The 72,089-nt window shown below is 36.3% G+C and overlaps 2 protein-coding genes, 1 long non-coding RNA gene and 1 pseudogene across 4 annotated transcripts in view; 2 read left to right on the forward strand and 2 right to left on the reverse strand.

Moving 5' to 3' along the window:
* The window catches only part of LOC145820641 (uncharacterized), a 21,709-nt gene extending 21,132 nt beyond the window's left edge, over window positions 1-577 (forward strand). Inside the window, exon 4 of the mRNA XM_082917017.1 lies at window positions 1-577. This exon is cut by the window's left edge and continues 364 nt beyond it. Coding sequence (XP_082773143.1) covers window positions 1-335 — 335 coding nt within the window. The 3' untranslated portion in view covers window positions 336-577.
* A 3,606-nt stretch (window positions 578-4,183) lies between these two features.
* Window positions 4,184-12,417, forward strand: LOC114257334 (uncharacterized; annotated as a pseudogene). Its single transcript, XR_014362543.1, has 7 exons — window positions 4,184-4,506; window positions 4,703-5,129; window positions 5,216-5,422; window positions 9,870-10,065; window positions 10,234-10,379; window positions 10,837-10,947; window positions 12,146-12,417. The product of XR_014362543.1 is annotated as an uncharacterized LOC114257334 (transcript).
* A 12,988-nt stretch (window positions 12,418-25,405) lies between these two features.
* LOC114257333 (uncharacterized) lies at window positions 25,406-32,002 on the reverse strand. Its single transcript, XR_003627582.2, has 2 exons — window positions 30,449-32,002; window positions 25,406-25,783 (listed from the first exon to the last, which is right to left on the reverse strand). It is a non-coding gene; the product is annotated as an uncharacterized LOC114257333 (long non-coding RNA).
* Window positions 32,003-68,509: 36,507 nt separating this feature from the next.
* On the reverse strand, window positions 68,510-69,344 carry LOC114257340 (brassinosteroid-responsive RING protein 1). Its single transcript, XM_028197090.2, has one exon. It carries the CDS (start codon window positions 69,157-69,159, stop codon window positions 68,641-68,643), a length of 519 nt encoding a protein of 172 aa, XP_028052891.1. The 5' UTR covers window positions 69,160-69,344; the 3' UTR covers window positions 68,510-68,640.
* Window positions 69,345-72,089: the final 2,745 nt, after the last annotated feature.

Consider the following 72,089-nt stretch of genomic DNA (forward strand, 5'->3'; position numbering starts at 1 on the left):
TCAATGACTTGTATGATTTTCCTGACTTCCATCATACCACTTTGAGAGATGTGAAGAAAGTTGCCCTTTGTAACTATACTCACCCTATTTTCTTCAATAGAGTCAATATATCACAATTTATTTTCAAAGTACATGAGATAAGGAAGAAAAATGATGTAAAATTCGATAGATATGTATGTTTGAATAGCAATCCGGCTAACATGAATCGTTGGATGAGTAAAATTCCCCTCAATGCTTGGTTTGCACCGTCTAGTAAACAACAGTCACCCCCCGTCATGTACTTTACAACCGCAAAGTACAAGTGCCTACGATTCAGAAAAGATTTAACAATTTGAAACCGAGTGGGATGAATGCTTATTTGCGTATTGTCTTAGCGCACTGTGACGACCATCATCTCCAAATAATTTGGCTGGGTAGAATTGTTAAGGAGTTGCATTGGATTTTTCCTGATGTATTGGCTAAGATTCACTACCAGTTTGTCCAGCATTTCTTTATTTTTGCAATCAGCAATTTCGGGCCAGCTTGCCAAAGCTTTTCAGACATGGACCCTATGGTTTCAAAGGACACATATTCTAACGTAATGTTCGCTTTCATAATTACATAGCCATTTTACACATGGTTGTTAAAATCGCGATCCGGATCGTAGGATAGGATCGATCCTACGATCCTACTTTGCCAAAACGATCCAGATCGTTGTAGGATCGATGTTATAACAGGATCGCAAGTAGGATCGTGTAGGATTGCATGGGATCGTGTAGGATCGTAGGTAGGATCGCAGGTAAGATCGTAGATTTTATGATTTTTTACCTTATTTTTAATATGTATCATTTTAATTTTAATTTTTATCTTTTTTTTTAATAGAAAGTAGGATCTTACGATCCTCGATCCAATCCTACTATCCGATCCACCAGACCCTCTCACCGATCCTACTTAGGATCCCGATTTTAACAACCTTGATTTTAAAATTGTGTCTTGCTTTGTATTTACTCTATTCACATAACTTTTAATGTTCTTTTCACGTTTGCAATTGAGAGTCTTGTGCATTGTGTATGACCTTTTTATTTTATATTGAATGTTTCATAGTTGGTGTGGAATGGCTAAAACATTTTCAACTTCTAGCCTAGTGGGGGTGGGTGAGCATCACATCTAGGGTTATAATTGCATTGAACGATCCCTAAGGCTTCAAAAATATGTTTCAATGATCTTTATTGAAAGCATTGTGCAGCTTTCTTTGTATAAATTTCTTGGTAATCTAGACACAAATATGGTTTCGAATCCATGTTTGGAAGCTTATAGACCTTCTTAGTAAAACATTAACCAACAAAAAATTCAAAACCATAAGTTGACCCATAGTCCTCCCATGTTGAGTAAATGTCCCCTCTTTCACCTTTCTATGCACTTGTTTAAACTACTCATGGCCAAGGCTATCACCATTACGATGAGTGAAGGTAGGTTTCACTAACTTACCATTGATCTTGTTCCATTTTAAATTCAGTTTGGTCATAGTCTAAGGTTTCTATTTTATGTAATTATGGTTCAATTTTGTATATATTCTCATATGATTTTGAATCCACATATATTTTCATAAGTTGCTACATTTACTCAACATGGGAGGACTATGGGTCAACTTATGGTTTTGAATTTTTGTTGGTTACTAAATGTTTTACTAAGAAGGTCTATAAGCTTCCAAACATGGATTCTAAACCATATTTGTGTCTAGATTACCAAGAAATTTATACAAAGAAAGCTGCACAATGCTTTCAATAAGATCATTAAAACATATTTTTGAAGCCTTAGGGATCGTTCAATGCAATTATAACCCTAGATGTGATGCTCGCCCACCCCCACTAGGCTAGAAGTAGAAAATGTTTTCGCCATTCCACACCAGCTATGACACATTTAATATAAAATAAAAAGGTCATACACAATGCACAAAAATCTCAATTGCAAACGTGAAAATAACATTAAAAGTTATGTCAATAGAGTAAATACAAAACAAGACACAATTGTAAAATGGCTATGTAATTCTGAAAGCGAACATTACCTTAGAATTTTACTCCTTTGAAACCATAGGGTCCATGTCTGAAAAGCTTTGGCAAGCTGGCCCGAAATTGCTGATTGCAAAAATAAAGAAATGCTGGACAAACTGGTAGTGAATCTTAGCCAATACATCAGGAAAAGTTCAATGCAGCTCCTTAACAATTCTACCTAGCCAAATTATTTGGGGATGATGGTCGTCACAGTGCACTAAGATAATACGCAAATAAGCATTCATCCCACTCGGTTTCGAATTGTTAAATCTTTTCTGAATCGTAGGCACTTGTACTTTGCGGTTGTAAAGTACATGACGGAGGGGTGACTGTTGTTTACTAGACGGTGCAAACTGAGCATTGAGGGGAATTTTACTCATCCAACGATTCATCTTAGCCGGATTGCTATTCAAACATACATATCTATCGAATTTTACATCGTTTTTCTTCCTTATCTCATGTATTTTGAAAATAAATTGCGATATATTGACTCTATTAAAGAAAATAGGGTGAGTATATACAAAGGGCAACTTTCTTCACGTCTCTCAAAGTGGTATGATGGAAGTCAGGAGAATCATACAAGTCATTGAAGAATAAATCCCACACCACTGGAAACGGGTTTTGTGGGAACTTGATTCCCACCATGCCTACCATTGTACGAAGGTCGTCTATATCCTTACATATTCCATCCATCACCACTATTTGATCAGAGGATATGTTCTTTGGTCCATCAATCATGAAAGACGACTTACGACTCACAAAAATTGGTCTAATTCGCATGGTAGACAACAGCTTGCCATCATATTGATCCACTTCATGAAGACTCTTTAGATAATTTATAATAGCACTAAAGAGTTCAACGAAAATTTTTCCCATTCCAACAAGTCTACGACCATGCCATTCCCAAAAATCATACGTGGTTCGTCCAGCATCATCTAACCATTGATTGAAATCCTATATGAAAAAAAAAAAGTAACAATAGACAAATAAATCTATTTGCTATCACATCAAATATAAAATATAAAACCAAATAAATTTAAATATAATAAAACAATCCAAATATAAAATATTACCATATTAATCTGCGTGGACATCAGCGTAGAAGTAGATGGGGTAAGGAATGTGATGGCACGAATCAATCATAAAAGATAAATGGTCTTAAAAATCTGCCAGGTTGAAACATGTTCATTCCATAATTACTCTTGAAACAAATGTATGTGTAGCAAATGCAGATGAAGATGGCCCAAAGGCCAAAATAACAATTGCAGTATATCATTGTGATAAAGAAGAAGCTACGTAGTGTTAAAAGAAAACATAAATTTGCATAATATTTTATTGATGTAATTATATATTATTGGGATATTCAACAATGGTATATACATTCTCATAAACACAACAGAGAAATCACAAGCATAAATTAGAAACATTTACAATTAACCTATGAAATAGTTTGGGACATTTACCTCTACAAATTTGCAATTTGCACATAAAAATAGATTCCCGTTCTATGAAATCCCACATCCAAACCATCAATCAATCGACAACCTCCATGAACCTATTCGAAGCCCACATAATCTTATAGTGTATAAAGAGTTATTTATTTATTTATTTTGGCTTTGGCCATTCCTGCTTCAATTAGATAAATAAAATAGAAGAGAAGAAGGATACTTAGGCCAAGTTTGGGATACTCAAAAAAAGTCAAAAAGTTACTCAAAAAGTTAACACTATTCACCAAAAGTCAACAATTACGGCTGTACAACTCCCAATTCTAATTTTCCTCTACAAACTAATTTTTACAATTTTTTATTACACATTTTCCCATAAAAAGTCAAAAAGCTAACCCAAACATCCATATTTTTTCCCTCAACTTTTTAGTCCAAAAAGACAAAAAGTACACTTATTTAGGACACCCCAAACAACCCCTTAATTTAAATTATATACATATACACGTAGAGAAAAAGATACGTGTCATGAGCAACACAACATTGATAGCCAAGCATTAATTCAGTATGTTGAACACATTTAAATAGATATATATATATATATATATATGTGTGTGTGTGTGTGTCTGTAATTTCTTGTTTACCGTAGAGAAGAAAAAAAAAATCCATTAAAAAAGGGAGTATCAAAGAATGACAAAAAGCATTCCATTTGAATGTTGGAGTACCTGAAATTTTGAAGAAGAAGAGAGCACATATATGCATCTATGGAAAAATGTACACAGAAATACACAAAGCATTTTGTTAGATACAGAACAGAGACACCAATCTGTCTAGTGAAAGAAAAACATGAAGAAGATACAAAACCAAAAACCAAATTTCAAAAGCACAACAACATTTAATTCAACTACTGGTGGTGCTGCATGTGCCTCTGTATGTTGGGGTCTTGCTGTTGGTACCAGAAGAGGTGTTGTTGAGTTATATGATCTTGTGGATTCTGCAGCACTTTTTCGATCTGTATCTTTGTATGACTGGGGGTAAGCTTTGGCAATAATTAGTTAAACTAAAAAATATGTGGCGTTTCTGCATTATTACGAGATTTAGCTTCTTATTACATATTACAATCTATTTCCACAGCTCTCTGAAAATGATACTAACCTCCACAAAGGTTCCCAAAGTAGTGAATGACTCAAGTGTCTTGCCTGTGATTTGTTTTTTGGTTTTTGTTTGCAGATATTCAATGGATGATACTGGTGCTGTCACTTGTATTGCATGCACACTTGATAATTCTGCTTTTGCAGTTGGGTGGAAGCTAAGAGGGCTTACAGTTTGGTCCATCTCTGGGTGTTGTTTGATGTCTACTATTTGTCAAATTGGTTTAAGTTCTGCATCTTCTCCAGTGGTTAAGGCAAACCAGGATTGCAAATATGAACCTATGATGGGTGGCACCTCAATGATGCACTGGGATGAATATGGTTATAGACTTCATGCTGCTGAGGAACGTTCTTGGAGAGAAACATTGCATTTTTTTGGGCAACTTTTGCTTGAACAGGGGAGTTTCGGGCACTACGTTGGCAAAGTTATCTATGGTGAAGATTGATTTCCTATTGTGCAGTCTGAAGATACTGACGAGTTTAAGATTTTGCACCTTCACCTTCCAGTTATGTGGATTTTGTAAACCTTCACCATCTCATTCTTATTCTTGTGCAATATGGATGTTGCTAACTTAGTTTTTCTTTGAACTAGGTTTCTTGTTTATCCCAAATGGCAGCTAGCATGGATGGGATGTACTTGGCTGTTGCTGGTCTTCATGGGTTAATCTTGTATGATATGCGATTGAAAAAGTGGCAAAGTGTTTGGTGATATTACCCAGGAACAAAAGATTTAGTGCACAGGCTTGTCTTGGCTGGGGAACATTGTTGTTGTCTGCTACTACATTGATTCTTCTAACACGTGAGCAATACATAGATGTTTTATTTGTTGTATTCCGTGACCATTTTAAACTGTAAAAAGTGTTGGTAGTTGAAACTATGCTTATATTTCCAACAATTAATACTATTTGATGCATTGTTGTCATATGGCTACACCCTTACTGATAGTATAGGCATTTATGTCATATACCTGTTGCTTATAATTTGCTTTATTGCTATAACTGAGTGTCTCTAAAATTATTAGTATCAAATATGTACCTCCTTATCTTTGTTACAAGATGAGAGTCCGAGATGACATATCGACAAGAATATCTCAATCTGATACTTCATATTATGATTTTTTCTCTCTAGCAAATAGCATTCATAGAATGAAAAGAGTAAAAGGATTAATTTAATTTGCATGTCAATTTTCGCTTGGCAAGTCAAAAAGTTTGATTTGGGTTCAGTAATGGATTATTCAGATCTGACTAATAGCTGGTAATAAATGCTGAGATTCGATTACAAAAAAAAAAAAAGCAGCAGACTAGGGTTTTTCATCATCCATACTTCAGCATTGTAGTGATATCCAAGTTTCATTTATTTTGTCATCTAGGAATGCTGTTAAACATTATTTGACCATTAAAAAGAGGAGGGATTTTAGAAACATAATTGTTAAAATGTACCAAAACCTACCACTACACCTACTCCACCCACTTCACCTACTCCACCTACTACTCCACCTACTACATACCTACCTCCTTTAATCTTCTATATATAGGACTCATTGTAAACATCAACATATGTCAATATATCAATCAATAATACATCAATTTTAACATGGTATCAGAGCGGGTTTAGAACCTAATATTTTTGCTTCCCCGGCGGGCGGCAACCTCACCTTAGCCGCCCGCCGGACCTCAATCTATTCCGCTTATTTCTACACATACCTTCACTCTTCTTCACTACCTCGCCACACCCGATTCCCGGTTCTATCAATGCCGTCGCCACCGTAACACCGCCGTTAAGCACCTCCACCATTTCAAACCGCCGCAATGTCTCAGTCACCCGACCACTCCGCCTCTAGCTTGACGGGAATGTCGACTTGGAGATCGACTTCGTACTTGAGAAGGTTGTGGACGTACCAGCACTTGCCGATCCACCTGGTGCCCTCGGGATTTGCAGCGGAGATGCGAAACCAGTCGTTATCTTTGGACTTGTTCATGGAAGTATAGGCGATCAATGACTTGTACTCCTCCTTCAGCGTCTGCGTCCATGCAGCACCATCGCGTGGGCCGGCTTTCGTTGATAGAAGAGGTATCTGCGTTAGAGTCGACTTGGTGTTAGGATACCAACCCTCCATTGTCAAACCCTAACCCTAAAGCCTCTGATCTCTCTCTGCCAGTACAGCATTTCTGGTTCTTGTTTCTGGGTTAGGGCTTTTAAGCCGAAAGTACATTTTCAACTTAGATTTAGACTCACATTTGCTCCTACAGAGAGACCCAGATAGTAAATCCAACCAAATTGGATATATAACTGGTTTTCTGAACTTGGGTTGATTTGGGTGTCTTGATATGTGATCTTGTTTTCAGAGATCTGATTGATGGCTTCTTCAATGTCTGTAGAGAGGGTATGATAATGGGTTTTGTGAGATCTGGCATCTAAAGGCTGTTCTTGTCAATTGTGTCTCAGAGAGGTATTTTGACACCGAAAGGATGACTACTGATCTGAATGCAGGATTATCCAAAAGAACTGCCATTTTTAACCAATCTCTCTCTTCGATTCCATCACTTGACCGATTTCTCTCTCTCTGGTCCCTTTCTCTCCACTAGACGCACTTTATTCCTCTCCATGTGCTGTTGCCTCACTCTTGATTCTCACTCTTTCTTTTGTCAGACTCCTCTCCCCCCACCATGTGCTGTTGCCAGCACCCATTCTAGAATATATATCTATTTTTTTTTTTTTTAAAAAAAAAAAAAATATTGTTTTTTATCTCTTTTTTTTTTCTTTTCTTTTTATTATTCAACAAAACAACATCATCAAAATAACACCACAAACATTCTACAATCTTATCATTTCTTCATGCCGGGGATCAACCCCGATCAGCATTTTACACCAAAAAAAAAAAAAAAAAAAAAAAAAACACAACAACAAAAACAAAACACACCAAAAACAACCACACCCACAGTGGGATTTTTCTTCTCTACTCTGTTGCAGGTCTCTTCTTCTTGCCTCCGTCCTGGGCGGTCCTTGACGGTGTTGCCTCCGTGTTTCCCACTCCACTGGGCACGATCACTACTCCCTGCTCCTCCACTGCAGCATATGGCGGACCTCCAAATCGGAACATCACGGTGGCCTTCCGCTTCAGCTCCTTGTTTTCTGCCTTTAGCACACTTATCTCTGCTCGCGCATCCTTATACATGCGTTGGAGCAGAGCCAGTTGGGCGTTTAGCTGCTGCACCTCATTTGTTCTAGTTTGCAGCCGGTGCGACAAGTTTGTGACCGCAGTCATGGTTTCCACACATGACTTCAATGTATACTGATTGGCCTCAATATCCGTTTGCACTGCCATTTTTTGCTCCACCGACCGCATCGGAAAGTTCAACGGAGCAAAACCAGAGGTGTTTGGTTGAGGTTCACGGGCCACCGCACCTGTTATCTCTCCTGTTGACTCGTTGAGGTCGGGAAAGAGAGTGAGCAGACCACGGGAAGATGAGGCCATGTTCTGGGTAGCTGAACGGGAAGAAGAGGCCATGTTTTTTGGGTTGCTGAGTGTTTCCAAGAAGGGTTGGATACAGAGTATTTACAGATTGTTTCAGAATGACCAGTTCAGAGGTTTCAGTCTGGTTTGGTTTCCTCCGCCTCCGCCTCCGCCTCCGCCTCCGCCTCCGCATTGGTTTATATTGACACTGACGACGCGGCCGACACGCCGCTCTGTCGCTCACGTGCCTCGCCGCGTCTCCGGCTCACCTTTTGATGGCTCGACGCTTTCTGTCGGGCACGACTTTTGATGAAGTGGGAGCGCCTTTTGAGGACGCAACTTTTGATGGCACGCCTTTTTATGGATTGGGCACGCATTTTGATGGCACGTCTTTTTATGGATTGGGCACGCCTTTTGATAGATTGGGCACACCTTTTGAGGGCGCGACTTTTGAGGGCTCACTATATATATCCATATATATATATATTTGGGCAGCCTATATACACCATCATACAGTGTATTTTTTAAGGGTCCGACAAGACTCTGTAAACTGTCCCGACATTGATTCCGGTTAGCTCCTTCATGGGTCCGACAAGACTCTGTAAACTGTCCCGACATTGATTTCGGTTAGTTTCTACAAGGGTCCAGCAAGACTCCGTAAACTGTCACAACAACTGTCACAACATTGTCTGCTACAACGGTCCGACATGACCCCATACTGTCTTCTACATCAGTCTGACACCGCCATCCAGTGTCCTCTACACCGTTATGACACCACCATACAGTGTCCTCTACAACGTTATGACACCCCCATACAGTGTCCTCTACAACGTTATGACACCACCATACAGTGTCCTCTACACCGTTATGACACCACCATTCAGTGTCTTCTACAACGGTCTGACACGACCATACAGTGTCTCCTATCCTTTTTTATTTTATGTATTCGTCTATTTTCTTGTTTTGTTAGTCCCTCCAAACTCAAGTTGGTTAGTTCCTATCCCCCTTGAGTTTGCGGGGGCTGTTAAAATGTACCAAAACCTACCACTACACCTACTCCACCCACTTCACCTACTCCACCTACTACTCCACCTACTACATACCTACCTCCTTTAATCTTCTATATATAGGACTCATTGTAAACATCAACATATATCAATATATCAATCAATAATACATCAATTTTAACAATAATCAATATCAAGTTGACCTAAAAACTATGTTTCAGGTATTCATATAAAAAGTAAAATCGTTATTGACGTGTGAACAAGTACATGCGTGTATTGGTCTTATTGGATTTTAGATGGAACTTTATCATCCAAAACTATTCAAGTGTTGGATTCTGATGTTTAATAGACAAGATCCACCGAAATTTGTTTTGATTTTATGAAAGCAAAGTTTGGCAAGTGCCTGATAAAAAAAAAAAGTTTGGTAAGTGCATGATCCATTTGTTTTTACGTCCTCAGTATTTACTTCTTTTTGGGAAAGAATCTTCTTGTTCAAACTTTGCAGAATACATAAAAATTCTTACACATGTTGAGCTTCCCAGCAATTAGATTCCATCTTGGGAATGTTGCTTGTTATTGACATCCTTGCTTCAACAAAACATACCTATTTAAGCTTTTATATAAGCTGTAGTTTCACTTTATAATTGTGCTGACTAATAAAATAGAAAATGTAACTGAAGGTGGATTTTGAATAGTGTTATTAGTCCTTTAGTTCTAGTTATTTTGGTTCTGCTCATTCTGGGAGGATAATTTAGCATTTACAACTAGTTTTTATTCTTTTGCAGGTATGAATTGCTTTTCTACCCTCAATATCACCTCAATCAGAGCTCTTTGCTTTGCAGGAAACCATTGTTTGCAAAGCCAGTGGTGATGGATGTTTTTCAAAGTTATCTACTGGTTACTTATCGCCCGTTTGATGTCCATATATTCCATGTGAAGTTTTCTTGTGAACTGGCACCTTCTAGTACTCCGGATTTACAGGTAATGTTTTTACTGTCTCTCTCTCTCCTTATATGATTTGTTTAGGAAGAAGCTGACATTTTCTTGTGGATGCTATTGGCTTCTTAAGTTTTAAGCTGCACTGAGAATGAGAGTTTTGTAATGTATAATCATTCTTCATGGGTTTTTAAGCGATGAAATGACAAACAGCTTTCTCCAGTAGGAGAGCTCTCAGACATGACTGCAAAGAGCCATCCTGCAGCAATGCGTTTTATCCATGATCAGCTTTCAAGAGAGCACGTCTCAAAAAATCAAATCTCAACTCCGTCTGATTTGTTAGGCAAAGAAACTGTGAGGTATGCACTTATCCTTGAAAATGATGAGTAGAGTTTTTATCCGCACCACAGATTCACAAACCACTAATGACTGTTTGTTTCTTTAGATGTTTGATATTGAGGGCCAATGGGGGAAGTATAAAAAATAAAAATAAAAAATATTGAGGGCCAATGGGGAACTTTCACTTCTTGATTTGGATGATGGGAGGGAAAGAGAGTTGACTGATTCTGTTGAATTGTTTTGGGCCTGTGGTTAATTTTCAGTTTGATCCTGAATTAGAATTTGACCATGAGGTTTACCCGCTTGGTCTTCTTCCAAATGCCGGAGTAGTTAGTGGTGTTTCCCAGAGGATTTCATTTTCAGCATGCAGAGAGTTTCCATGTTTTGAGCAACTCCTCAAGCTCAAACTATATTGCATTCCATCTTGGGAATGTTGCTTGTTATTGACATCATTGCTTGTTGTTCTTGTTTCTTCAGTTGCGGCGATCGTTCTCCCCTGCAGACAAGATTGAGGAAGCTTTACTTTTGGCACAACCATCCGCGCAGAAGACTCATTTTTCCCATTGCCTGGAGTGGCTTCTTTTTAAAGTATTTGATGCTAAAATTTTCAGGAAACTTTATATTGTTAACAAACTTATACCATTCTGAGCCTTGTGATTTTAAGTATGTTCATTATAAATCACATTCGACCTATGAAGCACGGCTACTCCAAAAATAGTGCCGTACGAGTACCGGGTACTTACCGGGTGTGGGTACGCGTACCGGTACGGCGGTACGCGTACCGGGTACGGCAAAAAGGGGTCCGGTACGTTTGGTTCATTTGAGTACGGCGTGGGTATGCCGGGTCCTTTTTTTTTTTTGTGCCCTTGCAATTCAGCAATTTTTTTATTTTTTTATTTTTTTTGGTGCCCTTGCAAATCAGCAATTTTGATGTTTCTCCGTTGTCCTGTCTATTTGTACGAATTGTATAAGCATATCAGCAAATGATTTTGATGTTTTTAAAAATTAATTTGAACAAAAAAAAAAAAATAACAAGACTTATAAAGGGCAGTACTGTGTATGACTATGCATTATACTTTTGCTTCAAATCCTCCTAGAATTTCTTTATAAAATCTTTAATCATAACAAACTTTTAAAGTTTATGCACAAAACATTAAAAATTGATACGGTTTTAGTTGATTAGTAATGGTTGGGAATGATGCAATTTTATGTATTATGCAAATTGCAATTGACAATCTGCCTCAATTGAGAATTTGGTCTCACCCTATAAAAATAGCAAATTGATGAGCAAAAAGAAAGATTTTAAAAATAAATTATGATCACAAATTCACAGTGCGTAACATGTCAAAGTGAGAGATTTCACAAATATTATTTTTAACGCTTAATGATTTTAAATTATAGGAAAATGAGTAGTTCTCTTTTTAGTTTTGATATTTAATTTTAATTTGTAGATTGAATCCTTTAACCATAATTATATATAAATATATATATATATATATATATATATATATATCGGCGTACCGCAGCCGTACCCGTATCATACTTTTTTTGAATTTTGTTGTATCGGCGTACCCGTACCCGTACCCGTACCGTACTCGTATCCGCACCCGTGCTTCCTTGCATTCGAAGATTCAACGAATGAAATGGCTTTGCTGGGTTGAGATGCTGCTGGGAATTGCATGAAATTAAACTGATGCTGAAGTGAGTGAGCTACTTACTGTTCTAACTGAGAGGTCTGGTGTTTCTGTTAATCTAAGTAACAGTTTGGTAAATTTTCCCTTTGTAGGGGGAGTTTCTTGCATATATTGACTCTTGCAGTATGGTAAATGTTTGTTATCAGGAAAATGTAATCCATCTTGCTGTAATTGGGATGGGGGGTATATCATATTTGGCTTGGGGTCTTGGGTGAGTAGGGGTGTTTGCCTAGGGAGTTCTGCTGCTGACATTTTCTATTAATGTTTTTGTTTTCCATATGTCTTGACCATGGGTTAAATTTTTATTGGTTTTAGCTACTTTCTTACAGGCAGAGTGCAAATAAAAACCAGACCTCATTTCCTAAGCATGGTACCAACTCTCTTTTGGAGAAGATTTGTGATTTAATTAAAAATTTTCCCTAGTATTTTGGTGTGGTGGTTAGGGTTGCAAGAAAAACCGATGGCCGACATTGGTGGATTTGTTTTCTGCTGCCGGAAGATCTAACGGAGTATGTTATTTCTCTCATTGATTTGTTTTTCTTGATTTTACCTGCCATGTAAAATGTATTGCTAGTGGATTTCTTGATTTTTCTTTTCTCTAGGTTGTTTGAGGAATGCTTCCAGCAGAGATGGTACTGGACTGGCTCGCTATATACATACAAGCCGCCATTGAAATTTTTGAAAGCTTCAAAGAGATTATTTGAAGTGGTAAGTGTTTCCTACTTCTACATGCCTCTTTTGGACATTGGCTTGAGTTTAGTATGACGATGGAAGTGATGCTAACTTGCCGGTTGTGTCTAAGGGACAGAAGGAATAATGCATTGCAGTATTCTCGCTCATTAGCTTCTCATACATGGTTCTTACCTGGTGGATGCATAGTCTATCCTTTCATCTTTTGTCTCACTCTTCACCGTGGCTTTGGAAACTATCCTTTTGCTAGTCTGTTGGTCTCATTCTGATTGAATGAGTATGTCCCTGCACCAGTGTGCCAATTAGAGATGAAGGTTCAAGAAAATGGAGATTTGTCCAAGCTTTAGCAAGAGTGTATGAACACATGATGGAGGTTATCAGTCTGCACCTATGGCTGTTTAGCTAAGGATGTAGTTACCTGTATTCATGGAAGGATGAGTTGAGAGAGATATGTTTGTGTTGAGCATGGAGATGCAGCGTCTATTCCTCGCCTCAGATTCAATGCATGGGGTTACATTGAGCACACTTCGTTGCTACTTAAACTTGAGGACAAGTTTCTTAAAAGAGGGAGAGTCTGATGTAGTAGAATATAGTTAGGTTTAGTGTATTAAATAGCCTATTAGTTGTAGTCTATAAATAGGAGGTGTAATACCCATTTGTACTTAGTTTTTGGAATAAAAAAATATACATTGGGATTGGAGTAGAACTTGGTTTTTCTCTCTAGCCTTAGGGGTTTTACCCCTAATTGGGGCATTTGTCTTCTATCTCTCAATTTGATTCTTGATTTGCATTTGGAGTTCATCAAATTTCACAAATTTTCATTAGTTTTTTTGCCCGTTATTTTTAGTTCCTAATACGAAAAGATGAAAGGTTTTTCTGTGACTCTCTGCTGTAAAGTTAGTATAGTTCCAATTTTGTCTTCAATATATTTACGTCATTAACATGACATTAGTCTTGGTGAACTGATTGAATTAGTATTCAGTTCATCTGTCATTGTTAACAAATTGAAAGTGTTCAAGTCTACTAGATCAATAAGTTTCACAAGTACAATTAGCAGGCAATGAGTAGTGTCCGACGTGTGCACTTCATTTAGAAGTGTCCATATAACATAGACGACAACTTATGTCCTGAAAAAGCTCGTATTAAAAGAAAGAAATTTTGGATAAGCTAAGTTCCAGTGCTTATCAACTATTCGAAGTCCCATCCTTTAGTTCTAAATTGCTAATCTTATCTTGTACCACTTTTGCTGCCACAGGTGATTGCTGAACTTGAGGATCCAACTGTTAGTCAATACTGTGCTTTATGTTTATTACAGGTAAGCAATGCTTGTAGTTGCCATAATTGCCTTTAATTTATTCGACTGTGTCATATGCCTGAGGAGTTTTAAAATTTTGCAGGCAGAGCTTGATGAATCTTTATATGAACTTGCTGGGGAGCTGGTATAAGTTTTGATATAACTTGATGCTTCTTTTGGTAAGATGGTTAATAACACCTTCCTCCAATGTTGATGATTCTCCTTTGTTCTGAGGTGAGGTTTATGCTCAGATCTGGAAGGGAATATGATCCTTAAGCGACAGATCCAGACAAACCAGATTCCTGGGCTATTTTCGTTTCCCTTGTAGTTACAGGAGTCAATCTTTTGACTCGAAAAGGTAATGGTCTCTTCCACTAACTAATTAGCGCATCATTAGAAGCTTGCAAAATTTTCATTTCTAGTGCTACAGATAGAATTTTATTATTATTTTTTTGGGAGCAGCCTCTCATTCAAAGAGCAGTATGCACATGTTACTTCTGTTAAGAACATCCTAGAAAGCCATGCTAGCAATTTAATGTTGGGGAAAGAGCTTTCCAAGCTTGTTGCTTTTGTGAAAGGCGCTCAATTTGATCTATTGGTAAGACACACACATATCTGGTTTGTTATGGATTCCTGTTCCTATTTGGTGATCTTAGGTTGTGTACTTACTATCTTGCTGCAGGAATATCTTCAAAGAAAAAGGTATGGAAGTGCTTGCCTGGAGAATTTTGCTTCAGGGATTAAATTGATTGGGCAAAAGGTAATCACTTGAAATATTTGTTGAAAAAATTGAGTTTATTTTGTTAGAAGGTTTTGAGTCTCTTTGAGATTTACTAGTTTCTCTTTTGGTGTTTTGCATGAACTCATAAGTTGTTTTAACCTTAATTTGATTCATGGTTCATTGTTCTTTGTCCGAAGTTAACCTGTGTAGGAAGTTCAGGAAATGATAGTCACGTGCTTGTGTCATGCTTGCCTGAAACTTAATACACCACCATGAAGAATTTTCTTTTCTGGCCTTTCGTTACTAGTAGTTTTATATTAGACTTCTCTCTGAAGAAGGCAACAGTTGTATATTGAAAAAGAGACACGCCTGGAAGAAATGCATAGACACTACACTAAAGGAAAAATATGTCATTTATGCAATACTTGGAAAAATAGTCACAGATGCTGTCAATTCTTGGAAATGTAGTAGATTAATGTACAAAGCATGAGAACACTACCTTTGGAGGCATTCGATGTATTTAGAAGATCTTTAGGGAAATAAAAAGTTTGCTTTCCTGACGATTGACTTGTCTCATATAGATTCTTTGAACCCTATTTGTTCAAAATGATGTACCTCTTCTGAACAAGACATCTTCTCGAGAGTGTTAGATTCCATATGATTATGATGGGAAGTGATGTGTTGTTTGCGACATCATGTGTATTATGTTTGTTTATCTCATATTAGTTGATTTGTTGGACACATTTCTATTTATGAACTACGATTTCATTTTGCAAAAGAACAGAGGGAAAAAAAAAAAAAGTTGACAGTAATTCTACTTAATTTCAAAAAAAAAATACGGGCAAACAACAAATTTCTCATGATATTCTTGCCAATTAAGCATGGACACCTTCATTCTTCCAATAATTTGAATTGGGATATGTAGTGTGCTATAGCCACATGGGAACTTCTCATTTCATGATATGGTAGTTGCCGTCCCTCACAACATATTTTTGACTCTATTCCTCTGTTCATATGCCTTGCTGAACTTGTGCCTAATATCATGTCACATTCCCACTGTTACATGAATATGACATGATCACATTGCTATTTTGCAGTTTGATGTCTCATTAGTTGCACTATTGGTTTCTGCAAGCTTGAATTAGTGCAACTGAGACAATATAATAGTCCTTTACATTGCACTGTTCATTATAGAAAAGTTATCTGGGTGAGAGGCCATCTTTTACCCAGAGATAGTGGGAAGTTTGCCATCTTCTTATTGTGGTTTTAGTAAGAATTAGGACTTCTCTCTTTCTTGTTTTGTGAATAAGAATGGTTGTATTCCATTTGGTCTGTATGAAACGAGTTTGTTTTTAATCGTGTTTCTACTCTATGCGTGGAAGTTTTGGATTCAATCAAAGTAAAGGTTGCTTGTTGGGTAAAGGCTAATTCAAATTTCTCTTATCTATTCCATTAATAATTTTCTGTTTCATTTGGATGGGATTTTTAGCTTAAGGTTTTGGTACTTCCAAGGAATTATTCTCAGGGGCTGTGTTAACTGCTTTGTGCTTTTTTAGGTTGCGGTTGTGGAGTACTGCCCTCATGTGGCTTAAGGATATATTTGTAACTGTTTATGGCAATACAAATAATGCAACATTTATTGATTACTATTCAGATAGTTTGGTGGTTATAGTTCATGTTTTTAATTTTAAGTAGAGATTAGTTTCTTAATGGTTATAGGTCAAGCAAGCTGTTCATACTGTTTGTTTAATGGTTTATAAACAAGTCCAAGCATATAGGCTGGGTCGTTTTGTATCCGTTGTTAAGTTGCATATATAGAGTAAAAAATTTCCAGCACTTCAATTTATATGGTTGTGAAAAACATGGTCGGTTTGGGCATGTTATCTTAGCTTACACATCCCTTTGAGTGCAGGTGATTGAAGTTCACATTGTATAACCATAAAGACAGGTTCATTTGTAAGGAAAATGATGATCAAAGCAAGGACTGTTGCAGAAAGTTTGATGGAATAAGAGTGATCACAACATATTTCGGTGTGACTCACCACACCCAAACATTATTCATACTTAGTTGATGTACCTTCCCGCAGGAGAGTAGAAGAATCTGGAACAAAATAAGTTTGATTTCAAACTTAAACAAACACAATGGTTCATAAACCATTGCACCTATTCCTCGGGTGAGATTGATCTTAACAGTTGCAACTGTTTGAATGGTCACCTTAATGCCTATATATCATCATAGATGGATTGGTTCAAGTTCTATACACTTGAAGACCACCAAATTTCTCATTCTTTTCTTGCTTCTGATTTATCAACTCTCCTGTGTGATTAACACTCATGAAAATTTTGATCTATTTGCCATTGTTTGTTTTACTTACAAAGTTGACATCGGTCTTTTTAATTCGTAACCCCCCCCCCCCTCCCTCTCTCTCTACCTCTATTACATTCTGTAGGGTTGAGTAAAAAATTCGTAAAATCCATAATCTGATCTGGTTCAGTCCAATCTTATAGGTTTAGATTGATTTTTTGAATTCGTGGTTCTGTTCTGAATTGAAAAATTAGAAATTCATAGTCTATGGATCGATTCCGGATTGAATCCCATGGTCTCAGATTGTAACCGATTTGGACCATATATAAATAGCCTATATTTATATTACATATCCTCTCGTAAAGTATTTTATCTTATTTTATATGAAATCTAAAATCAAATCTAAACCCGCACAGTATATTCTTTTATTGTTTTTATTTGTTAATTTTTAATTTTAATTTGTAATGGTCTAAATACTTATAGTGGAATTAGTTTTTTTTATGGTGGTTTAAATTCTAGAATAGTATTGTCGCTATTGTAAAAAGATATGTTGCTATTGTGAAATTAATATGATGTTATGTTTATGTTTTTATGAAATTAAAATGTTCTATATTTTTTTTTTGTTATTTAATTTTGTGAATCAGTAGTCCTACACAGGTCTAATCCGTATTTAAATGGATTGGTTCCACGATTTTAATGGATTGGATTGGTTCTAGTTTTTTAGGAACAACGGATTAGTCCTTGTTTTATCCCAATCCGAACTATGCTCACCCCTAGCATTCTATGCACATTTGTTCTTAAAATTCAAGGGTTTTTTTTTTTTTTTGTTAAATCAATTAGAATGTATGTCACTATATGCATATAATTTGAACATAAGGTTCACTTGCTCTGTTTGATGTCATTCTCTTGATTTTTTTTTTTATTGAATTAAATGATTAGCTTAATTGAGGACTTAAAATACAAGTGTATTTTTTTTTCCAATAAATTAGAATGTATGTAACTATATGCATATAATTGAACATAAGGTTCACTTGCTCTGTTTAATGTTGGTCTCTTGATTTTTTTTGGTTTTTATTGAATTAAATGATTAGCTTAATTTAGGAAATAAATACAATGGTAGCTTTGGTTTCTCGCATTGTAAGGCATTGGCAATATTACAACAAAGAGTCAATGGTGACCTTCCATTCTAAAATAGAACACCCATAAAGATGACTTACATTTACATTTACAACGTCACTATTACAACATTTTTATGCTGTTTTTTTGTTTGAATAGAATTTTCCTATCAAAATATGGTTAATTCATGTTGAAGTGCCATTACAGGCCATGTGCTATCATAAAAAAGCCTTGGATATTAGTGACAGAGAAATAGGACTTTGATCAACCAAATTCAACGCAGAGCTATGCGCTGGGGATCTTGTTGTGTTCTATTATATTCTTCAACATACAAAGAGTTGGCTCTTAGGTATTATGTTTTTAACATTTTCATCTGAAAATGCACATTATGGTTGTTAGCTAAAAAACTCTTTCTTTATTGCTGTGATTTGACATTAAAATTCAAATTTCTCATTATTTCGGTTTTGTAACATGTAATTATCTTAAACTTTACTTGATTCACCACATCATGTTGGTTAAATTGGGTATGGCATGTGAGGAAGTTGGAATTGTATAGTGAAAATAAAGCGAAAAGAAGAAAAAGAAACAAAAGACTAAGGAGATAATCGTGACATTTTGACTAATAGATGGCTTTGGAAAAATCGCAGAGTGAGATTACTATTAACTTTGTAACTAACAAGATGGCCTTGGGAAAGTACCATGGCACGAATTATGCATTGTGACTAACAGGTTGATCTTCGGCAAGTTCTGTTGCACGAATTTTGTTAAATCATTTCCTAACATCTTTGTCAATAGGGTTTATGCTTCCTTCTTCAATGAATGATATTGAGCCAAGTAAACTCACTTTGATATCACTTGATGTAGCAAAATACACATGGGGACTAGATATCATTTTGGTAGAGATGGAATTTTAAATTCACAAGAATAAGAAAACTCTAAATATATTGATAAGAAATTATATGTTCCTTAAGGCTTACGTAAGTAATTATGATTAAACCAAGTAGATCTAAAAACCAAACAATTTAAAATTAAGAAACAACCTAAATCAACTTAAACTAGGAAGCTTTACAATTGAAGTGTTTTCATACCAAAATTACAGGCTTTCAAATCAACTAAATACTCTCAAAATACTCCATTCCATCCGTCCCAAATAGTAGTCTATTTTGGAGAATCTAACTTTTTTGGAAAGTACAATTATTACATTTTAAAAATATTAATTTTTCAAAATTATCCTTTGATAGTTACATTGTTTCGGGAATATTAATTGTCATAATTATACTTTTTTATATTGGATAATGCTAGAGATATCAAATTTTCTATCAAATAAATAATCAAATTTTTCACATGGGTGTGATGTCCACATTTTTGTAGACCCTACACATTTGGTCATTCATTTGGTAGAAATTTTTGAAGCTATAGCATTTTCTTTTTATATTATTAATGAATTTAAAAAAAGGCAAAATAATAAATCCATATTATTTTATTCCATGAGTTTTGAGAAGAGACTAATATTTTGGGATAATAAAAAATGAAATAAGGGACTAATATTTTGGAACAGAATGAGTAATAAAAATAAAAATATAGTAACATTTTAAATCTTCTCCTACTCTACATCATAATGTTTTTGTTGTGAAGAAAGATAAGAATTGTCACACCTCAAATTTGAGCATGACCGATTGTGGCCTACAAGGACTTAGTCTTAGGCACACGTAAGCCTAAACATGAACCCAAAAATCACAAAGAATGAATGTGACGATAGTTCAGAAATAAATAAATCAAAACACAATCCAATGACATGTCACAAGTATAAATGGTAAAATCAGCCATAACTAACTTTCAAAAATATATACTAAACGGAACACAAGCCGCCCACAAAATAAAATAATTCTAAATAAAATCCAACTATAATGTATGTACAAAACCTACATAACAAATTAAAACAAAATAATGAATGTCCTAGAAGTCTATAAAATTGAGTCACCACTACACCATGAGTTCACTCTAAGTCCTTCTAACACCTAGAAATGATAAACAACTAAGTCAGCTGATAGCTCAGTGAGTAGCAACATGGATAGTAAATATAGTTTTAAAAATAGGGTTCAATTCCAAAATAAGATATATATCACCGAAACTAGATTGACATACAGTTTTGATAAAGATAATCTATTTCAGAAAGAAGGTTCTATAGTTCAATAGTTAAAATACTCATGTCTTTCAAGAACATAATAAATGACATTTTCTACTTAAAACAGATGACCACATGATCACCAATAATTTTCTGGGTACCAAGAATAACAAGTAACATGCCACGCAGGTATGAAGGCAATAAGTCCATTGAATCCAATATCGAACCAAGAGTCATTATTGGGGTGGCAATTCGGACCTGTTCTCTAAGATGATTCGATTGAAGGTTACCTAGCCTAGCCTAGACCTTTTCCTTACATTCGTTGAGCACTAGAGTCATCACGGCCCAACTCGGATCTGTTCCCTAGTGGCCAGAGTCACCACACACAATGAAATAATTTTCCTAGACTAAAATATACAAATGGTCCCAATAATCAATACAATTCAGTTTCGCAAAACATGATAGTTCACCATTATAAACATGAGACCATAAAAATTAGTTTACAGTATGCCAAGTTTACACATGTTTCATAAATAATTTAATTCCATTGATACTATAATAATTTATCAAAATAGTTTAGTCCTGAAACAACAATTTAATTTTCCAACAGTTCAGGGTAGAGAAACATTTGTAAAAATATGTAGCATGCAACTACTCACCTAAAAATGGAATAATGTAATCCCCGAATAGAGTATAAAAGTCTAACTAGTATCCTGAACCAAGTATGAAAACTACACGTCACTACTAATTTAAAAATACTAAAAAGAATAATAAACTAAGTACCCCACACTAAACCGCACTAACACAGCTCGAACCCCACTCACTGTTACTCTTAAATAATACCTAAGTTCATGTTCTTCAAGGTCTCAAAATTAACCAAGACATGGGTTCTGGTCAAAACTTAATTAAATATGACTTTGAGATAAAATAGAATTTTTGATAGATTTTCCCGAACTGTTCACTAACTCTGAAAATTAAAAACCCACTCTACACCATTTGAAAAATTCCAAAACCCTCCAAATATCAACTAATATATATCCTAAGTTTCAAACCCAATTCGTTTTACTTGATTTACTTATCAAAATAATTATTTACAATTAATTATGGGGTTCAATATGTAATTAATCTACTGTAAAAATTTCAATTCAAAATTCCTCCGTTTGATATGATTCCTCAATTTTTAAAGTCTATGGTTTTGCACAAAATTTTTAAACTAAGAATTACACCCATTTTTTGCACAATTCTTAACAGTGTATATACATACAAAATACATAAACCTATAACCTCTCCATCAATGAACTAAATAATAATAGAATAAGGATAAAGAAGAAAGAAAGAAGAAAACCTAAAGAGCTATCCTTTAATGATCATATACAGCACAACACACCTAACCCTTCCTTTGTTGCAACCTCTTTTTTTTTTTTTTTCAATCTCTCTCTCCTATGGCGGTTGCTGCTGTTGCTAGGAACACTAGGGTTGTTTTTTTATATATCTAAACAAAAAGTTTTAAATTATTATCTCTTTATATTATTTAATTTTTCTATCTCCATTAATTTAAATAAAATATAACTATTATTATATCAAAATATACTTACTAACTTGCCCCCTATTTTTTTTTAATAATAAATTTAAACACTAAATTAAAGACTTTCACTATAAATTTATTTTAGGCTTAAAATTAATTAAAAGACCCTCCAATAATATTTAATTTACACTTAAAAATTTGGAATTTTTTTTTTAAGGTCCCTCATATTAAGATTTTATAGCATAAAGGACATCTAATATTTTCATAATGTCTAAGGTCCCTCAAGTTAATCCAGAGAAAATTGGTCCAGAGAAAATTCACGTCAAAGATAAAATTGGTTCAGAGAAATTCTGGGAAGAATTTCTCTAGACTTACTAGAGAAATTTTGAAAATTTCTCCAGACAACGTAGCAACCCTTTCTTCGAGCAACCTTTGCTCTTCCTGCCCATATCCTTAATTAACAGCATCAATATAAGTAGAAGAATGGCAATCTTGCTGCTATAGCAATTGTGTGATGTATGGCATGCACACAAGATTTCCAGTAAATAATTCAACATGTAGCACAACAGACAGCACTTCCAAACCAAAACAACATAAAAGAGCAAAGGAAGTGAATAAAACCCAAGTATATACATAATCAATAGTAAGCACGGAAGAAATTGTGTGTAAACAACCATAAGAGACAACTCCAATCCATCATGGGAATGAACTCCTAGAATGAAAAGCAATAATTGCATGATTTGTGTTAACATTGAAGTAGTAAGCATGAAGTGTCAATATCAAGGTAGTTAAGTTTATCAACAAAAAAAATACATATATATATATATATATATATATATCAGCCTTTTTATCCATAATACCACTACAGAGAAGCATTTTTGGTGCCCTTCAATCTAAATGACCCTGGCAATAATCTTGCCACTAGATTAAGGCCATGTTAGCGCTTGAATGCATGATCATATTCGAACACACAACATCAAGCTAACTTCATCATAGCAGGTCACCAAATTTTGTAGTTAACATGAGTAACAAGCCAAAGGAATGAACTCGATAGGATACCTACTGTTCTAAGACCAAAAATTATTTAATAAAACATGGAAGGATCCAAAACAGTAAAGCAATGAAGTTCTCATGCGCCAAATTCATTAGTTGAATTAGCAGAATGTAGAAAATTTGGCAAAATTCATTCTTAACAACTAGAAGAGCATTAACTTAAATGAAAAGAAAATGCAATACCAGAGAAAATGTAAGGTCCCTCAATATCAATCCAGAGAAAATCGATCTAGAGAAAATTCAATCCAGAGAATTTCTCTAGACAAATTACAGAAAAAATTCCTAATTTCTCTGGACAGATCACAGAGAAAATTCTAAATTTCTCTGGACCAACACCAAAAGTGAAACAAATAGAAACAAGCTTCATATCTCAAATTCAAAATTCCATGTAATGAACTTGATAGGATACCTACTGTTCTAGGACCAAAAATTATTTAATAAAACATGGAAGGATCCAAAATAGTATAGCAATGAAGTTCTCATGCGCCAAATTCATTAGCTAAATTAGCAGAATGCAGAAAATTTGTCAAAATTCATTCTTAACAACTAGAAGAGCATTAACTTGAATGAAAAGAAAATGTAATACCAGAGAAAATGTAAGGTCCCTCAATATCAATTTAGAGAAAATCGATCCAGAGAAAATTCAATCCAGAGAATTTCTCTGGACAAATCACAGAGAAAATTTCAAATTTCTTTGGACACATCACAGCGAAAATTCTAAATTTCTCTGGACCAACACCAAAAGTAAAACAAATAGAAACAACCTTCATATCTCAAATTCAAAATTCCATTTCCTGAACCATGTAATTAGAGAACCTAAATCAACCTCCCTAAAACATTCAGGTTAGAAACAAGCTTCATATCTCAAATTGAAACAAATAGAATAAAATCAGTGCTTCTGGAAAAGCCCTTTTAACTCAATCACACAAAGAGATACACAAGATTTTAGGACAATTTGATCAAATGATCAAAAATCTAAAAATAAATAAATAAATAAATAACAAATAAATGTGAATGCTTTTTGCTATCATGACCAATTCGAAAGTCGAAATCTTAGATTTAACATAACAAAAACTTTATCAGATTTCAGCAAGTATTAATCCAACTAAACATTTCAAATACATATCATACATATATATACAAGTTTGTTTCCTTCCAATTGAGTATAAATTGATCTACAAATCATCAAATAATCATATATATATATATATATATATATATATGTATATTGCAATCTTACAGGCTTCTGGTATTCATAACAAGGCATCCAAGCTCAGTAGCAGCCTGGGGATCGACATTGTCGATCCCAACACCAGCCCTTTCCACCACCTTCAATCGGCCATTCGTAGCCTCAAAAACCTGCCTTGTCACTTTCGTCCCACTCCTCACGATCAACGCATCGAACTGCGAGATCTTTGCGCACAAATCTTCGGGAGAGAGATCATAGAGATACTCAACGTTGCCGAAGCTTCAAAGGAGCTCGAGACCGGCCTCTTCGAAGAGATCAGATGTTCCATGCTTTTCAATCCAGCTCCACCGCCGTTGAAGCTATATGTATATATATATATTTGTGTATGTATTCTAGAGAGAGAGAGAGAGAGAGAGAAGTGAGAAGCTGAGGTTCTAGGGTTTCTAAGAGAGAGAGAGAGGAAGTGCTGCTCTGCAGTAGAGAAGGAGAGACAAAGAGTCAAATTTCTCTGATATATGTTTAGGGACCTTAGACATTAAAAAATAATTTTGTGGATCTCTTCCATTACGAAAAGTGAGAGAGGGACCCTTGACTAATTTTCCCTAAAAATTTACAAACAAAATATTTGAAATTATAAAATAATTATTATTTAATTATTTATTTTATTTGTATACTCGAATTCTCACAGGAATTGCACAGGAGCAACCAATGGGATCACTGCCCCTAATCATGTTGAAAAGCTACCCATCATTGCAATTTGTGCTAGAGTAAAAGAACTTTTGTGTATATATATATATACATATAGCCACACCAATGCCAAGCAATAGCCTACATATAATCCAACTACTTTTTCACGGCAGCAATTTTAATTATCATGAAAATGAGATAAAATATCAAAGTAACATGGCATGTATTTTGGGTGTTTGGTAATGTGTTGGGATCTCTTTGTAAAATTTGTAATATCTTTTTTATGGTCGATTTGTGCAAAAAATGGAACCCAGACAGCTATGGATCTGTGTTGTTCATCGCTGCAGCTGCTCCTTTCAGCCACGTAAGTGTTTGATTTTTGTTCTGGTACCATATTGTCTTGTGCTTGCCCCCGAGACGGTATTGATAATTTTGTTTGAGATGTAATCTGTCCAATTAAAATCTCATGCCAGAAGTAAAAGTGTACTTGACTAATCCTCCTGCCAAGAAAACTAAATCCCAGAATACCAAACTGGGCTTTTCTCCTCCCCTCCACAAACCACTTGCCCAAAGCTGCCTGACAACAGATGGACTGAAGCTGAATTGTATAAACAAAATGATGGGTAGATTTATATCCAATGAACATATTCAAACAAGCGAACCAACATTACATAGTGTATATATATAGTTTCTCATCAGTGCATCTCCAAAGGACTTTGGAGATTAGTTGGGGAAAAATTACAGCAAAGATATACTCGATGCAGCAAGTATGAATGAAGATATTATAACAGCCATACACATTCACTAAAATCATCAACACAAGGAAGTAAATCCCAAGAGGATAGGCATATTTTACCAACACTGGATTAAGTTAAAAGCTTTATCTAGCCATTCATGTGAAATAACAGCTGGCAAGTCCATCTTCTGAGTCAAAAAAGTAAACGACATTCCTTGCCCAATCAGCAGCTAGGCTCCCCATCTTCCACTGTGCCGTGCGGCAAATCATCTTCGAATCAGCTACTCAACTGCTTAAGAGCAATGATAAAATAAAACCAATCAAAAAAATAAGTTCACGTTAGACATCTATTTTCCTTTTTATCTTAATTTTTGTATAGTTTCATCATCTTATAATTTAAGACAGATTTTTTCAGCTTGTCATCAACTTAGATGACACTTTCTTAGAAAGCACAGATACAGATATGGCATAAGGGTATGATACAATAGGGATACACGGATATGGAGTGGGTAGGAGAAGGCGTAGCAAACACAAACTGGGGTGGAGAAGAAATTTGAGCAACCTTGAAACGGGTCTCCTCAGCAAAAAGTTCCTGAACCAAGCCATCAACAGAAGGAAAAAATATTCTGTGTAACAAGTACTCCACGTCACCTACGTTATGTGGAGTCCCATTCCACCAATAATATGACACGCCTAGCTGACTCTCTCTCTCTCTCTCTCTCTCTCTCTCTCTCTCTCTCTCTCTCTCTCAGGCACACAGAAACACTCTTTGTCTACTTCAAAAAACAGAGGACAAATCTTGACAGAATCGGCAGGGAACTCAAATACCCCATCTGGTAATTTCCACAGACAAGCACACATTTATACGCTTATAGATATGTGCGTATCTACATTTCTCTAGACTGAATTTTTTTGGCATCTAAACATGTAACCATATATATATATATTATTCATACATATAAAGATCCATCTTTTCCTTTATCAAGCTGGTTGATGCAGGGAATAAGAACCTCAAGTAAGAGTAAATTTAAAGTAGCGGCGGCATTGGAAATTGGCATGATTTTAAAGAAAAATTGACAGTAACCATACATAATCATATTTATAGTGTTAAGAGTCTTATTTTATGATGATTTTTATATTTTTTAAGATTTTTAATGGTAGGGTTATTTTGGTCATTTGCAAAATTTCTAGATATGGGTTGTGTGGATTGCCCATGGGTCGTCTTGTGAGTCAAGTTATTTAATTAATTTTTGTTTATGTTTTTTATTTAATCTTAAATTAATTTTGGAAGTCACAAGTTTAGTAATTTCCTATTTTGAAGTAAGGAAGTTTCTAAAGTTTATATAAAGTCATGTAATGGCTCTAATTCAATAGAGTTGATATTTTAGAGAATTTTCAAAACTCTAAAGATTTTTTATAGATTGTGTCAACCCTTAGGTGTGATGCCTGATGCTTTTAGGAGTGATTCCTAGAAACTATTTCTTCTTCTCCTCCTTTATTTCTTTCTTTCTTTCTTTCTTGAATTTCAGCACTTTAACAGCCCAAATACTGTTCATGAGCTATGTTACATGAGCTTGGGTATGGGTGTCGGGTGCAAGTATGTATCTAAATGTCAGACTCATCAAACTATAAATTCAAGGGTACGCGGATTCGACAAAAAAAATATCATATTTTATACTTTTAAAAAGGTATGTGAGATAAAATGGTACTATATGTAACTTACAGTGTCAAAAAGATATTTATAGCAATTATACGACAATATACACATACGATAATAGTTTTATACACAATTATATATGAAGTATCGATTAAAAAATATTCAATACATCCCATAGCCTTGTCCGAGTGTCGGGTGTCCGACACGAGTATTTGATTTATTTGAAAGAATCCGTGTAACATAGTTTATGAGTACTGTTCACAGCCGCTAAACAGTGTCAAAATCTCATATTTTTCAAGCTTAAACTCTTGCCTATTTATTACCCTACACAAACCCACTTGTCCCCTATACTCTTATTGTAATTTCAGCCATAAGGCCCGTTTAAAATCAGCCCCAAAAGCACACTGTTGAGGCTGTCCCTACTTGTAAAATCAACAAAGAGCGTGGGCAGAAGGAGGAATGTGGGTTTGTGGTTGTGCTCTCTGACTTTGTTGAAAAACTAGGTGACAAATCGTCATTATTTGAGAAGAAATTTTTAGGGGGGGGGGTTGAGTTCTCTGCCTTTGTTGAAGAAAAATGTGATGAAGCACCATTAGGAAATGAAAAATTGGAATTCTGCAGAGATGGAAGTGTGAGGTAGGCCTTCCCTTTGTTGTGTGATGGATAAAACCATGGAGTAGAAAGGATGGAAAATAGGGCTGGGTCAAGCTCTCTTGAATTGTGCAGCCATGTGAGGACTTGGGCATTCTCCTTATTGCATGTGTGATGAGCCAACTAATAGCCCTTGACTTTAGAATCAGTGTGTCCATGTGTGGAGAATGTAATGGCCTGCAACTTATCCTTGGACATGATAAAATATGCAAGCCACACTGAACTTGCTTTTGGTTGAGCAAAAGAAAGTCTGCAACTTTTTATTTTTTAAGTCAATCACACTTAAATCCACACTAACAGTGACGCAAGGACCCACAAACCAATAAAGAACCAAAGGCTGCAACAATTGAGAAAAATAGAGAGAGATGAGAAACCTGGAAGACCTGATATTACCAGTCACAATTGAAGCAAGGACCCACTGAAGGCTACCACAATCCAGATCGAGAACATAACACTCAGATCTTCGAACAACCACGAACCAAAGAAGAGGATTACAACCAGAAAAGACTGAGTATAGGAGGAGTGATCGACAGAAGATAAGAGAAGAGGAGCCACCATCGATGGAAGAAAGCGAGCTACCACTGACGGGACTACAATTGAGTAAACCCTAATTGCGGTAAACAACCCGAAAAAGAGAAGAAGGGATTGTGACCAATGAAACCACAACAACGACAAATGATTATAAGAGAGAGAAGGGGCTGTGACCAACAGAACCCTAATCAGTAATGGATGATGGTGGTAGCTAGGGTTGTAAATGCTTTGATACCATATTAGAAAAGAGAAACGATATTTTGCATTACATTAATAAGAAGATTACAAGCAATAATATATATATATATATATATATATATAACAAAATCTAAAATCGAATTAGAAAATTATGACTAAACAAAAGCTACCTACCCTTCTATAAACTAATATTACAAATCTCACACATGAGGCACCACTACAAATACTACTCTTTCAACATAATGTTCACCTTGCATATAACACAACGGAGGGAACTACACATGAATTCAGAATTAAAATCCTAATTTTGGTTTGGTAAGCAGAAATTACCTCTTTTTTTTTTTCTTCTTTTTTTGAATACTACTTATGTATAAAGATGAAAAGCACAAAAACTATCCACCACACCAAAAATGTTGTAGCACAGAAACTAATGCCCATTCTTTTAATGTGGAAAATTCTTCCTCACTAAAAAAAACAAGAACAATAAGTTGATTACATTCCAAAATTTAACCACCCCAGCATTTTTCAACATACAGTCACTTCCTAAGTAGCCCAAATATGACATGTGACACGACACTGATACACAAACTTGAAAATTTTGACAAAATATAAGACACGACATATGAGGGACACCTAAAGAATATATAATTTTATATATTGATTAGATGTCACATGTAAGGATAAATAACTATTATATGTCATGTATATGAATATTTAACTTAAAAATAATAATTTTTAGAGTCTAAAGGAACGTAATAGATATAATATTTATATTAATTTTAAAAAGTGTCCGACGAGTGTCGTGTCGTGTCGATATTGACACATTATTTTCTTAGACATGTCATTGCTTCTTAGGTCACTTCCTAAAAGGGATGTAACCCTATATAAATGGATTGATAAAAAATTGATAGTCATTGAGAATTTGCGTTTCTTACCCCAAAAAGCTTATTTGGATAACTAAATTGTACTTTAATTTATAATTACGTTTTGACATAAAATGATGAGGTAAAATGAGAAGTTAATCTAAGCCCATATGTTGCACATTTGGGGGCCTCCTAAGAAACACTTTTGGTCTATTTATCTATGTTACTAGGCATTCTAATAGGTTGTTCACACTTTTGTAGGTTGGTTGATCAATGGAAATGAAAAGCTGCAAAACAGAGCAAGAAGCAATGAAGTAACACACTACCCAAAATCGTTCAAGCAGAGGGTGAGTGTGGCTCAAGTGGAACCTGCCAAATGTCTTGTCGAAGCCGACTTTTTCAAGTGAAGCTATTGCCCCATTCCACTCAAACGGAAGTGAAGCTTTGCCTGAGCGGGAGTTAGGTGCGAAAGTGCATGCTATTTTTACTAAAAAAGACCTAATTGGGAACAAGTGTATAAATAGAACTTCCTAACTTGAGATTAAGGTTGTTCATACGTTGAGAAGATGGCTCTCAAGCAAGAAGAGGTGATTTCCGAAGGTCCAACTATGGTGTTCTTAATGAAGATGGTGGCTCAAGTAGACTATGGATTTGAAATACTAAGTCCTCAACTTTTGAAACACAATTTGCCTTTGACATCGTTTAATTTAGTTGAATCTTAATTCTTATTTTTAGTTTAACCAATCACAACTCAAACTCATTGAATTAATTTGAGAACACCGACTTTTGAATTAACATAATTTAGCCTCTTAGTCTCTGAGGTTCGACTTGGATTGAAGCTTAAAATTCCAAGATTGTATATATATCCTCTAAAACAGGGGCTTGCAAACAAACCCAAGTAATACATACTTCGTCGTTTCAGCTCAAAAAAAGGACGGGTAGTGATGTATAAATGTAATAATAATTATAATTAAAGAAATAAAAAGAACAGTATAAGAAGAAGAATAAAAATGAACAAGTAGGTAAAATTAAGGAGAAGAAGATGTTGGCTTACATTAAACCACCGAGCCATCACAGAAATAAGTTACACTCTCTGCAACCAAGTAAGATTGGCATGAGATGGAACAGATTTCCAAGGGGAATATTCCACTTCTTGAGCGACGGCTACCATTGGTAACTTGGAGCTTCATGCAGTGAATGCGAAGAGATTCGTTCTCCACCTCCTCCACGTACTCGTTGTCCTCCTTGTCCTCCTCTTCCTTAACCACGTCATCCTCCTCCTCTATGTCCTCATCCTCGTCCTCGATCAAGGAATCCTCCGCAGTTATGGTTGTTGGCTTGGGATGACACATCACCACAGAAAACCAAAACAAGCAAAACTTATCACTGCCTAGATGGGCCAAGCTTGGAGGAGGAGGAGGAGGATGAGGAGGAAGAGGACCAGTATGCTCAGGTATGTAAGACCGTCCATAGTCATGGACATTGAACTTGCCCATGAACCATGTCTTTCTCATTAAATCATTCCCAATTAGGCATGCAGTGGTGTGTCGAGCTGAATACCAATACAACATGCTGTCAACAGCCAATGCAGTCCCATTAAGTCATTTGGACCAAAGAACCGGGTCTTGGGTATTTCAAACCCTTCACTCACCCATTTTTTTGGTATTAACTTCGTATCTTCAGAGGACACGATCCTCGGGCCAACCCACCACAATACATAGCTTGGGAACACGTATAGCTGCAGAGAATATACATGTAATCATAATTGGAAAAGGCGGAATAGGAGCAGGGTTAGGTAGAGACTCCCATTGATTTAGGCTCGGGTCAAAAGCCATGGCCCATGGTGATGGTGGTGGTTCTAAACCACCCAGGCAATAAAACTTGTCATCCAGAACCCAAGTGTGTATATCTGCCCCTAGGGCATGAGGCAATTGAGGAAAGATGTCTAATTTCTTGGCAATAGGATTATTGGCAAGGTCAATTCGAACCAATTGATTTCCCTTTTTGTCATTCCTCCATTGACAAACGAACTGGTATAATGAAGAGTTGTGAACCACCTAGCTAGCACCACATACAACATACAATTTTGCAGTCAAAATGGGTTTGAGAAATTGATCAGAACCAAAATCATACCTTTCATAGTCGTCTTGGTGAAACGGAAGACGAGGGTTGTTGTGGGGAAATTGTTGGTTGTCATGGTCGACGTCCTCGGAGACTTGAAAAGCGTACCAATAAAACTCATTACAATTAGTTAGACAAATATAGGCAATTTTTTAAGAAGAAGATGAAGAAGGTGGTGGTTGTAATGGTGAGAGTGATGAGATGGAGGGTGGTGGTGATTCAGTATATATAAATGGATCAGGAATAGGATAAGCCAATTCCATAACAAGTTGGAGACCGACTCGCTTTACCTCTACGTCGAAGGAGATGCGAAGAGGATACCAATGAAAGCTTTTACAGTCGGCTAGACAAAAATAGACGAGTTTTGAAGATGGAGAAAAAAATGAAGAAGAAGAAGAAGGAGAAGGAAGAGGAAGAGAAGTAGAAGATGATATCTTTTTTTTTTACGATTATACATACATATGAGGTTAAATCCAAAAAGAAATCTAAGTTTATTATTATTATTATTTTGGCTGTTTTGCTGTAAAAACCAAATTGAAGGTTAAATTGGATATAATTTTAATTCAAACCTCAATTTCTTTTTTTAAAAAAATAAATTGGGCCTTCAAATTTGGGCCTTTTAAGTGACTTTCTGCGACCATTCTATTTTAGCCTTTTTCAAATAAGTGAATTTTTTTTTTTTTTTGGACTAAATAACAATTTGTATTTTTGGGACTCTTTTTGCAGCCATTTTTTGCGGCCCAAAGTAGTTGCTTTGTGGGCTTTCCCTCAAGGTTAGCCCTGAGATTAATCCCACAACCACATTACATGTAGTCACACTAGTTTCGTTGACAAGAATAATGTTTTATCTACACAAAAAATGGTTACTCGAATCCGCCTGAATGAAGTGGCAAGCTTCCATAGCAAAAATTGCCTACTTGCTTAAACCCCTCTCAAATGCTCTCTCTCTCTCTCTCTCTCTCTCTCTCTCTCTCTCTCTCTCAAACGCCTCTCTTTCTTTCTCTCTATTTCTGATAACCCTCACAATTCTACTCTCTCTCTCTCTGTGTCAAACTACCGGCCGGCAACGATCTCTCACTCAATGCCGCTGTCGATCTCCCTCGCTCGCTGATGGGAAGAAACGATCTCTCTCTCAAACTGCCGACAAGAGTAAACACAAGCCAAGAAAATAGATCAAGACAAAGAAAAGAGAGAGATCAAGACAAAGAAAATATTTAAAAATTAAAAGAAAATAACAACTGAGTTGTTTTTCTGGGTGAAAATGAATTAACATTGCTCTGTTGTTGAAGTAAATGAACATTGGAGGTTCGAATATCCAAAACTTCTTTTGGGTCATATAGGTTTATGGGTTGGGGTTTTCAATTTTCGTTTCTTTTGTATTTTCCTCTGCTTTCTCGTTAGCCACACACACACACACACACACACACACACAGAGAAGATATTCGTGAGTGTGTTGAAATCAAAGGTATGATGGAAGAGTCTGACAATAAATAAATTAATTAATTAAAAAAAATTATTCTCAATTTTAAGGACAATATTGAAGTTTGTTGGTAGTCATGGCAAATCTTTTGTGCATGCTTTAAGTGTCGTTTAAGAAATGGGTTGGCTTTTTAATTTTTTGACTTTTTTAGCTATTTTAGTTTAGGTTAAAAAGCTTGGTTTAGGAAAGATTTTTTGACTTTTTTGACTTTTTTTATGAGAGAAGAGTGTAATGATTATGGGTTAGATGTGATGTTTTATTCGTTGTGGCCAAAATAGCCTATTTTGTTTTTTTGGCCTCTTTGTGCATTTTGGACTATTTTTGGATTTGGATTTTGAATTTGTGAAGCAATTTGTTTAGAGAAAATAATAAGGAAGAGATTTTTGTGAAAATTTTCATCCTCTATTTCATTCACAAATCCTTTTTTTTTTTTCTTTTTATTTACAAATCTTTGCACAAATCCTTTTATTTCTTGCAAATTCATGGTATGTATATGTATGCCTCATATATACTTACATTTACATCACTGTTGCTTTCTTCTTGGTGCAACCCAAATGAATTTGTTGTAGAAGCTGCAATGGTTTGTAATTAATGTCCATGAAAAACAAATCATAACATTTTAATATATAATAATAACATACATTTTCGTTCTAATTTTACAAACGTTACTAATGCATGATCGATAGACACTCGCATGCTTGTGGCTCCCATTTTGTGTGAGATCCATAAACACGTGAGTATCTGTATATCATTATGTGATTTATTTTATATGAGTAGTATTTTTTAGTTCTTAATCTTTTGAACAATTTCGTGAAAATCTTAAAACACAAGAATCTTGAAAATTGTTGTGTAGTGAAAAAATAAAAAAGTGAAATGTCAATCAAATATAATTTTTAAATTTCTTTTCTCTTTTCTATTCTCTTCTCAAATCTTTTCAAAATTTAAAATTCAAACACAATTTAAAAAAAATTAAATTCGCAACAAATGATAGAGAAGGCAGAGAAACAAGGACCTGTTTGGGTTGTGGTTGGGAGAGAGCAATTAATGCTTCCTTTCTAATCAGTGGGACACTCACAGACGTCATTCTCAATCAAACATGCACCTCCATGGAAACAGAAAATGTCACCACATGGTGCCCCTGTAAGCTCACAGTGCTCTCCACTATGCCCTGCTTGGCACTGGCATTTATAACTCTCACCCTGCACTATCTCCTCACAAGTCCCTCCATTTCCACACCAAAATGAGTTAGTCCCATCCCACATTGTCATTTCCTCATCACAAAACCTCCCCCTGTTAATCAAAACAATAGAACACAAGAAGTTCCATGATGTTTCAATTCCATGAATCTAATCAACTAAAAAACAATGAGCATCAAGTATAGAGACAAAATTCTTTCTTTAAAAAAAAAAATTAATAAAATACAGTACTGACAGCACTACATTTATTTTGGATAGAGTCACATTCTATCAAAATAAATATAATATTAATACTGATAGTATGACATTTATTTTGAACGGAGTCACACTCTATTAGAATGAATGTAATATAGGTCACATTTTTTCAATATACTTTTGTATGACAAATTTATATTTATAACATTATTAATTATATATCATACCAAAAAAGTGCTTGTTCAAGAATTTCAAGATTTTCTTATATTGGTGTTTTGGTACATTAATGATTCAAGTTGGTATGAAAACTTCCATTGAAAACCATATGGTTATAAATAGAGAGATAGTTTCAAAAATTGCACAAAATATAGTGTTGGCAGCACTGCATTCATTCTAGATGAAATTATACTAGAATAAACGTTAATGCTGGCAATACTACATGTTGTACATTTTTCTATGAAAAAATTGCGTTCGTAGCATTACTTGTTTCTTTTTCTTCTTCTTCCATTCATTTATTTATTTTTTTAAATCTTGCTAAAGAATTTCAATATTTTCTTATAATGGTGTCTAGCACAAGAATGATTTAAGTGTTGTATGAAAACTTCTATTGAAAACCATATATATATATATATATATATGAGTTTGAATGAAGCAGGCAAGTTAGATTTACCAGTTTTGCATCTGTCGTCATCACACGGTAGAGCAGCAGCAGCTTTCGCAATATTGGTTGATCCAAGAAACAGAGATAGTATAATTAGTGTGTGGGTGATTTTCCGACCACACTGCCCGCTTAGTAACCAGCTGGAGAGCACTGGCAGAATAGATGGCACCTGACTGACCTGCAACAGAAATATAAGAATTCCGCGGTGGTTTCGACCACCCGGGGGCACTCCGACGATCAAGTCAGTATATCTCTCAAAGATAAATCAAGTACTAAACTCACAAGCTTGAGTATCAAAAGCATACCTTAGACCCATGGGGGTGCCTCTCTTTTATAGCCAATACAATCCTAGTCCCAATAGGAGCCTGGCCCTAATGGACTTAGGATTACTGCTAATCTGGGACTCCCAGTGGGATTAGGATAAACTCTCTAAGAGTCTTATCTTTACCCAAACTGAAGTCTTCTCCCCATCTAGGACTCTTGTCCATATCCAAGTTGAGTTCCCTCTTCATTCTAGGACTCTTGTCCTTTATCCGCTTATCTCGGATTCCGATATCTTCGGAGATAACCTCGGCCTTGCCGAGATCACCTCGGCGTCACGACCAGAACACGTGGCACCTCGGCTGACACGTCGGCGTCACCTTGCCACGTGTTGGTACTCAGAAAATATATCCCCACAACTGCCCCCTAGGTTCTATTACCTCGACATTCTGAGGTGATGGAACCTACACTGTTCGTTCATCTGTGCCCCTCTGTCCGATATCAAATTCGCCGACCTCAAAGTTCCCTGGACCTTACTGTCCACTTGTGTCAAGTATCAAGATTCATGCCTTCCAGGCTACTTGAGATCGCACCTCCTAGCCGAGGTTCTGGTTTCATTAATTCGTAAACTCCAAGAACTTTGCAACTGCTCCACTCACACTCTCTGGTGAGTTCCCGATTTTCCAGTCACTTATTTGACTCCGGCGATTTTCATATCGGCGTTCATTTCACTTTGTAGGTTCATAAACTCTTTACTTGCTATTAAGCTCAATCTTTCATAACTCTTCTGATTTACTTTGAATCTGCTTATTTGCCCTCTGTGTTCTTCTATTTTCGTCTGTTTTCAAGTCTTGAATTGTTTGAATGCCTGGCACTGTTCTTGTCATATCCGCTTTCTGTTGCTAGCATCGTGTCTGGGTCATTACTTTCTTGTTCTTCACATACTTACTTAGTGCCTGTGCACTTGGCTTTATTCTTGAACTTTGTCGTCTTCTTGACTATTTTTCTCTTTTTTCATTCAATCCTCTGGCTTTTTCTCTTTCTAGCTCTTTTGCTTAAATCCTTCATTTGTTCCAAGCTTTCAAGCTTCTGCAACTGTCTGCGTTTCTCTCCTCCGGTGAAGCTTTACGTCATTCTGTCATTGTTGTCAAACTTCGGCAATTCTCATTCCGGCTTCCCTCTTTCTGGTAAGCCACTGTTCCTCCTGGTTTTATTTCTTGTTGCTTTTCCAAGAAGCTCTGCTTCATTGTTAATCACCATTGCTTGTTTTACCCGTTATTTCCAAATCATCTTCTTGAATACACATTGTTCACACATCTGTTGATTTCTACTACTGTTCTTGGCTTGACATACTTGTGCAATCTTTTTGTCTTGATTTCTTGATAGCTTCATCATCATTCTTGATTACGAATTACATTCATGTTTCTGTTTTCTGTGTCTTTTTCCAGATTCTTGCTTTCAATCTTTGCCTTTAAACCCCGAGGTGCCAATCGCCGAGAAGAGCCTTGATCAAACTCTTCAGGAGATCGAGGCTGAGCTCGTGGCCGAGAAGGCTGTTGAGAAGTCTTCCCAACTGTCTTCTATATCCTGCCATTGATACCGAGTAGTTTTGTTTCAATTCTCTTTCTTCTTCTTCGGCTAAGCCTGAGCCGAGAAGAAATAAGCGTTCTTCGTCGCCCTCCTGGACGAGGATTTTCTTCAGTGTCTCTTCACTCTTTTCGGCTGGCTCTTTGTCGACATCATCTAGGACCTCCATGTTCTCGTCTTCAATCTCTGCCTTCCCTGGTTCCCGAATGTTGTAGGTAGTTTTTCATTGCTGCCATGGAGCAATTCTTTGCCTGCAGTTGGTCTCCTTTGACTTCTTCAATCCCATGTTTTGAGGGAACTGCCCCCATTGCATGCAACCATGGCCTTCCCAAGATGATATTGTATGGCGAGGGCATGTCAATCACCATGAATTCTGTCTTGATCTTCTTCTAACTGCTCTTGCATGATTCTATACTTAGAATATTTTGCATGCCTTTCATACTTTGCCTCCTTTGTGCAATCTTCTCGGGGTTACATACCTCGGGTATAATAGCTACAAAACTTTTACTTCGGCAAGATACTGACCTGCAAACTTTTCATAAATTCTAACAAGTGTGAAACATATACTACTCAATGTTAACTTTGCAAACTTTTCTCAAGTTTCAACAAGTGTTTAAACGGTGATCTCGGTCTAGCCTACTTGTAAATTGCTACAAATTTCAACAAGGATTAACATATACTGTAACAGGGATCAACAAGGATTAGCATAACAAGTGTTAAACAATGATCTATTTGTAAATTGCTACGAATTTTAACAAGTGTTTAAACAACATACTTAGCTTTTACCTCAACCTGTAAATTGCTGCAAATTTCAACAGATGATCACATGTCGGCTTAACATTATCTTGTAAATTGCTACAAATTTCAACAAGTGTTAAGCATCTTCTTTGGTTGGATCAACCTGTAGATTGCTATAAGTGTTTAGCAATAACCTCGACTTTGCTTCAACTCGTAAATTGCTACGAATTTAAACAAGCGAAGAGAAACAGTAATCTCAGCTTAACTTCAACTTGTAAATTGCTACAAATTTCAACAAGTGAAGATAAGGAACCATCTCGGCTTAATTTCAACTTGTAAATTGCTACAAATTTCAACAAGTGAATTAAGGAATAATCTCGGCTTAACTTCGACTTGTAAATTGCTACAAATTTCAACAAGTGAAGATAAGGAATTAGCTTAATTCTAACTTGTAAATTGCTACAAATTTCAACAAGTGAATTAAGGAATAATCTCAGCTTAACTTCGACTTGTAAATTGCTACAAATTTCAACAAGTGAAGATAAGGAATCAGCTTAATTCCAACTTGTAAATTGCTACAAATTTCAACAAGTGAATTAAGGAATAATCTCAGCTTAACTTCGACTTGTAAATTGCTACAAATTTCAACAAGTGAAGATAAGGAATCAGCTTAACTCCAACTTGTAAATTGCTACAAATTTCAACAAGTGAAGATAAGGAATCAGCTTAATTCCAACTTGTAAATTGCTACAAATTTCAACAAGTGAATTAAGGAATAATCTCGGCTTAACTTCGACTTGTAAATTGCTACAAATTTCAACAAGTGAAGATAAAGAATCAGCTTAACTCCAACTTGTAAATTGCTACAAATTTCAACAAGTGAAGATAAGGAATCAGCTTAATTCCAACTTGTAAATTGCTACAAATTTCAACAAGTGAATTAAGGAATAATCTCGGCTTAATTTCAGTTAAGCATCATCTCGGCTTAACTTCGGTTAAGCATCATCTCGGCTTAACTTCAGTTAAGAATCGTCTCGGTTTAACTTCGGTTAAACATCATCTGGGCTTAACTTCGGTTAAGCATCATCTCGGCTTAACTTCGGTTAAGCATCGTCTCGGCTTAACTTCGGTTAAGCATCGTCTCGGTTTAACTTGGGTTAAACATCGTCTCGGTTTAACTTCGGTTAAACATCATCTGGGCTTAACTTCGGTTAAGCATTATTTCGGCTTAACTTCGGTTAAGCATCATCTTGGCTTAACTTCAGTTAAGCATCGTCTCGGTTTAACTTCGGTTAAACATCATCTCGGCTTAACTTCGGTTAAGCATCATCTCAGCTTAACTTCGGTTAAGTATCATCTCGGCTTAACTTCGGTTAAGCATCGTCTCAGTTTAACTTCAGTTAAACATCATCTGGGCTTAACTTCGGTTAAACATCATCTCAGCTTAACTTCGGTTAAGTATCATCTCGGCTTAACTTTGGTTAAGCATCGTCTCGGTTTAACTTCGGTTAAACATCATCTGGGCTTAACTTCGATTAAGCATTATTTCGGCTTAACTTCGGTTAAGTATCATCTCGGATTAACTTCGGTTAAGCATCATATTAGTTTAACCACCTTGTAAATTGCTACAAATTTCAACAAGTGGTAAATGCATTCTTCTTCTCTACGCCCCCAGTGTGAACTTAAAATCTACTTGGGTTCTCATCATACATGTAGCTTCGACCTTGTCGCCGAGGTTGTTGGCCTTGGTTTCTCTATTTGGCTCTAACCTGAGTTTGATTTTCGGCCTCGCATCGGCGAGCTGTTTCTCTTTTCTCGTTTCCGACGCCTTTGTTCCCGGCCTGTCCTCCTCGGCCCTAGTATACTTCTCAATTCTGGCCAACTTTAGTCTGATCTTGTGTGTTTTCTTTTTATCTTCTGGGATCTGAGATCTGCTCATTGTGCTCTTCTCTTCTCGGACTCAGGTGCCGAGATCTTATCTTCTGGAATCTTGGATTTGCTCACTTAGGTTGAGCTCTTCTCTTCTCGGACCTACTCATCTAGGCCAAGATTATGTCTTCTAGGATCCGGGATCTGGAATTCGGGATCTGCTCACTTAGGTTGAGCTCTCATCTTCTCGGGCCTACTTGTCTAGCCTGAGATCATGTCTTCTCGGATCGGGGATCCAGGATCTGGAATCCGGGATCTGCTCACTCAGGATTAGTTCTTCTATACTTGAATGTTATCTCCTTGGGAGCGCTCATACCCCCTGTCTTTGCATCCATTCTGGAAGGGTCTTCGTTCCTCTGCAGGTATCTATCCTTCCATACTTGGAGGTCATCTTCGTTGCTTCAATCTGTTGTCTTTGGTGCGTCACCTTCCTGGCCGGCTTCTTTCACTCGGTGACTCTGGTCACGAGTTTCTGTGTCGCTATTGTCCCCTTCAACGTCGAGATCGATAGATCTCTGACTCCCAGCAGGAGCGTTGTCTCTAATCTGATCCTTCTGTCCGTCATTGGCCATCTATTCTTCTTTCTTTCCCACAGACGGCGCCAAATTGTGTGGGTGATTTTCCGACCACACTGCCCGCTTAGTAACCAGCTGGAGAGCATTGGCAGAATAGATGGCACCTGACTGACCTGCAACAGAAATATAAGAATCCCGCGGTGGTTTCGACCACCCGGGGGCACTCCGACGATCAAGTCAGTATATCTCTCAAAGATAAATCAAGTACTAAACTCACAAGCTTGAGTATCAAAAGCATACCTTAGACCCATGGGGGTGCCTCTCTTTTATAGCCAATACAATCCTAGTCCCAATAGGAGCCTGGCCCTAATGGACTTAGGATTACTGCTAATCTGGGACTCCCAGTGGGATTAGGATAAACTCTCTAAGAGTCTTATCTTTACCCAAACTGAAGTCTTCTCCCCATCTAGGACTCTTGTCCATATCCAAGTTGAGTTCCCTCTTCATTCTAGGACTCTTGTCCTTTATCCGCTTATCTCGGATTCCGATATCTTCGGAGATAACCTCGGCCTTGCCGAGATCACCTCGGCGTCACGACCAGAACACGTGACACCTCGGCTGACACCTCGGCATCACCTTGCCACGTGTTGGTACTCAGAAAATATATCCCTACAATTAGATACACAACTTCCATGCCAATTGACATTTCAAGAATATGAGAGAGAGAGAGAGAGAGAGAGAGAGAGAGAGAGAGAGATTGTGATTGTTTCATCTCATTTTTTGAGTTTTGTGTGTGATGAATGTGACAGTCTTTGGATTTAAGCAAGGTGTCAAGAGATAGAGGAAATGGGATTTTTATTTTTTTATTTTTTGGAACCTTACCAAGTAGTAAATCTTATATACCAGTAATTACCTACAAGTTATACGTATCAATTAAGACGGATAGAAACACCAAAAGAAGTCAAACTTTAGATGTTTCAAGTTCATCCTAAGATAAAACTTTTATTATTAGTAATACTACATATCTAAAAACTTATACCCAATATTATATTTATAAATATCAAAATGTTGTCTATATTCATTCTATGCAAGGACCCACAATACGACAATTCAATCTCAACCCTTCCTTCATAATCTGAGCAACTCTCTTACCACAATTTCTGAGATAGGAAATGACATATTATTTCGATGCAGAAACTGAGGCTGAGCTTCTAAGTACATGCACTTTGTTTCTTTATACATTCACTATATGCATTGCAAAGATAGCATTTCTAAACAAACAATTGTGTGTAACGGTGTAGAAAGAAATTTGAAGGGTGTGTTTAAAAGTTCTCTCTCTCTCTCTCAGGGTGGCATCCATTAGATCGGCTTTCGATCACACGGTCCGAAGGGCAAGGGACCGAGATAAAGCAGTTCGGGCAGGAATGTATAACCGAGATAAAAGGATCAGCCATCTCACTTGGCTTGCAGTGATGAGACTCCTAGTAGGACTATGCTAAGGAGAGTTAAAGTCCTACTGGGATTGTGAAAATCATCTCATTTGGTTGGTAGTGAGTAGGGTGTGTGATTCTTAGGAGGACTCTCATAGGGAGAGTTGGAATCCTACTAGGATTGTGCCAAAGTAAAGTCTATAAAAGCTCATTACCAGACCCTTGTACAGGCATCACAATTCTTACTCTAGAATGCACAGAGCTTATTGTCTATTGTCTAGTTGCTGACTTAGGCATCGGAGGGGTTTCCGGCACACACCCGCCGGTTAGCTCACGTTTGTGTTTTCAGGTGGCAAAGCGACGACGTTTGGAGGAGTGCAAACTTGATCAATAGGATCATACGAGAAGGTTTATTTCTTTCCCGTACACCGTGTAACATAGTTTATGAGTACTGTTCACAGCCGCTAAACAGTGCCAAAATCTCATATTTTTCAAGCTTAAACTCTTGCCTATTTATTACCCTACACAAACCCACTTGTCCCCTATACTCTTATTGCAATTTCAGCCATAAGGCCCATTTAAAATCAGCCCCAAAAGCACACTGTTGAGGCTGTCCCTACTTGTAAAATCAACAAAGAGCGTGGGCATAAGGAGGAATGTGGGTTTGTGGTTGTGCTCTCTGACTTTGTTGAAAAACTAGGTGACAAATCGTCATTATTTGAGAAGAAATTTTTAGGAGGGGGGTTGAGTTCTCTGCCTTTGTTGAAGAAAAATGTGATGAAGCACCATTAGGAAATGAAAAATTGGAATTCTGCGGAGATGAAAGTGTGAGGTAGGCCTTCCCTTTGTTGTGTGATGGATAAAAACCATGGAGTAGAAAGGATGGAAAATAGGGTTGGGTCAAGCTCTCTTGAATTGTGCAGCCATGTGAGGACTTGGGCATTCTCCTTATTGCATGTGTGATGAGCCAACTAATAGCCCTTGACTTTAGAATCAGTGTGTCCATGTGTGGAGAATGTAATGGCCTGCAACTTATCCTTGGACATGATAAAATATGCAAGCCACACTGAACTTGCTTTTGGTTGAGCAAAAGAAAGTCTGCAACTTTTTATTTTTTAAGTCAATCACACTTAAATCCACACTAACAGTGACGCAAGGACCCACAAACCAATAAAGAACCAAAGGCCGCAACAATTGAGAAAAATAGAGAGAGATGAGAAACCTGGAAGACCTGATATTACCAGTCACAATTGAAGCAAGGACCCACTGAAGGCTACCACAATCTAGATCGAGAACATAACACTCAGATCTTCGAACAACCACGAACTAAAGAAGAGGATTACAACTAGAAAAGACTGAGTAGAGGAGGAGGAGCGATCGACAGAAGATAAGAGAAGAAGAGCCACCATCGATGGAAGAAAGCGGGTTACCATCGACGGGACTACAATTGAGTAAACCCTAATTGCGGTAAACAACCCGAAAAAGAGAAGAAGGGATTGTGACCAACGAAACCATAACAACGACAAACAATTATAAGAGAGAGAAGGGGTTGTGACCAACAGAACCCTAATCAGCAATGGATGATGGTGGTAGCTAGGGTTGTAAATGCTTTGATACCATATTAGAAAAGAGAAACGATATTTTGCATTACATTAATAAGAAGATTGCAAGCAATAATATATATATATATATATAACAAAAGCTAAAATCGAATTAGAAAATTATGACTAAACAAACGCTACCTACCCTTATATAAACTAATATTACAAATCTCACACATGAGACACCACTACAAATACTACTCTTTCAACATAATGTTCACCTTGCATATGACACAACGGAGGGAACTACACATGAATTCAGAATTAAAATCCTAATTTTGGTTTGGTAAGCAGAACTTACCTCCTTTTTTTTTCTTCTTTTTTTGAATACTACTTATGTATAAAGATGAAAAGCACAAAAACTATCCACCACACCAAAAATGTTGTAGCACAGAAACTAATGCCCATTCTTTTAATGTGGAAAATTCTTCCTCACTAAAAAATACAAGAACAATAAGTTGATTACATTCCAAAATTTAACCACCCCAACATTTTTCAACATACAGTCACTTCCTAAGTAGCCCAGATATGACATGTAACACGACACTGATACACAAACTTGAAAATTTTGACAAAATATAGGACACAACACGTGAGGGACACCTGAAGAATATATAATTTTATATATTTATTAGATGTCACATGTAAGGATAAATAACTATTATATGTCATGTATATGAATATTTAACTTAAAAATAATAATTTTTAGAGTCTAAAGGAACGTAATAGATATAATATTTATATTAATTTTAAAAAGTATCCGACGAGTGTCGTGTCGTGTCGGTATTGACACATTATCTTCTTAGACATGTCAATGCTTCTTAGGTCACTTCCTAAAAGGGATGTAACCCTATATAAATGGATTGATAAAAAATTGATAGTCATCGAGAATTTGCGTTTCTTACCCCAAAAAGCTTATTTGGATAACTAAATTGTGCTTTAATTTATAATTACGTTTTGACATAAAATGATGAGGTAAAATGAGAAGTTAATCTAAGCCCATATGTTGCACATTTGGGGGCCTCCTAAGAAACACTTTTGGTCTATTTATCTATGTTACTAGGCATTCTAATAGGTTGTTCACACTTTTGTAGGTTGGTTGATCAATGGAAATGAAAAGCTGCAAAACAAAGCAAGAAGCAATGAAGTAACACACTGCCCAAAATCGTTCAAGTAGAGGGTGAGTGTGGCTCAAGTGGAACCTGCCAAATGTCTTGTCGAAGCCGACTTTTTCAAGTGAAATTATTGCCCCATTCCACTCAAACGAAAGTGAAGCTCTGCCTGAGCGGGAGTTAGGTGCGAAAGTGCATGCTATTTTGACTAAAAAAGACCTAATTGGGAACAAGTGTATAAATAGAACTTCCTAACTTGAGATTAAGGTTGTTCATACGTTGAGAAGATGGCTCTCAAGCAAGAGGAGGTGATTTCCGAAGGTCCAACTATGGTGTTCTTAATGAAGATGGTGGCTCAAGTAGACTATGGATTTGAAATACTAAGTCCTCAACTTTTGAAACACAATTTGCCTTTGACATCGTTTAATTTAGTTGAATCTTAATTCTTATTTTTAGTTTAACCAATCACAACTCAAACTCATTGAATTAATTTGAGAACACCGACTTTTGAATTAACATAATTTAGCCTCTTAGTCCCTGAGGTTCGACTTGGATTGAAGCTTAAAATTCCAAGATTGTATATATATCTTCCAAAATAGGGGCTTGCAAACAAACCCAAATAATACATACTTTGTCGTTTCAGCTCAAAAAAAGGACGGGCAGTGATGTATAAATGTAATAATAATTATAATTAAAGCAATAAAAAGAACAGTATAAGAAGAAGAATAAAAATGAACAAGTAGGTAAAATTAAGGAGAAGAAGATGTTGGCTTACATTAAACCACCGAGCCATCACAGAAATAAGTTACACTCTCTGCAACCAAGTAAGATTGGCATGAGATGCAACAGATTTCCAAGGGGAATACTCCACTTCTTGAGCGATGGCTACCATTGGTAACTTGGAGCTTTATGCAGTGAATGCGAAGAGATTCGTTCTCCACCTCCTTCACGTACTCGTTGTCCTCCTTGTCCTCCTCTTCCTCAACCACGTCCTCCTCCTCCTCCATGTCCTCATCCTCGTCCTCGATCAAGGAATCCTCCGCAGTTATGGTTGTTGGCTTGGGATGACACATCACCACAGAAAACCAAAACAAGCAAAAGTTATCACTACCTAGATGGGCCAAGCTCGGAGGAGGAGGAGGAGGAGGAGGACCAGTATGCTCAGGTATGTAAGACCGTCCATAGTCATGGACATTGAACTTGCCCATGAACCATGTCTTTCTCATTAAATCATACCCAATTAGGCATGCGGTGGTGTGTCGAGCTGAATACCAATACAACATGCTGTCAACAGCCAATGCAGGTCCCATTAAGTCATTTGGACCAAAGAACCAGGTCTTGGGTATTTCAAACCCTTCACTCACCCATTTTTTGGTATTAACATCGTATCTTCAGAGGACACGATCCTCAGGCCAACCCACTACAATACATGGCTTGGGAACATGTATAGCTGCAGAGAATATACGTGTAATCATAATTGGAAAAGGTGGAATAGGAGCAGGGTTAGGTAGAGACTCCCATTGATTTAGGCTCGGGTCAAAAGCCATGGCCCATGGTGATGGTGGTGGTTCTAAACCACCCAGGCAATAAAACTTGTCATCTAGAACCCAAGTGTGTATATCTACCCCTAGGGCATGAGGCAATTGAGGAAAGATGTCTAATTTCTTGGCAATAGGATTATTAGCAAGGTCAATTCGAACCAATTGATTTCCCTTTTTGTCATTCCTCCATTGACGAACGAACTGGTATAATGAAGAGTTGTGAACCACCTAGCTAGCACCACATACAACATACAATTTTGCAGTCAAAATGGGTTTGAGAAATTGATCAGAACCAAAATCATACCTTTCATAGTCGTCTTGGTGAAACGGAAGACGAGGGTTGTTGTGGGGAAATTGTTGGTTGTCATGGTCGATGTCCTCGGAGACTTGAAAAGCGTACCAATAAAACTCATTACAATTAGTTAGACAAATATAGGCAATTTTTTAAGAAGAATATGAAGAAGGTGGTGGTGGTAATGGTGAGAGTGATGAGATGGAGGGTGGTAGTGATTCAGTATATATAAATGGATCAGGAATAGGATGAGCCAATTCCATTACAAGTTGGAGACCGACTCGCTGTACCTCTACGTCGACAGGAGATGCGAAGAGGATACCAATGAAAGCCGTTACAGTCGGCTAGACAAAAATAGATGAGTTTTGAAGATGGAGAAAAAGATGAAAAAGAAGAAGGAGGAAAAGGAGAAGGAGGAGAAGTAAAAGATGATATCTGTTTTTTTTACGATTATACATACATATGAGGCTAAATCCAAAAAGAAATCTAAGTTTATTATTATTATTATTTTGGCTGCTTTCTGTAAAAACCAAATTGAAGGTTAAATTGGATATAATTTTAATTCAAACCTCAATTTCTTTTTTTAAAAAAACAAATTGGGCCTTCAAATTTGGGCCTTTTAAGTGACTTTCTGCGACCATTCTATTTTAGCCTTTTTCAAATAAGTGATTTTTTTTTTTATTGGACTAAATAACAATTTATATTTTTGGGACTCTTTTTGCAGCCATTTTTTGCGGCCCAAAGTAGTTGCTTTGTGGGCTTTCCCTCAAGGTTGGCCGTGAGATTAATCCCACAACCACATTACATGTAGTCACACTAGTTTCGTTGACAAGAATAATGTTTTATCTACACAAAAAAATGGTTACTCGAATCCGCCTGAATGAAGTGGCAAGCTTCCATAGCAAAAATTGCCTACTTGCTTAAACCCCTCTCAAACGCGCTCTCTCTCTCTCTCAAACGCCTCTCTTTCTTTCTCCTCTATTTCTGATAACCCTCACAATTCTACTCTCTCTCTCTCAAACTACCGGCCGGCAACGATCTCTCACTCAATGCCGCCGTCGATCTCCCTCGCTCGCTGATGGGAAAAAACGATCTCTCTCTCAAACTGCCGACCAGAGTAAACACAAGCCAAGAAAATAGATCAAGACAAAGAAAAGAGAGAGATCAAGACAAAGAACACTTGGTACCCATATCCATTTTACTTTTCTAAGTTTTTTTTAGAAAAAGAAAAGAGAGAGATCAAGACAAAGAAACACTTGGTACCCATTTCCATTTTACTTTTCTTCGTTTGGTGTCTTAGAATCTGTGGAATATTTAAAAATTGAAAGAAAATAACAACTGAGTTATTTTTCTGGGTGAAAATGAATTAACATTGCTCTGTTGTTGAAGTAAATGAGCATTGGAGGTTCGAATATCCAAAACTTCTTTTGGGTCATATAGGTTTATGGGTTGGGGTTTTCAATTTTCGTTTCTTTTGTATTTTCCTCTGCTTTCTCGTTAGCTCCACACACACACAGAGAAGATATTCGTGAGTGTGTTGAAATCAAAGGTATGATGGAAGAGTCTGAGAATAAATAAATTAATTAATTAAAAAAAATTATTGTCAATTTTAAAATTTCGACAATATTGAAGTTTGTTGGCAGTCATGCCGTTTGAGAAGTGGGTTGGTTTTTTAATTTTTTGACTTTTTTGGTTATTTTAGTTTAGGTTAAAAAGTTTAGTTTAGGAAAGATTTTTTGACTTTTTGACTGTTTTTGTGAGAGAAAGATGTAATGATTATGAATTAAATGTGATGTTTTGTTCGTAGTGACCAAAATAGCCTATTTTGTTTTTTTGGCCTCTTTGTACATTTTGGACTGTTTTTGGATTTTGAATTTGTGAAGCAATTTGTTGAGAGAAAATAATAAGAGATTTTTGTGAAAATTTTCATCCTCTATTTCATTCACAAATCCTTTTTTTTTTCTTTTCATTTACAAATCTTTGCACAAATCCTTTTATTTCTTGCAAATTCATGGTATGTATATGTATGCCTCATATATACTTACATTTACATCACTGTTGCTTTCTTCTTGGTGCAACCCAAATGAATTTGTTGTAGAATCTGCAATGGTTTGTAATTAATGTCCATGAAAAACAAATCATAACATTTTAATATATAATAATAACATACATTTTCGTTCTAATTTTACAAACGTTACTAATGCATGATGGATAGACACTCGCATGCTTGTGGCTCCCATTTTGTGTGAGATCCATAAACACGTGAGTATCTGTATATCATTATGTGATTTATTTTATATGAGTAGTATTTTTTAGTCCTTAATCTTTTGAGCAATTTCGTGAAAATCTTAAAACACAAGAATCTTGAAAATTGTTGTGTAGTGAAAAAATAAAAAAGTAACATGCCAATCAAATATAATTTTTAAATTTCTTTTCTCTTTTCTATTATCTTCTCAAATCTTTTCAAAATTTAAAATTCAAACACAATTTAAAAAAAATTAAATTCGCAACAAATGATAGAGAAGGCAGAGAAACCAGGACCTGTTTGGGTTGTGGTTGGGAGAGAGCAATTAATGCTTCCTTTCTAATCAGTGGGACACTCACAGACGTCATTCTCAACCAAACATGCACCTCCATGGAAACAGAAAATGGTGCTGTTTGGTGTAGCTGTTAAAACAGATTATAGATTATAGCTTAACAGATTATAGATTATGACTTTAATCAGAAGCTGTTAATATGTTTGGTATAGCTGTTGAATTATAGATTTAAGTTGCTGTGTAGTGTTTGTTAAATAAGCTGTGAAGTAACTTTTTCAATTAATTTTTATTTTTTATTATTCACTATTTGTTTACATTTTTCATAAAAAATAATAACAATATTTTATAATCCATTTGGGTCTTTTTCTATTTTTAAAAAAATAAAAAATAAAAAAAACTAAGTGTATAACCGTGAATTAACATGTCCACAGGAGAAGCTGATAATCAGAAGCAAGGGGTGAGCAGCTTATCAGAATCAGCTTTTTTGATTTAAAATAAGTTGTTAGAATCAGAAGCTGTTTGAAATAAGTTTAACCAAACAGTCCAAAATAACTTTTTAAAAGTCAGAAGCCATAACCTGGCTCAAAAAAGCCCCACCAAACACCCCAATGTCACCACATGGTGCCCCTGTAAGCTCACAGTGCTCTCCACTATGCCCTGTTTGGCACTGGCATTTATAACTCTCACCCTGCACTATCTCCTCACAAGTCCCTCCATTTTCACACCAAAATGAGATAGTCTCATCACACATTGTCATTTTCTCATCACAAAACCTCCCCCTGTTAATCAAAACAATAGAACACAAGAAGTTCCATGATGTTTCAATTCCATGAATCTAATCAACTAAAAAACAATGAGCATCAAGTATAGAGACAAAATTCTTTCTTTAAAAAAAATAAAATAAAATACAGTGCTGACATCACTACATTTATTTTGGATAGAGTCACATTCTATCAAAATAAATGCAATATTAATACTGATAGTATGACATTTATTTTGAAAGGAGTCACACTCTATTAGAATGAATGTAATATAGGCCACATTTTTTCAATATACTTTTGTATGACAAATTTATATTTATAACATTATTAATTATATATCATACCAAAAACGTGCTTGTTCAAGAATTTCAAGATTTTCTTATATTGGTGTTTTGGTACATTAATGATTCAAGTTGGTATGAAAAGTTCCATTGAAAACCATATGGTTATAAATAGAGAGATAGTTTCAAAAAATTGCACAAAATATAATGTTGGTAGCACTGCATTCATTCTAGATGAAATTATACTAGAATAAACGTTAATGCTGGCAATACTACATGTTGTACATTTTTCTATGAAAAAATTGTGTTCGTAGCATTACTTGTTTCTTTTTCTTCTTCTTCCATTCATTTATTTATTTTTTTAAATCTTGCTAAGGAATTTCAATATTTTCTTATAATGGTGTCTAGCACAAGAATGATTTAAGTGTTGTATGAAAACTTCCATTGAAAACCATATATATATATATATATATATATATATGAGTTTGAATGAAGCAGGCAAGTTAGATTTACCCTTGGAAAGGTCGATCACCATCTAAAATGGTGGAAGGGCCTGGAAGATTGCAAATACAGTGGCCAGTGCTGTTGCATGATCCAGTTTTGCATCTGTCGTCATCACACGGTAGAGCAGCAGCAGCTTTCGCAATATTGGTTGATCCAAGAAACAGAGATAGTATAATTAGATACACAACTTCCATGCCAATTGACATTTCAAGAATATGAGAGAGAGAGAGAGAGAGAGAGAGAGAGATTGTGATTGTTTCATCTCATTTTTTGAGTTTTGTGTGTGATGAATGTGACAGTCTTTGGATTTAAGCAAGGTGTCAAGAGATAGAGGAAATGGGATTTTTATTTTTTTTATTTTTTGGAACCTTACCAAGTAGTAAATCTTATATGCGGTAATTACCTACAAGTTACACGTATCAATTAAGACGGATAGAACGCCAAAAGAAGTCAAACTTTAGATGTTTCAAGTTCGTCCTAAGATAAGACTTTTATTATTAGTAATATTACATATCTAAAAATTTATACCCAATATTATATTTATAAATACCAAAATGTTGTTTATATTCATTCTATGCAAGGACCCACAATACGGCAATTCAATCTCAACCCTTCCTTCATAATCCGAGCAACTCTCTTACCACAATTTCTGAGATAGGAAATGACATATTATTTCGATGCAGAAAATGAGGCTGAGCTTCTAAGTACATGCACTTTGTTTCTTTATACATTCACTATATGCATTGCAAAGATAGTATTTCTAAACAAACAATTGTGTGTAACGGTGTAGAAAGAAATTTGAAGGGTGTGTTTAAAAGTTTTCTCTCTCTCTCTCTCTCTCTCTCTCTCTCTCTCTCTCTCTCTCTCTCTCTCTCTCTCTCTCTCTCTCTCTCTCAGAGGGGTTACCATATATTATTGTTAATTCCTCAAAAGGACAGTATATTGTAGTGGGAGTGTTCAGGGTGTTTATGTAATTTGAGTTCAAATTAGGATTTATTTGGGGTTTAACAATGAAGTCAAACCATGCTTGCTTAGTTATGTCGTAAAGGTTAAGCCATAAAAATAAATTAATAAATGAAAACACAACCCGAGGTTGAAATGAACATGGGTTGTGATCTGAGTTTTAGGAAGAACAAGTTGTGAACTACATGTGTTGTCCAATTTTGCAAATTTTTTTTTTTTAACTTGCACATTAATTTGATTTTTTTTTTTTAAATTTAGGATTCGTTTGTGAAGTGGGTTGCCTTTTTAACTTTTTACTTTTTTTGGCTATTTTAACCTGGAGCTAAAAAGTCTCATTTGAAATGAACTTTTGACTTTTTTTAGATTTTTTATGAGAGAAAGAATATAATGATTATAAGTTGAATGTAATATTTTGTTTTATTGAGCTAAAAAACTTATTTTATTTTTTGTGATTATTTTAGCTAAAAAAGTCCAAAACCCTCTTTCCCAAATGAGCTCTTATTTAGGCCAAGTTTGGGGACTTTAAAAAAAGCTAAAAAGTCAAAAAGTTACTCAAAAAGTTAAAAAGTTAACACTATTCACCAAAAGTCAACAATTACGGCTGCACAACTCCCAATTCAAATTTTTCCCTACAAATCAATTTTTACAATTTTTTATTACACATTTTTCAATAAAAAGTCAAAAAGTTAACCCAAACATCCATATTTTCAATCTCAATTTTTTAGTCTAAAAAGACAAAAAGTACACTTTTTTAGTCTTCCCAAACTTGGCCTTAGTTACTTGAATTATAGCCAAATATTTCATAGAATTGAGTGAATTTGAGGGCATGAGGTTTTCTGTCGCAAAATTCATATCCCTCCTCATTGCATAACCGTGCTTTGGGATCTTTGTATTTTAAAATGTCTATTACGTTGTATAGTTGAAAATATATTGAAAGGGTACGAGATTTCCAGCCACAAAATTCACATCTCTTTATCTCAATGCACTTTTAATTGCACAATTATGCTTTGAATTTTTTGTATTTTAATATTTCTACTACATTATTCAGTTGAAAGTACGTTGAGAATATGAGATAAGGATTTTGCGGTTGATAATTTGAGAAATTTAACCAATTAAATTGAATGTTTATAAGAAATATTTTTAAAAAAACATATCATTTGGGAGGGAGATAATTTGAGAAATTTAACCAATTAAATTGAATGTTTATAAGAAATATTTTTAAAAAAACATATCATTTGGGAGGGAGGGAGGGTGGGGGCTTGAACCGCAAACTTGATGAGCCAAGCATACTTTCAGTTCCACAATTATTCAACAACCAATTATTTGTATTTATGTGTTAACAGAAAAATATCCATAGTTTCAAAAAAAAAAAAATTCAATTAATGAAATTATTAAAATTTTGAAAGCATGAGTCATCTTTCTATGTTTTGAAATTTGGTAGATAAATTAAAAAATTATTAATTTCATGAAAGCATTAGAATAATTGATGAAAATTTAAAGTAATTGGAGAATTTTATTAATACATGATTTGCAATGGCATACACAGTATATGGTTTTGAATTGCAGAGGGCAAGAAATAAATTATTTTTCTAATTTATTTTCGGCCCCTAACAAAAAGAGTAAATTACATTTTTATCTCTAATTTTTATTTCAACTTCACTTTTGGTTCTTCAAGTTCTAATTTTTATTATTATGTTATCATAATTTAACGCGTGTTTTGATACAGTCTTCTTATCTTTCACAATTAAAACTTTGAACAAGAAGTGTTCACATGAGCACATTATAGGATAAAAATTATAGAATAAATTACACTTTTTACCTATTCAATTTTCACTCAAATTTTACCTTAATCACATTATATTTGAACTTTTCAATTGTTACAATTAAAAAATGATAGACCAAAATAAAATTCAGTTAAAAATGAAGGGTGAAAAAATAAAAATAAAAAGGCTTGTGAAAAACTAGAACAAATGGCTTTAGATGTTTTATGATTTACCCACAAAATAAAAAAAGAAAAAGAAAACCCTTTTCTTACCCCCACAAAAGCAAAACCACTTTTATGATTTATTTCTTACACATGAATACACTGCTGATTAAAACACATTGATAGCTGAAGATTGTGGATAGATATGAATGGCAAAAACAATCCCATAGATGCACCCTTTTTATTTTTTTTTACAAGTTAGAGCTTTTGGATATAAATGTAGGGATTAAGAATGCATAATTCAGAGCCCAGGAGGTGGATAGAGATGGATCAAGCACAGACTCCAACCTCAAAATCATAGGACATTATTAACATCATTCATGCAAAATGCATACCGTTTAATGCAGGCCTCTCTTCTCTCTCCTCTCTTACGTGAGAAGTTATTCATTACTTCATACAAAATCTCATTTATTGATTTGTGTGACTCTCGCCTAGCCGCATTAGAGATGGCGAAATTACTAGATTCGATTATATTTGGTATAATCTAATTTTAATAGAAGTTTAGGAGAGCATTAAAGGGTTAGAGTCAAGTAGATAGTTAAGAGTAAAAAATGAAACTGTAATACTGAATTAGTTGGGTTTAAAATCAATAATTTAAACGAAAAAAAAAAAATGGGACACTAAATCAATCACTGAAATATTGAGTGTGGCAGTACTGCACACAACGATGATAATTTTCGCTACTGTACCCACGTTGGGCTCAAGGGGTCACATGCCCCTCTGAGTTTTGAGAATTTTTTTTTTATTAAATATAAAAAATATATATTAAATAAAAAAATTATAAAAATATTATTTAAAGTAAAATGTCAATGATATTTTTAAAATTATGAGAATAATAATTATTATTTTGAATAAAAATAAAGAGGCTATAATAAGTCAAATTATTATCTATAAAAATTTCAATATGATGGTGATATTTATCATTATTGACATACAAACATAATTAATTTCAATAAAGATATAGAATTTATCGGATTATTAGTTACATTTGACATGTGAAATTTATCCTTCATGTATTTCTTTCCATTCATAATTAAAATGACCACTATATAAATTATAATCAAACAACACATCTTTAATTATAAAAATAAAAAAAAAATTACAGTAGATCATAACTAATATCAGAATGAGTCATAACTAACTATTACTTGATATATAGTCATAACTAAAATAACAATCACAAGAAGCCATAACTAAAATAACTAAAGACCACGAAAATCATAATTGCGACATACGATAGACACTTTTTTTTGCGGTGTGTTTTATAGAATTTCTCTACTAAAATATATCATTTTTTGTCTCAACGTATCTTCTTTTTTAATTTTCCAATCCACCTATAAAATAGTTACCCCCAAAATTTGTAAAAATTTAATATCAAATCCTTTAATTTAGAATTCACATATATCCAAATAAACTCTTAACATTTAAGTTTAGTAATATCTCATTGTTGTTTATTATAAAAAAAAATAAAAAATTATCGGTGTGTTTGGTTTAAGTTTTTTGAAAATTTAGTTTTTTGATTTTCGTATTTTTTTTGTTTTTAGTTAATATTTTTAAAATTTTAAACATTTTTTTTGTTATTTTTTTAGATACACCTTACTTAGATGTATCTAAAAAGTAAAAAATTTATGAAAAAATATTTTAAAAAATTAATAAATACATAAAAATACAAAAAATGTACTTGTTACCCAAAAAGCAACCTAAAAGGGGGTGAATTAGCTTTCTACAAATTAAAATTAATAATACCCCAATAAAATTAACTACTGGTACAACAAATTATTAACAAGCACAATGATGAACTTAGCAGTAAATGATCAAGTAAAATAACAAAACTATACGTTTCAGTATATAATTTCTGAAAGAGGATGTAAACAAAAATTGAAGAACACTCCTCAAAGAATTTTTCAAAGAATAGATGTGAGTGATTATAGATCAAAGAATATTTTCTGATTTTTTGTAACTTGTTTACATTAGAAGCTTTGGTATATATAATGAAACTTATAGTCGTTGTATTCATTTGAATTTATAGCCGTTTATAGCCGTTGTATTCCATCATTACTAATTTGAATATCTTCAACTCCATCATTACAAATTTGTATTCATTTGAATTTATAGCCGTTGTATTCCATCATTACTAATTTGAATATCTTTCACTCCATCATTACAAATTTGAATATCTTCCACTTGAACCTTTTGAACCTTTTGGCCTGTTATTGTGCTGGGCTATTTGAACCTTTGTTTTAGGCTGTTTGAACTCCTGATTTAATCAAATATTAAATACATTCTAACAATATTTAGGATAAAGGTTTAAGTGAGAAATAATGGGACAAAATTAATTTTGATTCTATTTTTCTCTTTCAAATAAATCATCAAAATAAATTTTGATTCCATTTTTCTTTTTCAAATAAATTAACATATAATTAAATAAATCATCAAAATAAATTTTAATTCTATTTTTCTCTTTCAAATAAATCATCAAAATATATTTTGATTCCATTTTTCTTTTTTAAATAAATTAACATATAATTAAATAAATCACCAAAATAAATTTTGGATTCTATTTTTCTCTTTCAAATAAATTAAAACATAATTAAATAAATCATCAAAATAAATAAGTCTAACAGTACTGAATTCTCCTCTCTTTTTTTGTATTTTTGGTATTTAGTGAATTTTTAAAAGATTTTTTTTACATTTTTTTTACTTTTTAGGTATATTTATGTAAGTATGTCTAAAAAGTAAAAAAAAAAATTGCTTAAAATATTAAAAAAAACAGTAAAAACAAAAAAGACACGAAAAACAAGAAAGTAGAATTTTCTAAAAAGTCTTTTTTAAAAAAATGGGCTAAATTTATCATTAATTTGTGCCCCTCTACACTGAATTCCTGTCTACGCCACTGACTATACCCACTTTAGATGTTAAGTTATAGGGTTATTATTTATTTCGGTGTAGTTTATAAAGTTACTTATCATTTATTTTATTTTAAAAAATTATGTCAGATTATTTGATGTAATTTTTATATATAATTTATGAATTAAAATAACTTAAATGAATTAAAATAAAATGATTATTGAGAAACAAGTAAATGAGCTTTCAATTTGCAAATAGGCCCATAATCATCAATTTGCTTTCATTCATTTTTTTTTATAGAAATAAATATAATAAAATTCATTATAAAAAATATTATATCTAGTGACGAGATTCCATTTACCTCTCTACCCCAAACAAAGTTACCAAACTCCACTTTATGTTTAATACTTAAAATATTTTCATAAATCCAACGAAAATCTTCACCAAACCAATTTATTAAATTAAAATAATTTAAATATTTTTCAGAAAAAAAAAACTATTGAAAAATTGGATGACATGTGTTATGAATACTACATTTTAATTATCAAATTTCAATTTGTAAAAATTGCGCCAAGTAGACCGAACATTCTATTTTAGTAATTTTTTGACTTTTTATAAAAAAATATACAGAAAAGTAAAAAGAGTAATATGACAATTTATAATAATTTTTTAACTTTTTCACTAAAATATGTAATTCTAGAATTTTTCAAGAACTCAACTACATGGACTCCAAGCCCATCTCAATTTTTATACCGGGTCGGGTCAAAGTGTTGGGTTTTTAAGGCTTCCATTTCACAAACAACCAAGTGAGCAAATATAAACAAAAAAGTACAACAAAAACTGGCAGACCAAATACATCTAAACACCAGGCAATTGTAATTATATATTTAAATAATAAACAATTGCTACTTGTGTGGGTAAAAATCTGACCACACTGCCCGTTTAGTGATTAGCTGGAGAGTACAGGCAGAATAGATGGCTTTAGCAACCTGTAACAGAAAGAAAAAGCTCCGGCGATGGTTCTTCCACCCGGGGGCACTCTGACGATCAAGTCAGTATATCTCTCAAAGATAAGTCAAGTGCTAAATTGAATACTCAAAACATAAATTGCATACCTTAGACCCATGGGGGTGCCTCTCTTTTATAATATACTCAATCCAAGTCCCAATAGAAGTATGACTTCTATGAACTTCATCTCAATGTTTACTTTGGATTCTTTAAGAGATAAAGATAAACTCCCTAAGAGTTTTATCCTTATCCAAGGTCAAGTTCCCTCTCCGTCTTAGGACTCTTGTCCCTTATCTCGGATTCCGATATCTTCGAAGATAACCTCGGCTTCTCCGAGATTATCTCGGCTTAACTACCAGGACACGTGGTACCTCGGCTGACACGTCGGCGTCACCATGCCACGTGTTGGTATTCAGAAAATACATCCCCACAACTGCCCCCTAGGTTCTATTACCTCGGCATTCTGAGGTGATGGAACCTATTCCGATATTTCGTCACTTCTTTTCTGAGTAATGGCTCAAAAACTGATTTAGCCAAGATTATCCATTTTCAGCCGATGTGTTCTCTTCGGAGAACAAGGCTTCGATCGTACTTTCCCACGCGCATAAGCTGTCATGCATATCTAACCGTTTCTTTCACGTGTTTTGTCTTCATTGGAGCGTGTCGGTGACGCGCCTGGAAGCCGTATGTTCGTTCGTCTGCGCTGTCTGACGCGTGCGTTGCCCTAGGCGTAATGATTGCCCTATTTTTGCCGCCGTTTCAGGTTTTTGACAAAACGTTTTTGACAAAACGTTTCCTTTACCTCTATTTTCCCTTCACTTTTTCATTCTGTCTTCTTGCTCTTTCTCTCTCTGAAAGCTCTTTCTTCTTCGAATCTGCCATCGCTTCAATCTCTCTTCTGGAACTGCTCTTAATCCCTCATTCTTGCGAAGCCCTCTTTGCTGTTGCAACCAATTTCTGAGCTCGGCGAACATTGCCCCGGCTTCACTTGTTCCGGTAAGATTCATTCCCTTCAATGTTAGTTTCTCTTTCTGTGCTTTTGTCTGCCTGTTGCCATTACTGATTTTGTTCGAAGCCTTTGATTTATTTGTATCTTGAATTTGTGGCTATACCTTGAACTTCTATACTTTTTCACCATTCTCTTTGCCACTGTTCTTGATTCTTTTTTCTTCCCTGTATCTCTATTGTTTCTGAGAGCTATACCTCTGTTCTTGAATCTGAAACTTCGTCTTTGTTTTCTCTTTTTTGTATCTGCCCCAGATTTGTGCCTTCAATCTTGATCTTTATAGTTCTTAGGTTTGGGATTTGTGCGTAGAACCTTCAAATTTAGGGAAAACTGAAATAAGCCTTATCAGCCATTTCTTAGATCTTTACCGAGGTTCTTGTAACCCTTCCTAAAAACGCCCATCTTCTGAAACATATTTTAAATTGACATAATGGGTATGTGGAGACATAGGGTAAATACCCCAACAAAACTTGAATATTTTAGGCAAGAATTCTCTATCCCAGCCGATGTTCATCTTAAACTAGCTGGGGACAGTGATACCATCATGCCCACAGACCATACGATGCCCTTCCCTATAGTAGCTTTCACCGAATGTGGACTTCGGCTTCCACTTGATCCCCTGTTTCGCGAAGTTCTTTACTTCTATAGGCTGAACCCCATGCAACTTACTATCAATTCCTATAGGGTAATTAACGGTATTATAGCCTTAGCTAGGCAAGAGAACCTTAGAATTACCCTGGCCGACCTTCAATACTACTATACCATGTGCCCTCTTGACCTGAAGGATAGGGGTTTCGTTTATTACCTTAAACCGAGATCTACTCAGTACAAAATTGTAGCCGACCTCCCATACTCCAACAAGGGGGCTGGAGATGATTTTCTCATTGCTTCTGAAAATTGGGAATTTGGCCCAGATGAAGATGTCCACCTCTACCCTCTTCCTCGAACAATTACAGAGGGCAAGAGTAAGAGCCCTGAGTTAACACTTAGTTGTTTTTATTTAAGTCCTTAATACTTTTTGTTTCTGACGTCTGTTTCTTTGTCCTGCAGATCTTCATCAGCCACCGAAAAATTTTCGTCAATCCTTCTTCCCAGGAACAGATCTGAAAACACTCCTTAACCTTCCAATCCATAAACGAAAAGCCCCAGTATTACTAAACTTCTTCTCCACATATAAATCCACTTTACCTGATATCCCAAAGAAAAGGAAGAAGAGCCTTGCCCCTCCTACTGCCACCACTCATACCGCTTCAACATCACGAACAGACCAAGAGTCTACATCTGACCCTGTCGATCTTCCATCGACTTCGGCCCCCTACTTAATACCAATCCCAGAACGCAAACGTCGACGAAGACTTATGAAAACTGCCGAGATGGTTCGTTCAAGGCCCGTCGTTCAAGATCTTCTCGCCGACCTTCCAACCGACGCCGATGTTGTTCCTTCCCAATCAATGCTCCCACCAAAGCCAAAGAGAGTTAAAAAGGCTCAGCCCAAGGCCAAGGCTACAGATGCCGAGGCTGAGGATGTTTTACCGATTTCTAAACTGGCAGAAAGCAAAAAATCAGCCTCTACTTCCACCAAGAGGTCTGCTGAGGGCCAACCCTCTGGGTCCACACAATCGAAGAAGGCGAGGTCATCGTCCGTGACGACCTCGGCTTCAAAGAAGCCCGACGTCCCCTGGGCCCCTGATCTATCCCTGGAGGATAGGCCCATTATGGCTAGTGAAAGTGCTGACGACATTAACGTTGGTGTCGCCCTCAGCACTGCTCTTCTCCTTCCGAATGACTTGGAGCGAAATGCTAAGCTTAGTGAGTATGAGAATTACGCTCTCATGCTCCAACACTCCGTTCAAGTAAGTGTTTCTGTTTGTACTTGTGATTTTTTCTTCCGTTTTTTACTGAGAGTACTGTCTAACACTTCTGTTTTTCTGCAGGCCATTCAGCATACCCATTCATTTTCAATGCAATCTTTTGAAAATCGTCAAAGGTTGGTTGATATGAAAAGGGAAGCATCTTCCATGAAGAGAGAGATAAAGTCCCTTGAAGCAAAAATGAAGAAACTGGAGGATCAAGCCGAGGCTGCAACTAAAGTTCAAACTTTAGCTCTTGAGAAGGCCGAATCTGCTTAGGCCGTTAGAAAAGTTGCTGAGGCCGAGAAAAGAGAGGCCGAGGTTCAGAAGGCCCAAGCGGAGAAAGAACTCCAGCAAGCTCTGGCCACCAAAGAGGCCGAAGTCAAAGAGGCCGATGAAAAGGCCTACGCCCAAGGTATGGCCGACGTCGCAGAAGATTATAAGCTTCAAGTCAGGCAGGCATGCAACAGGGGATTTTCCCTGGGTTGGATGTCCCTGATAAAGAAGCTTGATCTCCCTGTTGACTCGCCCCTTCGGAATGCTGATGCCATCCCTTTGCCATTTCCTCCACCTCCACCTGAAGGTGGATCAGAATCTGATGCTGATGCTGAGGATGAAGATAAAAAGGTCAACGAAGAAGCCTTGGTGAGAAAGCCCAAGGATGCCGTCGAAGCCAAGTCCCCTCCTCCTACAGAGCAGGTTATGGACTTAACCTTGGACGAGGAGGGTGATGAGGCCGAGGAGGCAACCAAGGAAATTGCCGCTGGGCAGCTATCGTCCAATCTTCTCTTGATAGAAAAAAGTGTTGAGTCAACAATAACAGAGATTGATGCCGAGATACAAGCGGAAAAAGTGGCCGACGAGGTACCACCAGAGTCGTCTGAGGTCCCAGTCCCTGCGGTGGTTAACACTGAAGAATCTTGAAAAAATGTCTTTTGTACCTTTTTCCTTCTTTTTCTGTTTTTCGCGTTTTGTACTCTTTCACTTTCTGGATAATGCAAAACTCCTTCTTTTGGCCAATGTGGTTTTTTCAATATGTAACTGCAACAGTTTTTCCTCTGGATGTTTTAATCTTGTGATATTCTGTTGACTGTTTCTGCATAGTTTTAGAGAATTTTTTGCATGCTTCTTCATGTTGCTTCCTTTGTGCAATCTTCTCGGGGTTACGTACCTCGGGTATAACCATAACACTTTTACTTCGGCAAGATACTGACCTGCAAACTTTTCGTAAATTTCAACAAGTATAGAACATATATTTCGGAATGTAAACTTTGCAAGCTTCTTCTCAAGTTTCAACAAGTATTAAATGGTAATCTTAGTCTAACTTATTTGTAAATTGCTACAAATTTCAATAAGTAGTGAACAATATACTTAGCCTTTACTTTAACCTGTAACTTTCTGTATACCTCAGCGGGTGATCATATGTCGGCTTAACATAAACTTGTAAATTGCTACAAATTTCAACAAGTGTTAAGCATCTTCCCTAGGGTTTAAGTAACCCACATATTGCTATGAGAACTTAAGCAATAACCTCGGCTTATCTTCAACTTGTAAATTGCTACAAATTTCAACAAGTGAAGATAAGGAATCAGTTTAATTCCAACTTGTAAATTGCTACAAATTTCAACAAGTGAATTAAGGAATAATCTCGGCTTAACTTCAACTTGTAAATTGCTACAAATTTCAACAAGTGAAGATAAGGAATCAGCTTAACTCCAACTTGTAAATTGCTACAAATTTCAACAAGTGAATTAAGGAATAATCTCGGCTTAACTTCAACTTGTAAATTGCTACAAATTTCAACAAGTGAAGATAAGGAATCAGCTTAATTCCAACTTGTAAATTGCTACAAATTTCAACAAGTGAATTAAGGAATAATCTCGGCTTAACTTCAACTTGTAAATTGCTACAAATTTCAACAAGTGAAGATAAGGAATCAGCTTAATTCCAACTTGTAAATTGCTACAAATTTCAACAAGTGAATTAAGGAATAATCTCGGCTTAACTTCAACTTGTAAATTGCTGCAAATTTCAACAAGTGAAGATAAGGAATCAGCTTAATTCCAACTTGTAAATTGCTACAAATTTCAACAAGTGGATTAAGGAATAATCTCGGCCTAGTTTTGCCTGAGTTTGATATGTCTTCAATAAACATCCATGCATAACTTAATCAATCATATATGTTGAAAGGATTCTGAAAAGACTTTATTGATGATATCGGCCAAACAATGATGTTTATCTAATGATAGAAAAATTTCAAATTACAAGTATTCCAAGGTCTGGGCAATGCTTTGCCCTCATTGTCCTCAAGCCGATAAGCTCCATTGCCTAATACTGAAGTAATTCTGTAGGGTCCTTCCCAGTTTGGGCCAAGCTTGCCCTCCCTGGGATCCTTCTTGTTCCCGACGACTTTTCTTAGGACTAGGTCGCCAACTTGAAAATCTCTTGGATTAACCTTCTTGTTGTAAGCTCTGGCCAGCTGTTGCTGGTATACTGCGAGCTGAATTGCAGCTTTCTCTCTTCGTTCTTCCAATAAATCCAGGTCTCGGGCTAAGAGTATGTCATTGGTGCCATTCTCTACTCCCTGGGTTCTGATCCCTGGGATGCCGATCTCTAATGGGATGACTGCTTCTGTGCCATAGGCCATGGCAAAGGGGGATTCTCCTGTTGATCTTCTCGGCGTAGTCCGATATGCCCAAAGTACGTTGGGCAACTCGTCCACCCACTTTCCTTTTGCTGCCTGCAGCCTCTTCTTTATTCCATCCAGGATTACTTTGTTGGATGCCTCTGCTTGCCCATTGCTTTGAGGAAAACTTGGTGTTGAGAAATAATTCTTGATCTTGAATTTTGCACAAAAGTTTTTAATAAGTTTGCTGTCGAACTGTGTTCCGTTGTCGGCAACTATTGCTCTTGAAATCCTAAATCTTGTGATAATGTTTCTCCATATAAAATTCTTGACGTCCACATCTCGGATTTTGGCAAGAGGTTCTGCCTCTATCCATTTTGTAAAGTAGTCTGTTGCTACCAGCAAGTATTTTCTCTACCCAGTTGCCTGGGGAAGTTGTCCAACCAGATCCATGCCCCATTGGGCAAACGGCCAAAGGCTGGATACTGGGTTTAGGTCGGCAGCTGGCTGATGTATCAAAGGTGCAAACCTTTGACATTGTTCACACTTCTTTACATAGGGTTCGGCATCCTTTTGCATGTAGGGCCACCAATACCCCTGGGTAATGGCCCTGTGGGCTAACGATCTGCCCCCAGCATGGCTTCCACAAATTCCTTCATGAATCTCGTAAAGAAAATCTTCAACCTGCAAAGGGTGTACGCACCTTAAAAGTGGTCCAGTGAAGGACCTCCTGTAGAGATGGCCTTCTGCTATTAGACTGAATCTGGCCGATTTCAGTCTAATTTTATGTGCTTCGTTATGGTCTTCTGGCAGCTTCCCTTCTTTTAGGAATGCAATGATTGCATCCATCCAACTTGGTCCCAAGTCTACGCACATTGCTTCATGTTTGGTGCTCTGTTTGTCTATGCTCGGGGCCGACATGTAATCGATCATAATTGTCCTTGTTTTTCCAGTTTGAATTGAACTGGCCAGGTTAGCCAACGCGTCGGCGTGGGTGTTGTCATCTCGGCTAACTTGGAGTAATCTGCAGTTCTGAAATAGGGCTGCCAGTCGGACGACTTCCTTTGCATATGCCGACATTCTTTCGTCTCTAGCTGCAAATTCTCCTGTTGACTGGTTAACAATGAGTTGTGAATCACAAAAAACAATTACCTCGTCTGCCTCTACTGCTGCTGCTAGCTTTAGCCTGCAATTAATGCTTCATATTCTGCTTCATTGTTGGAGGCTTTGAACCCCAGACGGATGGACTGTTCTACAATTTCTCCATCTGGAGATATCAGCAGTACTCCTGCTCCTGCTCCCTGGCGGTTTGAACTTCCATCGACGAATAGTCTGAATGAATCGCCGATGTAGATGCTGCATGGTCTAAGCTTTTCTTTCTCTTGCTTTTTTGTCTTTGACTGGGATTCTTTTTGTTTGTTGGGGTGATGCTCATCTCGGCTCGACGGAGCCCGAGGTGTGATGGCTTCAGGTGTGAGTTCTGCGACGAAGTCGGCCAAAACTTGGCCCTTTATTGCTGTTCTCGGCCTAAATTCTAGGTCAAACTGGCCCAGTGTTACTGCCCATTTTGCTATCCTTCCTGTTAAGTCTCCTTGATGTAACAAGGCCTTCAGTGGGTGCTCTGTTAGGACCACAATCTTGTGTGCCTGAAAGTAATGGCTCAATTTCTTTGAAGCCATTACCAAGGCTAGCATTAATTTTTCCAGTGGTAGGTACCTTGTTTTTGCGTCAGCCAAAGTCTTACTTACATAATAGACAGCCTTCTGCTCCCCTTTTTCCTCTCGGATTAGCACTGCACTGACTGCATGTTCAGAGACTGCGAAGTACAAAAACAATTCCTCCCCTGGAACTGGGTTAGAAAGGACCGGGGTTGTGGTTAAGTACTTTTTTAGGTCGGCTAAGGCAGCTTCACATTCTTCTGTCCATAGGAAATCTGTGGCTTTTTTCACCAGGTTAAAGAAGGGTCTGCACTTGTCTGAGCTTCTGCTGATGAATCGGTTTAGGGCTGCGGCCCTTCCAGTGAGCACTTGAACTTGCTTTGCCGATGTCGGACTCTGTAGTTCCAGGATGGCCTTGATTTGGTCTGGGCTGGCCTCAATGCCCTTTCTTGTTACCAGATATCCTAGAAATTTACCTGACCCAACTCCAAAGGCACACTTCGAGGCGTTGAGTCGGAGCCGATATCTTTTGAGTATGTCAAAGACCTCTTTTAGGTCGGCAAGATGACCTTTTGATTCCTTGGTCTTTACGACCATATCATCGATGTAAACTTCTACTGTTTTGCCAATCAGGTGTTTAAACATCTTTGTCACTAACCTCTGATAGGTTGCTCCTGCGTTTTTCAGCCCAAAAGGCATTACCCTGTAACAGTACAGGCCTTTCGGGGTGATGAACGCGGTCTTCTCCTCATCTGGAGGGTACATAGCAATCTGGTGGTACCCTCTGTATGCATCTAAAAAACTCATCGTTTCATGTCCCGAAGTGGCGTCTACCAGTTGGTCGATTTTGGGCAGAGGAAAGCTGTCTTTCGGGCAAGCTTTGTTGAGGCTGGTAAAGTCTACACAAACCCTCCACTTGCCATTCTTGTTTTTTACTACTACTGTGTTGGACAGCCATGTTGGGTACTGAACTTCTCGGATGGCCCTGGCTTCAAGGAGTATGTCTACCTCTTCCTCTACTGCTTCGACGTGCATCAACGTCGGCCTTCTGGCTCGTTGAATCACAGGCTTTGTCGATCTGTCGACATTCAGACTGTGGCAAGTGACCTCGGGGTCAATGCCAGACATTTCATAAGGTGTCCAGGCGAACGCCTCTATGTTTGCCCTTAAAAAATCTTCCAGTTCTTTTTCCTCTTCTCTAGCTAAGCCTGAGCCGAGAAGAAAAAATCGTTCTTCGTCGCCCTCCTGGACGAGGATTTTCTTTAGCGCCTCTTCGCTTTTCTCGGCTGGTTCTTTCCCGACGTCTTCTAGGACTTCCATGTCCTCATCTTCAACTTCTGCTTTCTTTGGCTCCCGTATACTACAGGTGGACTTTATTGCTGCCATGGAGCAATTTTTGGCTTGTAGTTGATCCCCTCTGACTTCTTCAATCCCATGCTCTGTTAGGAATCGGAGTAGTTGATGCAACGTCGAGGGAACTGCCCCCATTGCATGCAACCACGGTCTTCCCAAGATGATGTTGTATGGTGAGGGTGTGTCAATTACCAGGAATTCCGTCCTGATCTTCTTAGTGCCGGCTTGTATCTCTAAGCTTGTTGCACCCAGTGGCCATGTCGGCGTTCCATTAAAGCCGACCATCGGGCCACTGGATTGTTCTAGGTCATCGGGGTGAAGGCCTAACTCTTTGTAACATCTGACATACATGATGTCACAGGAGCTGCCTTGGTCTATTAGGATGCGCTTTACTTGGCACTCCCCAACCTGGAGGGATACTACCAAGGCATCATTATGCGGATGTTGGACCAGTTCTAAGTCGGCTTCAGTAAAGGCTATCATTGGCCCTTGGCATTCTTCTGGTCGATGTCTCTTTTCCCCGACTTGGTAGATATGCTGTAAATGTCTTACCCTCTGGGTTTCTCCTCTGACTTCGTTTTCGTTGACCCTTGAGTGGATCACATTAACCACCCTCGGTTCTCCTGCTTGTGGTAGCTGTGCTGGGGGAGGGGGTGCTGCTGGTGCTTGAGGCAACCTTGCCTGCTCTTCCCTTGTTCTGGCCTCATCGACCAGGTCCCTCAGAAGGCCTTGTCTTACCAGGTCCTCCAAGTGTGCTTTTAAGGCTCTGCAACCTTGAGTTGGATGCCCTTCTTCATTGTGGTAGGCACAACGTCTACCAACGTTCATTCCCATGAATTCCCCCGGTGCTCTTGCCGGAGCCCTGAAATAAGGTTGATTTCGAATTCGATCTAAGATTTTATGGATTGGGATCCGGAATACCGTTGTTACCGCATGTTTATTTCTTAATTCTATTTCTTGTTTGGTCGGCCCATTGTTGACTCGGCCTCGCTTTGGCGAGCCGTTTCCCTTTTCTTGTTTCACCTCTTTGTTTCCCGATGTATCTTCTTCGGCCCTGGCGTATTTCTCAATTCTTGCCATGAGTTCTTCCATGCTTTTTGGCAATGTTTTTGCCAAAGACTTCCGTAGTGGGCAGTCATCTTTCAGGCCGTTCTTGAAAGACACGACTGCTACTTCCTGGTTGCATTCGGGTATTCGGTTGAATACCTCGTAGTACCTCTTCGCATAGGCCCTAAGGCCTTCTTCCTTGGTGATTCTTAGAGCCATCAAAGCATCAACCCTCAGGGGTTGCAGCTTGTTGGTCACGAACCTGGCCACAAACATCTCGGCCAAGCCTTCCCATGTCTTTATGCTTCCTTTTGGTAACTTATGGAACCAATCAGATGCAATTTCCCCAAAGGATGAGGGGAATACTTTGCAGAGCAACGGCTCGTTCCCGCTATGTAATGCCATTGAATTTAGGTATAGTCCAACATGAAAGTTTGGATCTGACTTACCATCATAGATTTGAAACCTCGGCATACTGAATCTCTTGGGCGGTTCGAATTTGTCCAGTTCCACTGAGAAGGCTGTCTTCGGTTTTACTGGGGAGTTTACCTCGGCTTCTGCATTCTGCTGCCTCCTTTTGAGGTAGTCCCTTAGGTCTTCTTTGCTCCTCCCTGGAGCTCGGCTGTCTTTGGATTTTAGTCTTTTTGGTACACTGCTTTCGACCTCGTGGTGGGTCCGTTTGGATCTTTCTTCATGGGTTGTGTCAAAATGGAGTACTTGCCCCTGAACATGTCGATGTTCTTTGGGGTCTGGATTCTTTATGTGGTGTGTCCTTCGGGACTCTTCTTGCCTCGGCTTTTCCCGTCCGACTTCCCTGGAAGGCCGATGAGAATGCCTTCCGCTCCTGGTATGCTGAGGGACCTCGGGGATTGTTTTTCTTCCACCCTTCTGGGTGGTGGTTGCTGGCATCGGCGTATCTTGCAGCGGGTATGGTGGCTGCATAACATTATTCTGCATCATGAAGTTGACGACTGACTGAAGGTCTGACAACTTGTTCGCCAGTTCTTTTACTTCCTCATCCCTCCGTAGGCACCTGTCCCTCCATACCTGGAGGTTATCTTCATTATAGTACTTTCCTTGGTTTGTCGTTTTTGACGTGTCGCCTTCTGGGATGACGTCGTTCTCTCTGTGACCCTGGTCACGGGCTTCTGTATTGTGGTTGTCTCCTTCAATGTCAAGATCAATTGGTCTGCCACTCCCAATGGGAGCGTCATCCCCAGTTTTTTCCTGTTGTCCGTTACTGGCCATCTATTCTTCCTTCGTTCCCACAGACGGCGCCAAATTGTGTGGGTGAAAATCTGACCACACTGCCCGTTTAGTGATTAGCTGGAGAGCACAGGCAGAATAGATGGCTTTAGCAACCTGTAACAGAAAGAAAAAGCTCTGGCGGTGGTTCTTCCACCCGGGGGCACTCCGACGATCAAGTCAATATATCTCTCAAAGATAAGTCAAGTGCTAAATTGAATACTCAAAACATAAATTGCATACCTTAGACCCATGGGGGTGCCTCTCTTTTATAATATACTCAATCCAAGTCCCAATAGAAGTATGACTTCTATGAACTTCATCTCAATGTTTACTTTGGATTCTTTAAGAGATAAAGATAAACTCCCTAAGAGTTTTATCCTTATCCAAGGTCAAATCCCCTCTCCGTCTTAGGACTCTTGTCCCTTATCTCGGATTCTGATATCTTCGGAGATAACCTCGGCTTCTCCGAGATTATCTCGGCTTAACTACCAGGACACGTGGTACCTCGGCTGACACGTCGGCGTCACCATGCCACGTGTTGGTATTCAGAAAATACATCCCCACACTACTGATAGCCCTTAAGATTGTCAGTAAGAAGAACCATATAAAATAAAATATTTATAATTTCAACACAATTTTTAAATATTTTCAAAATATTTACACACATTTTAATGAATTCTTTATATATTTCAGTACAATTGTACATACATTAGCATTTTCATTTTTAGCAGGAAAACACTTCATTAATGAATGAAAATTATTTAGCAATTTTAAACGATTCGATGAATGTGAAAAATTATCACTTTCTTTATTAAAAAAAAATTACACTTTATATAAGAATCAAAACATTAAAATAAAATAAAATTCTGGATCTATCTTTCAATGTTTTTATATACAACTCTATAAATTATGTGTCAATTTTCAACAGATGACAAGCCCGAAATCGAAGAAGTGTAGTCGGTATAAAAATCAGTATCATCAGAGGCAGCCCAGAGCCGTTTATTAAACTCATCTTTCATATCATGTGGCACAAACGGTGTCCTACATAGCGGACACGTGTTCTGATCACAATCCATCCAACGGTCCACACATCCCCGGTGGAAAATATGCTTACAGTTCGTCAAACACCGAATCTCCTCTCCCACCTCGAATTCGTAGAGACAGACTGCGCACCTCTCTCCGCCGCCGGCGACGACGTCCTCGAACTTCACAACCACCGGGAGGAGTTCTCGGATCAGGAAGGCTGATGCGGGCGGGTTGTCGGGTATTCGAGTTGGGTTTTCGTAGGAAGAGAGGTCTGTTTCGAGAAAATCGGAGAGACCCAGTAAGCGGAAGAGAGAGAAAATGAGGTTTCTGATGAAACCCAGGAGAGTGAGAGTGTGGAGGAAGAGCTTCGGAAGGAAGACTTCTGCGTAACCCACCGGGAACCCCATGGAAAGGTATCGAGAGAACTTTGAGAGAGAGAGAGAGAGAGAGAGGCAGGCTTCTGATTCCAGCTCAAAAAAAAAAGCTTCTGATTCTGCTCTGCAAGGTTAGAGAGAGATATGAACAAACAAACTGCAACAGTACAGGAGGAGGTTTTCTTGTGATGTTAGAGATTAATTAATTATAAAAAAATAAAATAGATTAAAAATAATAAATAAAATATTATATTTAAATTATAATTTTTTTTATAAAAATTTAAAAGGTTAAAAAAATTAATTAAAACAAACTTTTTACTCCCAAAATAAAATAACTAAAAATCAAAAAATCTAACCCACTCTCCGAAGGAATATTGAATTATTATTTTGTTACATTGAACATCTTCTATTAGAATTTTGCCTTGAAAATTTAAGGGGTCGTTTGGCATTGGTTAAAATAATTAACTTTTTTTGTGTTGAGACTTTTTTAGTCTGTTTTTTTTAGCCTCGTTTTTTATTTTTATTTTGGGGTTTTTTTGACTTTTGCGAAAGAAAAAGTGTAATGATTATTGGTAAACAATACTGATATTTTGTCTTATTAACTTATATAACTTATTTTATCTTTTTATATTTTTTTTAATCCCAAAATCTTTGCCAAACGAGGACTAAGTCATATGTGAATAGAAGACATGACACACTTATTATTTTTTAAGATAATAATATCCATTATTAATTTTTTAAGACAAAAAATATTTTTATTAAGTGATTATTAAATTATTATCTTATTACATTTAACATCTTCTATTAGAATTTTGTTCCCAGAGTTTTGAGTCATATGTAAATGGAACACATGATAATATTTTTTAAGATAATAATAATCGTTGCTATTTTTTTAAGACAAATAATTTTTTTATTAAGTGATTTCATTTACCCTTGTCTCTCTTATCTTAATGACAAATTATAAAAAGGAAAATGTCTCGTAGCTCAAATTTTATGGCTCAAATGGCCAAAACGACGTCGTTTTGGCCATTTTTATGTTGTTCTGTACTCAAAACGACGTCGTTTTGGCCATTTGAGCCACTTTTGAGCCACAAAATTTGAGCTACGTAGCATTGTCGAGAGAATTCTAACTAAAAAAAAAAAATTCTAACAAAAAGAATTAATTATAATAAGATAATAATTTAAAATAATTAATTATTAAATTTTAAAATTTAGATGATAAAATGCAAATAAATTATAATTTAAAAGATTTATTATAATTTATTCATAACTGTTTTGTGAATAGTTTAATCGTTGACTTTTGAAAATGAAGAAACAAAATATAACAGTATCCATATTAAACTAGATAAATTCATTTTTTAGCTAGATGAATGGCACTGTTTGTCAAAAAGGGTCCGTATCGGGCTCGCTACTGTTTACCGTTAATATACGAGTGTTACAAGATCTCACTACAACAAATGAGATACTGTTCATTACTAATTGTGTGTTACCGGACGTCCGCCTAAAAGTCCGGCCGGTCAATCGGTCAACAACAAATTTTTTTTTTTAAATTTCCTCAAGTTTTACCTTTTGTAAAGTATAAGAATTGTTTGGTTCACAACTCATCAATTTAATTATATAAAAAAAATAACAAATATTTTAATAAAATTAAATTAAAATAGAGAATTTGATGTAATAGAATAACTAGCTAAAATAAAAAAATAATTTTTTTAAATTATAATTTAACTAAAATTTTAAAGAGGCTGATATCGATGCTCTAAATGAATCATAATTTAAGGGTTTACGGTAAATTTTCCATATCCATTTTGTGGCGCCCACTGAGGGGGACACTTCGTTAACTATTATTGGTCTGTGAGAAAGAATGGGGTAATTCTTTGTTCACTGGGTGTATCATTGGAAAAATTATTTGTTATTTTTGAGACATCAATGTTACATATATTTAAGTGGATCACAATTTTTTATATTTTATTTATATTTTTTAATTATTTAACATAAAATTATAAATTACATTTTCCCTGCTAATCATAATACATTTTGTCACGATTCGCTCCCTATACTTAAGGGTTAAGTAGTGTATTGGCAAATAACTGAAGTTACCTCCGGCCAGTTCTTAAACGAATTAATAAACGTGAGCGGAAATAACATTTAAATGAAGGTACCAAAATAATCATCGAAACTTCTATTTTTATTACAAAATTTATTGATAAAAAAAGCCGATATTTACATATAAACATATCATAAAAGTGCGGTGTGTGTCTATTCCGCAGCCCCACGTCTACGCGTCTAAGACTTTCCAAAGTTATTTCTGAATTGCATTGTTTTTTAAAATTGGTAAACAGCTATAAGCACATGGCAGAGTGAGAAATATTATACCAAGAATCTAAGGGACACAAAATAACCATAGATAGTTATGTAACTAAAATATTTAAGATAACTTAATCTAAATAAATAATCCTTTAAGTAGTAAAACTGAGATTATGTAAATAACTAGCCATAACCACGGTACAGAACAGAACAGAGGTCACAAGAGTGACAGTCAGAACAGAGATACGGATTCAAGAGGTGGCTCGTACGGATTATAAAGGTGGCTCCCACAATAGTGTAGCACTTATCTCCACACAGCAATTTGCTCCGCACAGAATAGAGGTGGATCCATGACAATAAAGACCCACAAAGTGACCAAACGGAGGCTAATGGTTATTTAAGTCCCCCAAAGCGTGGGACTCCCGTGGTACTTATAAAACATAATTGTTTATAAGGTTATAGTCAAATATTCTTTAAAATAGAAACAAATATATCCATGGATTTCATTTTAATAAATAGAGTTCAGAAATTAATTCACGTAACTGAAATATTCAAAAAACATAACTTATATTAATAATACTAATAAAATACAACTTATATAAAATAAATTTGGTAAGTCAAAATATACGTAAAATATATTATGATAACTTAAGGTATAA

The sequence above is a fragment of the Camellia sinensis genome, chromosome 2, assembly GCF_055761805.1.
Source record: "Camellia sinensis isolate YWXY chromosome 2, ASM5576180v1, whole genome shotgun sequence".
In the NCBI taxonomy this organism is placed as follows: domain Eukaryota; kingdom Viridiplantae; phylum Streptophyta; class Magnoliopsida; order Ericales; family Theaceae; genus Camellia; species Camellia sinensis.

What these genes read in the sequence shown, in the direction of transcription:
- LOC114257340 (XM_028197090.2), bottom strand. Translation starts at nt 69,159, where the DNA reads ATGGGGTTCCCGGTGGGTTACGCAGAAGTCTTCCTTCCGAAGCTCTTC.